The sequence below is a fragment of the Peromyscus leucopus genome, chromosome 11 (genome assembly GCF_004664715.2).
Source record: "Peromyscus leucopus breed LL Stock chromosome 11, UCI_PerLeu_2.1, whole genome shotgun sequence".
Lineage (NCBI taxonomy): Eukaryota > Metazoa > Chordata > Mammalia > Rodentia > Cricetidae > Peromyscus > Peromyscus leucopus.
The window spans coordinates 31,617,416-31,689,504 of record NC_051072.1 but is presented as its reverse complement, the minus strand read 5'-3'; the positions used below and the strand labels follow the sequence as shown (position 1 = coordinate 31,689,504).

The window sequence follows — 72,089 nt, the reverse complement described above, 5'->3', positions numbered from 1 at the left end:
GCAGGCATTTTTTTTTAAATTTTTACAGATTTATTTAATTTATTTTCAGAGTATGAATCTTTTGTCAGTATGCAGGTATGTGCACCACATGAGTGTTTGTTAGATTCCATGGAACTTGGGTTATGGATGGTTGTGAGCCACCATGTGGTTGCTGAGAATTGAACCCAAGTCCTCTGGAAAAGCAGTCAGTGCTCTTAACGACTGAGCCATCTCTCCAGCCCCTGGAAGCAGGCATTCTTATTGTTGATAAGAATGCAAAATGAAGCAAGTTTGAGGGAAGATAGTGTAGTAATATCTTCCTGAATTCAAAATACAACTATCTTTTGGGAAAGAATTATTCCTATGATTATATTCTATATGCATATTCATATAGCCCACTAAGTAAATGTACAATGGTTTAATTTTGAATTGTTTCTAAATTGAAGAGCATAAAAATCAATATAAACGCAGTCATTTGGGAACTGGTAAATAGACATTGAACAACCACAGAAAGGAGTGATATTTAGCTGTTTAAAAAGGCAAAGCTCTCCACGGGAATCAGTAGCCATATTGTCAAAGTGAAAACACAAATGTGGGGCAGGAAGCATGGCGTGCCATCACCCGTGGGAAAGCGATAAGCACACCGGCGTGTTTGTATTGACTTAGAATGATTCTGGAGGAAAGCAGGTGAGAAGCAGATCCTTCTAATCTCAGGGAGGGGGCGCTGTGCGGGGGACATGTTCTTAGGGGATGGTAGCTTCTGAAAAATATGGGTCTATAGCTTTTAGCTTTCTTTCATTCATCTATGTAACAACTCTGTCATGGAACGTGGCATATCAAGGCTAGCCAGGTCCAATCTCAGCATTCAGGGAGCTGAAGGACAGATAGAGTGGTTAATTACAACATGTTGGGTTAAGAACTAGTCATCGGGATAGGAAAGATGACTCAGTGGCTAAGAGCACTGGCTGCTCTTCCAGAGGACCTGAGTTCAATATTCCCAGCAACTACATGGTGGCTCACAACCACCCATAGTGAGATCTGGTGCCATCTTCATCTAGCTTGCAGGCAGACATGCAGGCAGAACAATAATACATATATATATATATATATTATATATATATATATATATATATATATTTTTTATTATATATATAATTTAAAAAGAACTAGTTATCTTAACTTTCTCTTGCAGTAACAAATATTGGAGGTAAATCAACTTAAAGGGAGTGGAGGCTTGTTTGGTTGTGTGGTTTCAGAAGTCTTAATCCACAGCCATGTGACTCTGGGGCTTTGGTCCTGAGTGGTTACAGAACATCCTGGCAGAAGCATCCGGTGGAGGAACGTGGTTATCTCACGGTGGCTGCGAAGCAGAGAGGTGCCTAGGTGAGGGGCTGAAGCACCGACACTTTTTAAAAGGACCCATCCCAAAGCAAGTTCCTTCCATCAGCACCCACCTCCGGGATGTTCTACCACTTTCTAGTGACACCCACGGGCTGGTTACCAAGTCGCCAGCACATGGCCTTTCAGGGACGTTCTGGATACAAACTGTGGCATAAGCAACAACATGAGGGTATGTACACGATGCTGCGAAAGTCAGGGAAGCTGGTGGAAGAGGAAGAGTGGGTGATATTCTTTGATGAAAAGGGTATACAGAAGGAGACCTCAGGGGAGAGATGGAGCAGCAGCAGAAGTGAGAGGAGGGGGAGGGGTAAGAGGAGGGGGGGCAAGAAGAGGAGGAGGAACAACAGGAAGAGGAGCAAGAGGAGGAGGAGGAGATGATAATGGATGCTATCCATAGAGCAAAAGTTTGAGGGCAGGAAGTAGAAGATTTCTGGGAATTCTAAGGCACAAGAGGTCAAGGCTTTATATTTAGACTAAGAGATGCGTGGGAATGCATTCAGCTGCCACTAACAGACCACAAACAATTCTGTCTCCACACTTAACTACTGCTATATCAGGTCTGGACGGAGGCATCTCGGGTTGATGTAGGGGTGCGATGATAAGGCTGAAGATGCGGATTACTTTCCCCTTGCTCCTCTACTACTCATGAAAGCATCGCCTCAACACCAGATGAGTGCGGATTTGTCCCTGCCAGTCCTGACATCATGGCTTGGAGACCTCATCCCAGTGCACTGCTTGGCAGAATTCAGTTCCTCGTGGTGGCAGGACTGAGGCATCCAGAATGTAGAGGCAGCCCCTTCCCAGGCCATGCTCACAGTGTGACTGTTTTTCTGTTCCAGGCAAACGCAGTGACAGCTCTTGTAGAATATTAGGTTTGTTACATTTATAGACGCTGTGGAATATTTGTTTAATGATGCAAAGATGTGTTGCATTCTTTTATGTTGCATTTGTTTAACTCTGTGAAGCTGGGTTACTTTGCCTGTCAGAAACACCTGATGGTCTAATAAAGAGCTGAACAGCCAATAGCAAGCCAGGAGAAAGGATAGGCGGGGCTGGCAGGCAGTGAGAATAAATGGGGAGGAGACTAGGAGTGAAGAAACAAGAGAAATCAAGGAGGCATCAGGGGCCAGCCTTCCAGCTACACAACCAGGCACTCAGCTACACAGCTGTACAGCCAGCCACGGAGGAAGAGTGAAAAAAAAGGTAGACAGAAATAGAGAAAGATAAAAGCCCAGAGGCAAAAGACAAATGGGATAATTTAAGAAAAGCTCGTTAGAAACAAGCCAAGTTAAGGCCGGGCATTTATAATTAAGAACAAGCCTCCATGTGTGGTTTATTTGGGAGCTGGGTGGTGGGGCCCAAAGAGTAAAAACAACCAGCACACAGTTGTCTCTCCCCAGCCTATTAAAAGAAGGCGTCAGATGTTACCTTATTGCTCAGCTGTCAATTTCACCACGTTCCTCGACCTGCCAACACTTATGGGGAGGAATCTGACAGGTCACATATCCAGCCGCAGAGCTTGGGTCCTAGCATGGAAACTTGCTTGATTTTTGTTTATATTGTTTGCTTTGGGCTTGTTTGTTGTTTTACTAACTAATGGTCATTGGTTAATTTTTTCATACTTTATAGATGCATAGTTACTATCTGATGTTTTCTCCAATAATTAAAAATTCTAGGGGCAGAGCGATCTCTCAGCCATTAAGAGCACTGGTTGCTCTTCCAGAGGTCTTGAGTTCAATTCCCAGCACCCACATGGTGGCTCACAACCATCTGTAGTGAAATCTGGTGCCCTCTTCTTCCTTTTTTTTTTTTCTTTTTTTTTTTTTTTTTTTTTTTTTTTTTTTTTTCGAACAGGGTCTCTCTGTGTAGCTTTGCACCTTTCCTGAACTCACTTGGTGCCAGCTGCTCGAACTCACAGAGATCCACCTGCCTCTGCCTCCCAAGTGCTGGGATTAAAGGCGTGTGCCACCACCGCCCGGCTCATGGTGCCCTCTTCTTGTGTGCAGGAATACATAATAAAGAAATCTTTTATTTTCAATGATGGGTAATTCCCATTCCCACTATCATTTTCATGTCTTCTTGAGACCCTGTCATACACATTCTATTCACTAACAGCTTATATGATAAAGAGAAATACAAAAATGAATTTCATGACATTATTTTCCAAGCACAACAAAAATTATGTAAAAGAGAAAACATGCAGCTGGCAGTGGTTTTGCAAACCTTTAATCTGGGCACTCAGAAGGCAGAGATCTCTGAGTTCAAAGCCAGCCTGGTCTGCAGAATGAGTTCCAGGATAGCCAAGACTACACAGAAAAACTCTGTCTCCAAACAAACACACAAACACAACAAACAAAAAATCCAAACCCATAAACAGAGCATGGTGGCACATGCCTTTAATCTGGGCTCTGGGGCAGCAGAGGCAGGCAGATCTCTGAGTTTAAGGCCAGGCTGGTCTACAGAGTGAGTTCTAGGCCAGCCAGGGTTACCTGGTGTCTTAGTTTATTTCTGTTGCTACAATGAAACACCATGACCAAAAAACAAGTTGGGGATGAAAGGGATTGTTTGGCTTACACTTCCACATCACAGTTCATCATCAAAGGAAGTCAGGACAGGAACTCAAGCAGGGCAGAAATCTGGAGGCAGGAGCTGATGCAGAGGCCATGGAGGAGTGCTGCTTACTGGCTTGTTCCCCATGGCTTGCTCAGCCTGCTTTTTTATAGAACCCAGGACCACCAGCCCAAAGATGGCACCACCCACACAGGCTGGGCCTTCCCACATCAATCACTAATTAAGAAAATGCCTTATGGCTGGATCTTATGGAGGCATTTTCTCAATTGCGTCTTCTTTCTCTAGTTTGTGTCAAGCTAACATAAAACCAGCCAGCACACATGGTAAGGTGTAAAATAAAATAAAATGTTTTCCCTACATGAATTTTCTAGCGAGTTAGAAAAAAAAAAAAAGACAACACAATAAGCCAAGAATGTTATTTATAAAACATTTGCTGGTACTATAGAGAGTTCCATATTACTTACAAAACAAGATAAAATCACAACAAACTGGGTAATAAGAAATATTTAAATTGAAATTCAAGGCAACAATAAAGCTCCAGTCCAAGGCTGTAAATTTTTTTTTTTTTTTTTTTTTTACATTTTCTGTTAGCTTTTTTTGAATATTTAATTCGAATCAAGATGTTTGCTAATCTATAAAGCGTCCAGCCCAAGGCTGTAAATTATTAATCATCAAATTAATCTCACAGACAGCATGGGTTTGGAGGAGAGGGCTTGCGTTATTTATTGTGATGATATAAGTACTTCAAAATGCAGCGGCTCACTGTGCTCTGGGCTGGGAGCGTGGTCAGGGTTCAGCTGGCAATTCTTCCAGTAGAAGGAACATTAACTTCTTGGTGCTCAGCTGAGGGCAGGCTTTCCTCGAGGGTCCCTCAGGAAGCTGCCACCTCGCTGCTCTTTCCTTCTGCCTATCCATATGGAACACTTATCATTTAGGGCTATTTCAAAGCCAAAACAGAGGCCAACATCCATCATTTGATCATTATTAGTACTTAGCCTATCATGACTCAGAACTGCAAGTTCTCACCAGAAACAGAAGTCCCATTCCTCTTTTGGTCGCTGTGATAAGATTGAAACAATAGGTTACAGGCAAATGGTTTTCTACAGCTCCTCTTGTCCAGAAAGGAATGTGGTTTTTACAGTCAGTCATGGTGCCGATCAACGGACTTCCTCATTGTTCCGTGACTCCTGTGAGTTATGCTTCCTACCACTGTTAATGTCTCCTAGCTCACAGATTGTTCCTTTGTGTGCAAAACTAGCCTTCTAGCCCCCTCTACTTCATCTGATCTGATTCTTCACAGTGTCTAGTGTCAGAGGTGAGAGGTACTGAGCCCCAAGGCTAGAGAGGGTGACTGGATGGATGCCAGGAGCCAGAGACCTTTCTCCTCTCTGCTTTCTTGCTGACAGTAAACTTCAAGGGCAAATGTCTCAGATGTGGCTTTGTACTCCACAGCTCCAGCTTTCAACTTCATTGTGTATACTGTGCATGTTCTTCATCAAAAGCTCTTGGTAAGCTGCCTCTTTGTCTAGAAAATAATACTTATCATTCCCTGGGATGGCAGGGGAGAGCGGCAGAATGACCAGGTTCCCAAGCATGCTTCTAAGAGAGGACTGGAGGGGTCAGAAAAATGGGTCAACAGCCATCAAGAACGTTCCCCCATATGTTCCCCAAGAGCACCGACTGGATCCTAATCTGATCCTGAAAACATAAACAGAATAAATCAGCTGTGGACTGCCTGCAGGAACAATATACCCATCTTACAGACGAGGATGCGCAGCCTGTTTTGCTAATGGATGGTCCACAGGACTAAGTGACTTACAGAGGAATCATGGATCAGAACGGGAGGTGACAAAGCTGTCACAGCTTATAGATATTCCTTATGGAAGTGGTGTCAAGGAGGAGCCATTAGACAAGGAATGTGATGGCCCTATGCTTATACAGCATCAGCAGGGTCCTTGACTAACTTTTAAAACCTATTCCCAGTTGTGCCCTATTGACAGAGATGCCTATGGTTATTGTAATCGGAATAGGTGGGCATTTGGGGGAGGGGGTCTTTGCTAAATAAGAGGCAGCTGGAATAATCTTCACTTTTAAAAATCTGTGTTAAGTGGGGTGGTGGTGGCACACACCTTTAATCCCAGCACTAGAGAGGTAGAGGCAGACAGATCTCTGTGAGTTCAAGGCCAGCCTTGTCTACAGAGAGAGATCCAGGAAAGGTGCAAGCCAAAAAAAAAAAAAAAAAAAAAAAAACTGTTTTAAGAGGCTATAAGAAGCTACCCGGGGAGCTGCTTCCAACCATTTCAAGACACAAAAAAGGAGGAAATAAATGCAAATAGGGAGAAATTATACTGATTTGATAGATAACACAGCATTTTTATTTTTCCTTTGGAACACTGCCGTAGCACACTGAGAAGCTTTCAGAGCAGTAAAAATGCCTCAGCGATGGGAATTTCAAATCAAGTTCGAGATTTCTACTGGAACAGGTGAGTGTCCCGGTTTTGAGCATTACATCTCCCTACTACGTGATCCTGTCCCTGTCAATCTCCAGAGGAGACTTCTGCTGTCCTAATAGAGGCTAAATAACATGCTCCTCTGGAGAACTGGGCTTAGAAATTCAAGATTCATCTGATACTGAGAGACTGCATTTGTCTACAGGAAACTGTTAAGTTGTACAGAAGCATGGACATCCCCCATTCTGACATTCTTGGCACTCCTCACAAGAAGGTTTCTTGTTGTACAGACGTGGGGAACATCAGAAACAACCAAACCACTGCAGTTCTGATTTAACCTTTAAACTGCTTCCCAAATTACTTCCTGTAGCTTTTGATCCCTGAAACAATGTAAGCCCCCCACTCTGCTAAATGACCAAGGACTCCATACACTAATCCTTGACCTTCTTTATAGATCTGTCAATAAAGCAAGGAGGGGTGTGTGTGTGTGGAGTTTTGCACAGGTCCTGAGAGCCGTAAACAAAATTATAATCCCAAGATTCTCAGTGGTAGCAAATCAAATGCTTTGCTAGCAACCGCATCAGCTGAGTCCAGATAGTTCACAGTAGTAGGAGTATGTTTTCCTTCTTCAAGTATTCCTGTAAATAAAATCATTTACTGAATGCAACTCAAAATATAAATCATACATGCTGGCTATAGATGCCAGCCAGGGTTATATAGTGAGTCTCTCTCCAATATATATACTGTCCAAATAATATAGATTTATAATATATGTAATTATATATTATTTAATATATAGCTATATATCCATATACATTATTTGGACAGTAATGCCTCAGAAATTAACCAATGCTCCCTCAGACCTTTACATGTTTTACTCTTGATTTGGACTCTGTAATTTCAGAAAGTCTACTTTAATTCCGTATGGAGATGATTTTACTGCTTAATTCTTCATCTATGAAGGACTCAGCATTTGACTCAGGGTTTCTGTTACAATGGGCTTATCAGGGTCTAAGACTCACTTCAATAAGCTTTACTTCTGAGAAGAAATGGTGCCTTATCCAGGCTGTGACATCAGCAAAGGAAGTCTTCAGAAAAAATTAATGTCATCCAACTTTATCTTCAGACATCGATGGAAGACACACATAAGATTCCTTGGACTTGCATGCAGTGTATTGAGGGCCGTCTGTCCCCAAGTTTGGACTAACTGGTCCACAAACTAAAAAGAACACACTGTCAACTTCTCTTCAGGAAACAAAACACAAGACCCTTGATAAACATGAAAGCACATCGTAAAGTCCTCCGGTGTTAGGACTCCCTAACTCTAAATCCTTTGTATTGCCCGAGAATGAAACAAACAGGCCTGAGAAGTCCCCACATCCAAACACAGGCAGAAAAAACACCCAGCCTCACATCGGACAGATCTAAAAGAGCTGATTCAAATCTCCCACAGAGTCAGGAAGGCACAACCATTTATCTCTTTGGTTGGTTAAATATTGGCTTTAGGATCTTGGTTTGGGATCCTGTCAGACTCTGGGTCCTATCTTCCTGCTGATTCTGGCGATAACATTTGTTGAGTCCCATGGTCTCTTAAGAGCCTTAAAGCTTGTCAGTAGCCATTGGCTCAGCAAAAGATCCACCCCATCGCCAGCCAGTACTGACAAACAAAAGCTGCGGGGAGTGGCACTTTGTAAAAAAAAAAAAAAAAAAACCTATTAAAATTCCCCTTTGTTATCTGCAAGGGCCTGAACAGGTACGGGGCAGAGAACTAGTTATAACCCTGTCACATTCTCAGATCACTCCAGAGTGTGAGACTTTATAACATAGTAACAATTGGGGCCACAGTTTGGTACACCCCTAGGCCATGCCAACTCCTAAACATAGCCGTAGAACAGAAACTAAGCCATTTTTAATTTCCTTGAAATGCAAGCTCTAAACAAATACAATCCAGCTTTTTCTTTCTTGACAGTATGATGAAGTCGAAACAGCTAGTTTTGGACAAATGAGCTTGTAAAGCTCCATTTACTTCAAAAGGATACAGGTTTTTAGGGCCCATCACAAGAGACATCACTAAATATCTTCCTTTAAGCTCTGTAAAGTGTGCAGCCACATTGGCTTCTCACAGTCACAAACCGTTCTGTGTGTACAACACACTCTTGTTTTTTTGTTTTTTTTTTTTTTTTAAAACTTGATGTGATTTTATCTGTACAGATCCTCTGGTGCCTTTCTCACCGCATGGTGGGTCGTGGAGTAACTCCTTTTCACCTGGCAGCTCTCCTCCAAGAGAAAGGAGGTGCTTGTGACCTAGATCTGAGGGCTCCTCTGTGGTTTCTTTGAAGACACCCAGTGCTCAGCTTGAGAAAGTAGACAGGACCTCCGTCCTCTCACTCACCACACTAAGAGAGCACCAAAGCATGTGTGGCCACGTCTCATTTATTAGGCAGGGAAAGGACAATTCTCAATAGAAAGGCCAGAAAAGCTGTACAGAGGGGAAATGAGTCCATTATCTGGCTGTAAAAGATACCAAGCCTTTGGAAATCTGTAATGGAGACAAGGCCAAACCATGCAAGATATACTTAAAATATAAAACTGTAACAAAGGTGAAGAGTCTTCCAAATGCTACGTGAAACAAGACTTAATATTTCTTTCTCAACTTCTTTGGCTCAAAAGACAAAAAGGACTACAGCAATTAACCTTGGGTTTCTCAAGTCACCGCTGCCTGTTGATAAACAGACAGATTCGACTGCCAGGAAAATGTCTCCCTAGCTAGGGTCGGCTCACTTGAAGGAGGGTGAATTTGAGATGGATTTTGTAAGGCTAATTGAGAGAGGTCAGTCGAGGTCAGGGCTGAGAAGGGCTTGCAATTAAACGCTCCCCAGGTGCTGGGAAGCGACTGCAGTTAGCCCTGCTGGGCAGCTGACGGGTGTGAATTGGCAGCCATTGATCAGGAAATTTGGCTTTAGCTAGCCCACCCCAGACCCTGGGAAGGTTACAGTGTGTCAACGGCCTGCCTCTGGGTCTCGAGAGACTTTGATGAGCTTGGCTTAGTTGTGATAAACATAGGTTTTTTTTTTTTTTTTTTTTTTTCTGACTGCAAATATAGTCATCCATTCAGGAAAGAATGAATACTCCTGGGTTCCTTCCTTGGGCTAACAGACTATGGAAATAATGGTCATCAAGCAATTGGAATTTTCCTCTTATGCTAGAAGAAACTTGTCTCCTAGAAAGAGATTTTACTCAGTTTTGACAATGTGCTAGACCACCTTGCAGGAGACACTGGATCTGAGACAGGAGGTTTGGGGGGAGCACCCCTTCAAAGGGACTGCTTAATTATGCAGGCCTCCTGCCTTGTATTTCACCCTAAACCTTGAGTCAGAACCTGAAGATGGACATGGGTGGGTCACTGAACCTCTCTGTTCCTCTTCCCAGTGTGATCCTAGTGACTACCCTTTCTCTGTTTAAGAGACCTACTGAGGGCAGGAGGCTTTGCCTACCTCTATGGGGCTACCGGGGCCCAGGTTCTGATTGTAACTCTGATAACAGGAAGAGTCCATGGGTTTGCAGTCCATAGGCAAATGACGGTGTAAGTCACTGTGTGTGTTACTTGTTTTATGGACAGTCCCTTTCAAACACAGCCCCCGGTACTCAGCAGATATCTCTTAGTATTGACTAATGAGTTGTTTCATTCATGTTCTTTAATACTTTAACTTATAGAAACTGGGGCTGGAGAGATGGCTCAGCGGTTAAGAGCACTGGCTGCTCTTCCAGAGGACCCAGGTTCAATTCCCAGCACCCACATGGCAGCTAACAACTGTCTGTAACTCCAGTTCCCTGGGATCTGATGTCTTCACACCAATGCACATTAAATAAAGTTAATACATTATTTTAAAAAAAAGAAGCTATATCTACCTATCCATATATGTCTATATATATGTTGGGTTTTTTCAAAACAGGGTTTCTTTGTGTAGCCCTGGCTGTCCTAGAACTCACTCTGTAGACCAGGTCAGCCTTGAACTCACAGAGAACCATCTGCCTCTGCCATCCAAGTGCTGGGATTAAAGGCATGCTTCACCACAGCCCAGCCAGAAGCCATATTCTTTCCTGAAGTTTTTTTTTTTTGTTGTTAGTAATATTAACCCAGGAACATGAATATTTTATATGCATATACCAATAAAAAATTAATGGTGGCTCCATGGTCTCTTGTTCAGTAGTTCAGTCTGAGAGCAGTTTCTTTCTGCAAAAAGTGTCTATCCTTTTTGAGGAATCCTTTTTTTAAAATCTGCTTTGAATTTATGATTATCAAACCCAGCTTTTAAAAAAAAAATTAAGGGGGCATGCCACTGCAGAATGGCTGAGCCGTTAAGATCACTAGCTGCTCTACGGTTTGATTCTCAGCATCCATATGACTTACAATCATCTGTAACTCCAGTTCCAGAGGCTCCATTGCACCCCTTCTGGCCTGCATGGGCACTGGGAACACACATGATGCAAACATACACGTAGGCAAAACATCCACACACAAAATAAAAATTAAATATAAAAAAGAAGAGCAAAGAGGGAAGAACACAGTTCCTGAGAAATATTTTAAATACACGCACGCACGCACGCATTTGCTTGCTGTGGTTGCCATGCTGTGGTGGGAGGCTGAGGTAGAGGGATTGCTTGACCAGGGACTGGAGGACAACCTCAGCAATACAGCTGGGCGATGTCTAAAAAACAAACAAACAAACAAAAGAAACACACAAACAAAAAACCCTCCAAAAATAGACAGCCCCCCCCCCTTTTAATCTTTATGGTGTCGTAATATCCTAGAAAGTCGTAGGGGGCCAAGGCAGGAAGACAGAGAAAATTCGGGAAACATGGGAAGGAAAGGAGCCACTCATTTGGAGTCTGATGAAGCTGCTCCCCAGCCAGTAGTCAAGAACTCATCACATTTAACATTTGCTGGGAAGACTGCCCACACAGAGAAAATATTGTTCTCATATATACAGAAGAAAACCCCCTGCACAGAGAGGGCTCCCCAAACTGGATTAGGCATAACCACACCCAAACACTGTTTTCAGAGAGATCCTTTATTAACGGGGGAAGAAAAGTTAAAGTGGCTGCTTTCTGACTCAGGCAGAACACATTAGCAAACGACCTTGCAGGTGTGATTTTTAAGAAGAGAAAAAGGGTCGGGCGGCGGTGGTGCACGCCTTTAATCCCAGCACTCAGGAGGCAGAGGCAGGGGGGGAATCTCTGTGAGTTCAAAGCCAGCCTGGTCTACAGAGTAAGATCCAGGACAGGCATCAAAACTACACTACACAGAGAAACCCTGTCTTGAAATATCAAAGAGAGAGAGGGTGGTGGTGGTGGTCTGTGTTAGAATGGACTATGATGCAGTGGCATATTTTGATTGGGCATCTTAATTAGGTGAACCAAAGGGGGCATTTGATTGCTGGATGTCAATACTTTGATAGCTGGATCTTGGTAGGCAGCCTCAGGAGGAGGAATTGGCCAAATAAGGGAATAGACTTTGGGGGCTGGCTTTAGGGTTGTAATCTATGGTTTACATGGGAGAGGGAAGGGGATGGGCAAGGCCTGCCAGAGCCATCTTTGCCAAGCTTGGGCCTGTTAGGGCCCTTCACACACCTCAAATAAAAATGTAAAAATAAAGGCATTGCACCACCACTGCCTTTAATCCCAACACTCGGGAGGCAGAGCCAGGCGGATCTTTGTGAGTTCGAGGCCAGCCTGGTCTAGAGAGCGAGATCCAGGAAAGGTGCAAAGCTACAACAGAGAAACCCTGTCTCAAAAAACCAAAAAAAAAAAAAAAAAAAAAAAAAAAGCAACGCATATTCCTTAACGCCTTAGTGTATACGGTCTTTCTCATTTTCCATATACAAACCTTAAGTTTTTCAGGAATTTCACATGAAACCCCATTTATAGTCAGAAGTGACTTAACTATCCAGTGTACTGCTTGCAGCCCACGCTTTGATCTGATCAGATTGTAATTCTGCCCAAGGCGCCATTGGAGTCAACCTATAATTTCACCTAACAAAAAAGCGGGATAAAAGAAAAGAAGTTTCTTATCAGTCCTTTGAGCTGTAACTTGATAGCCAACAAGATGGTATGTATGGTTACCCTTAAGAGGCAGCTCTGAAATCGGCACACGTGGTCTTGGGTGTGTCTTATTCTTTGTATTAATCCTCATATTTAAATCGACCTTGAGAAAAATCCCTTTTTAATGAACTCCACCAGGGTTTTTTTTTTTTTTCACACTGTCTCATTCTGAAATTCCTTCCTGCAGTGTTACCTGAGTGGAGGTTCCCTAAAGGACAAAGGGCTGCTAAGCAAGGCTGCTGCGTTAGAATACAGGATCCCTCTCCCTGGACCAGCAAAACAATCGTTTTTAATTATCTCAGTTTATTTGGTGGGAGAGTAAAAAATTCCAACCTCAGGTCCCTCAAGGATAAGAGATAACATTGTATTCCACAATGTTTGACAAAGGTGAATGGCCTTCTGCAGTTTACATAGTATCCCCTTAACTTAGTTTTTGTTTCTTGAGCTCTTTGGCGCCAGGAAAACTTGCGGCCAGCAAACAAAAGGAGACACACTATGGGGCCTTGGGACTTGGAAACCTTAATCAGGAGGGAACTAGCTAATCCTTCAGAGATTGGGCTGGGGGAGGGTGTGTGTGACAGATAGGGTGCTCTGAGGAACATTAAGTATCGGGGTCAGGGCCACTGGATAGCGCCTCTGGTCTGGCAAAAATAAACCTTTGTATTATCCAAAGATGTACAGGAGCAGAAGTATCCCGTCTTCTTCACCTGTCTCATCAAAGTAAATAAAGCGAACCCATCCAATAGATGCAAAGAACAGTCTGTAGGGAGTTGCTACACGTCCCGGAGGTGATGGGCTATAGACATCATCACCTGGCGAGCTCGATTAGCTAGCTGCCTCCCCAACCTGGGTAAGCCGAGAGGGTGGGGGCGGGAGAGGATGCGGCGCCGGGGTTGCACAGCACATCCGGGCGCGCCGGCAGCGGGCTGAAAACTGCATAATTGATGAAGGGCCGGCGCAACGCGGGGTGCGCTGGGAGCGTCTCGGGGGGTGGAGGCCAGGGCGGTCGGGCCCCTCCCACTCCGCTTTTTCTCGCGTGTCCTGTCCCCGGCACTGGCAGTGGGCGCCCGGTAACCAGCAAGTGTGCGCGCAGGGACCAACGGAGACGGATCGCAGCAAGCCGAGGGCGCAACAGCGACCTCCAGGACCAACCCGCCCGCGCCATGCGCTCGCCCACTGGCCTGAGGGCGCTTGTGGCGCCGGGCTGTCCGCTCCTGCTTCTGTGCCTTCTGGCGGCGACGCGCCTGGATCGGGCAGAAGGCGATCCCGCAGGTGCCTGGGGTCCAGGGGCCGGACCAGGGAGGGCTCTGGGCGCACGGGTAGGGGCGCAGTGGCGGCGATCCTCCAGCCGGAGGACATCCCTTGCCGCCCGCGCAGGGGCCGCGGGGATGCGGGCGCAGGCGGCTGCGGAGAGGAGCGGAGCGGAGGTGGCCTCTCATTGGCTGGGCGCGGGTTACCCTAGGAGGAAACGTGGGAGCAGGGGCGGCTCCAGGTCTGCCGGGTCTAGGGGTGATTCCGGCTGGTCCCAGTACAGCCCTGTTTGACCCCGGGAGCTGCTACTGGGACGGGGTCGGGGTTTTCCTACGAAGTGGGCTGATAAGAGTGCGTGGGTTCGTGCGGGGGATGCTGGGGACTTGGCTTCTGCTACTGTGGCATTCTGAGTCCACATTCCCCGAGGCCAACTCCCTTCACTAGAGGCCACAGCGAGGCCCTGGTATCACCTTTCCTTCTGGCAGGTGTCGGCTTTGAGGATGTTTTTTACAGCAGATGGTAAAAAAAAAAAAAAAAATCACCGCACCCAGCCAACTCGATCGAGCCCAGATAAAAAAATACCTGTGTCTTGTCTTTACACCATGGTCTTTATCAAAACAAAACATTTTTCGAGGGTGTTGGGTTGTGTGCTTAAGGCATGTCAACAGAAGGATTTATGTGAAAAACATGACCTAAAGTCAAGATCGAGTTTGCCGTCTTAGCTCACCTGTTTATACTTTGTGTTGCAAGCGATTCATGTAACCGGTTTCTCCGTGCAATTCCTGTGTCTGTGAAGGGCTGGCTCCCATTTAAGTCACCACTGATCGCTCAAGCAGTTGTAAGACTGGCCCACAGGGAACGAAGTCCAGACATTCTTCTACAGAAGGTTTTCATCCATTATTATAGATTATTTTCATGAGCTTATAGCATGTAGATTGGTTGAATATACTATAAAGAAGGAAATTGATCAAAGGGACACACACACACAACTTGGATAAATCTTTTGGATTCCTCTAGTCTCGGGATTGTCTTGCTCCACATCTGTTTTCCATCGGAAGACTTCCAAGTAATTGTCCAGGACATGACCCGCTCCCCCGCGCCCTTCCTAGGTACATCTGATTCCTCTGTCTTCATCCACCCGCTCTTTGCTTCTGAATACTCTTTTTCTAGTCCAGCTCTTTTTCCTTCCCCCTTTCCCTCCTCCCTTCCCTTCCCCTTTTCCTCAGTTCTGAGTGTAACTCTGGGCCTCTTGTGTGGAAGGAAGCGGCCCCACCGTGGAGCTACAAATCCAGCCTCAACTATGTTCTGAGAATCAGCGCATTTTGGGTTAGTCCTGGAAGTTTGGTTCTCTACTTCGAAGTAGGTGGAAATTATAGGAGAGCTTTAAAAAGACTGATACTCAGATCTTGCCCTGGGGAGGGGAAAAAAACCACCCTGATTTATGTAGTCTGGGGCGTAGTCGTTTTGAAAATTCTCGGTGTAAGTCAAAGCAGGCTAAAATCACATGAGAGGACCCTGAGGGTGTATTGTTAGATACTCTGTTGGCATCCGGTTGTAGTTAATGTACACACCTGGCTTCTAAAGGGAGGAAACTAGGAAGCAGATGAAGCTGTAAATAAATGTGCCGAATGACGGAGGGGAACATGGGACTTCCTCACAGCCTCCACTCAGGTGAAAGTTATGAAACAATAGGGCATTTGAAGAGCATGGCATCTGCATCTACTGTGAAGCTAACCTTCAAAGTGATCATACTTTTCAGCGATGAAGAGCACTGTCTGCTCTCCCAGAGGACCCAGTTCAATTTCCAACACCTACATGGTAGCTCACAACCATCTCTAACTACAGTCCCAGGGGATCCTGTTTGGTGCCCTCTTCTGGCCTCTCTGGGCACAGACATAGATGTAGGCAAAACACTCACAGACACACACACAGAGCTTTCTAGATTCGGTATTCATTTGAATGAGATTCATCTTATTCTTTGCTGAAGAAATACTGCAAGGTTTACTGGATGCTTTTTGTGTTTATACTTTGAACTACTTAGGGATAAATGTTCTGCTGAAAGAAGACTTTGGCGGCAAAAAAAATTGGGTATAAGTTCCTATACTTGTATTCTGTAAGAGAAGTGTGCCAGCCACAGTACTATGCAGCATGTAGCCTGGTGAATTAGATTTTATTTTCCCTGATTTTTCGAAAGAGGAAGTTGGGGCTTCAGTTAAGCAATTGCCCGAGTACACGTAGTTTGGTGGTGGAGCAGAAAGCTTAGTCAGGCTGACTCCACAGCCTGTTTTCTTAGACACAGCTCTCTCTGAGATAACTGGGTGTGCCCCCAAGAATTTAGAGCTACCGACCAAGAGCATAGGGTGGTAGCAGCCGAAGGACACATGTACTTTTGAATCCCAGAATAAAGTCAGGGGTAAGGCATGAAGAGTGAGTTATTAGCTACTTCCAAGTTTTTTTTTTTTCCTAATTTTTTATTGTTTTATTTATTTTGTATACACATACATACATGTGTGCTCCTGCCTGGGTACTACAGTATGCTCCTGACCATCAGAGGACAACTTGAGAGCTGTTTTTCTTCTATCATGTAGGTTCTAGGGATTGAACTCAGGTTGTCAGGCTTGACATTGGGTGCCGTTGCCTGCTAAGTCATCTCAGCAGCCCCTCACCCCCCTTTTTAATTAAATAAGAGATGTAAAAATATCTTCGTAAAAGGAATATGATCACGTGGAACAAACTGAGGGAATGGGTTATTTTTGAAACATTTTCAGTGATGTCATTTGGAACTAGCACCTTAACTTCCAAAGACATAGCTTATATGCTGGGTTTTTTTGTTTGTTTGTTTTGTTTTTTTCTGTGTGTGTGTTTTTGAGAAACCTTTGCACCTTTCCTGGACCTCACTTTGGAGACCAGGCTGGCCTCGAACTCACAGAGAGATCCGCCTGGCTCTGCCTCCCTGAGTGCTGGGATTAAAGGCGTGCGCCACCACCGCCCGGTTTATATGCTGTTTTGATTGGCTCCCTTCCCATCTAGCCCCAATGTTGCCTAGTAATGAGTATTTGTGGGAATGACTCTTACTTAAGTACCCATATTTGCCCGATAATGTGTTTGTAGAAAACACTAGCAGTTTTTGTCTTTACTGCTATTTAAACTTGGGCTGGAGAGATGGCTCAGCAGTTAATTAAGCACAGACAGCTCTTCCTGAGGACACAGGTTCAATTCCCAGCAACCCACATGACAGTCTGTAACCACGGTTCCAGGGGACCTGACACCCTTACACAGGCAAAAACACTAGTGCACATAAAAATAAATAAATAAATAAATAAATAAATAAATAATAATAACAACAACAACAATAATAATAATAAAGAATGCTCTTTTAAAAAGGTATTTATACTGTTTAAATGAACAAGTTTATTAGAAGCCCATATTTAATTGGGCTATTTCTAATATTTCAAAATTTTGGTCATGTAAATGTTTGTTAAGAATAAGCTCACCGGGCTGTGGTGGAGCATCCCTTTAATCCCAGCACTTGGGAGGCAGAGGCAGGCGGATCTCTGTGAGTTTGAGGCCAGCCTGGGCTACGGAGTGAGTTCTAGGAAAGGCGCAAAGCTACATGGAGAAACCCTGTCTTGAAAAACCAAAAACAAACCAACCAAACAAACAAAAAAGTTCAATTTCTAAAATATCTAGTCTCTTTTAGCTGGGCAGTGGTGGCCCACGCCTTTAATCCCAGCACTAGGGTGACAGAGGTAGGCGGATCTTTGTGAGTTCGAGGCCAGCCTGGGCTACAGAGCGAGATCCAGGAAAGGCACAAAGCTACACAGAGAAACCCTGTCTCGGAAAAACCAAAAAAAAAAAAAAAAAAGAATAAGCTCAACCGACTTTCGTCCTAGTACTCCATCACCCTGCCTCAGCTCTTTTCTCTTTTTTTCTGAGTGGTTGAAAGAGCCGGAAGCAGGCCTGGACTGGTAGGTGGAGCTAGAGGCACAGAGATCCTGGTGAGGATGGCTTCTAAGTAAGAGGACAGATCAGGGTGGGAGGTTAGGCTCAACACGGTGAAGAAGATGCTCCTGCAAAGATTAGCTCACCCCTGGTCTCAGAGCTGAGCAAGGTGACGAGGGCGACTGAACAGGGACACGTAGTATCTGACCCATGCTTCAGGACAGACCAGCACAGAAGGGCAGCTCTGGGGGTTGGGACAGATGTGGCAGCTGCAGGGGTTGTTGGTTATGTACACAGGAACTGATCAGGTAAGGAAATCTATCAAGGAAAGCAGGGTGCAGGGTTTTCCGTTAGGGAAGGAAGAAAATAAAGATGAGCGGGAGAGAGGAAAACTTTTGTGATGTTATCAGTGTGAATTCATGATTATAAATGTTTCCTTTGTGCCGCATGATGTTTGTGTGTGTGTGTGTGTGTGTGTGTGTGTATGTACATATATATATGTAATATGTAGGTATATATAATGTGCATATTGTATATGTGTGTACTTCTTGTCACAAGAATGTTGTATATGTGTGTTTGAGTTTGCATACACATATTAGTATATTAGTAGCTCTGTCCACTCACTTCTTTGTTTCTTGTTTCTTTTTGGTTTTTCAAGACAGGGTTTCTATGTAGCCCTGGCTATCCTGGAACTCACTCTGTAGACCAAGCTGGCCTCAAACTCAGAGATCTGCCTGCCTCTGCCTGCCTCCCAAGTGCTGGGACTAAAGATGCTTGCCACACTGCCTGGCACATGTCCACTGATTTCCAAGCAGTATGTATATTTAACACCTAGGTGTTGGCTTCAGGCTCTATTCATTTTATAAAAATTGGAGAAATGGCTGGTTTCTCCAATGAGAGGAGAAGTGTGTAAACCTGGGACATCCTCCACCAGAGAACAGTAAAGTATTCAAAGAATGGTGAGCTACGTCAGAAAGAGTCAGGAGCCAGTTTAAGGGGTTCACACAGAACAGAGCTGGGAAAAACTGAGCATCCAAATAAAAAATAGTAATAGAATAGATGATGATGACGACGATTAGATGAGAAGGTCTTGCTGTGGAGCCCAGGCTGCCCTGGTGCTTCTGATCTCTTGCATTAATCTCCAGAGTACTGTATTAATGGATTATAGCGAAATGATAGAGAAATTCATGAGTACAGACTGATAAAAATTATTAAATTAGTGGACTGTTTCCTGAAGGACAAAGGATTTCATAGTTTTAAATTAATTTCCTATAAAAAAAATCTTACAGGTGGGGCTGGAGAGATGGCTCAGCGGTTAAGAGCCAGACGTCCTGAGTTCAATTCCCAGCAAGCCACAATCGTGGCTCACAACCATCTGTAATAGGATCTGATGCCCTCTTTTGGTATGCAGATGTACATGCAGATAGAGCATTCATACATAAAATAAATAGATCTAAAAAAAAAATAACAAAAGAGTAACTACAGAAGGCAACTATGGCAAAACTACTTAAAAAGTCAGTGAAAAATCATTACAATATTTTATTAAATTTTTTTTCCTTTTTGGTTTTTTATTTTGTTTCCTTGTACTGTCTGGCCTGATAGATAGTATGGAGAAAAGCACAGAGCACTATCTCTGACATTGCTGCCAGCCAGGAGCGCCTGTCCCAACAGGTCTAATCCTGTTACAATAGACCTGGATGTTGCCAAGGGTCAAGGTCGAAGATGTCACGTAAGACCAGAGCTGTTGCAGTGAAGGAGAATGGAGGGACCGGCAGCGGATGGCAGCATGTGCTTCTGAGCTGGCCTTTCTGCAGAGATGTACATCAGAGAGCAGACTTAGCACGAGCTTCCCTATTTTAGGGCAGCCTGGGATGATGGGGGGTGTCTCCATTCCAGGAAACACTCAGGAATGTCTGAGTTTTTCACATCAGCAGTGGAACTTTCACATAGATTGGGGGGAGAAATGCCAGTTTTTGACATTTCACCTAAACCTGAGATTGTTTGGGAAAAAAAACGAAATCAGCTCAGCTTTTTCGGAGAAAACTTAACTGGCCACAGGCGTTCCATTCAAACCGTAGTTGAGAACTGGTCACCCGTGTGTTTGGTTCCATTTTTAAATTGATGTGTATGTGCTTACCTGGGTGTGATTAGACGCACCACTAGGTGCTGGTGGAGGCCAGAAGGGTGCATTGTATTCCTTGGAACTTGAGTGACAGGTGCTTGTGACCCACTTGGTGTGTGTGCTGGGAACTGAGCCCGGGTCCTCTGTAGGACTAGTAAGTGATCTTAACTACTGAGCTGCCCCTCCAACTCCTGGTACTATTTTTTAAAGAACATGTATACAGAAAGAGTTAGATGTGTGCTGAGGCTTCCTTCCTTCCTTCCTTCCTTCCTTCCTTCCTTCCTTCCTTCCTTCCTTCCTTCCTTCCTTTCTTTCTTCTTGTAATTCCTTGAACTACTCTTATGCTGCTGGCTTCTCATATTTTGCGATAATAACCAACCCTGCAATAATGGACAACCTTGTGACTGAACAACTTAGCACACATACACTAACATAGACGGGAAAGAATCCTTTACAACATTTTGTTAAAAAGAAACTCCTTAAGGTACCATCATCATTCAGGCGTAACAGAATAATATCCTGTAATGTTGTTATAGGAATGAGAGACATTATCTTTAAAGATGGTGCTGTTCGTTTTATTGAACACATTTTTTTTTTCTGTTTTTAAAGTTACTGAGGTTAGCATAACGAATGTATCCCTCCTAATCCCCAAACACAGTCTTCTCTGGTTTTGTTTTTTTGAGGGAGGGTTTTAGATGTCTGTGGTGGTTGGCCTTAGACTCACTGTGCAGCCAAGGATGAATTTGAATTCCTCATCCCCTGCCACCACCTCCCAAGCGCCGAGATTACAGGCGTGTACCATCACATCCAGGCCAAGATAAAATCTTTTTTGGGCCTTTCAGTTACACAAGCTAGGAACCCTGAAAGGGAATTTTGATTGGTCTTAATGCTCACAGTGCCTTTGTCTTATCTAGGGGCAAGGAGCAAGCCATAGCTCTGGTTTCTTGTTTCACACTTGAATGATCGCTCAGCAATGAGTTTTCTTCCTAAAAAGATCCTCAAAGGAGACCCAGGGCAGGAGGCTGTTAGTCACCTGTGAATGCTGACGTGATTATCTGTGCTTTGAAGTATTTGTGTGTAAACTGTGCAGAACAGGACCACAGGGTTACAGGAATGTTTGTAGATTATAAAAAGCAGCCCTACTGGATGGAGAATGGGATTTGAGGATGTATCTACTCAGCCAAGGTTTCTGGGTCTTTGCGCCATTTCCTTTTTGGTCTGAATAATGCTTGGTTGTAAGGAGTGTTATTATGGAATGCTTTAGGAGGTCATGTAAAAGTACACCTTGTGCTTGTCATTTAAAGTTTTAAAAAACAAAGATAAAAGGCCTTTCAGTAATTCTCATATTATCTGAAATATACTAGTTACCTGCCTGGAATGTTCTTTGTCTGTGACTTTAAAGGTTTACTTATAAATGATTACATCAGGACAACACATTTCATGTTCTTGGCAGCTCTTTATTTTCTTAACAAGCTCTGGAATATGTCCATAACTCCAAGTATCCCCACACACCGCCCCCACTTCTTTCCCTTCTACTGTAGTGATAAAAGGGGATAGGAATCCTAGATACCTAGAACCTGGAAATGTAACTTCAAATGCATTACTCATGAGCAGGATTTTACCTGGTAATAAGGTGTTTTAAAGCTGTAGGTAAGCCATAATATTGCAGTCCTGTAGTTAAATATTTTATTACCTCCATGAAGAAATACACTGATTTTTCACACTTAAGATTTATCACTAGTAAGCCGGGCGGTGGCGGCGGTGCACGCCTTTATCCCAGCACTGGGGAGACAGAGGCAGGGGGGATCTCTGTGAGTTCGAGGCCAGCCTGGTCTACAGAGCCAGATCCAGGACAGGCATCAAAACTACACAGAGAAACCCTGTCTCGAAAAACCATTTAAAAAAAAGATTTATCACCAGTATATCTTACATGTTCGTAAGTTGTAGTGTTTTATAATTGTGTCAGAATGCTAAAATGAAGATTTATTAAAATAATCTTAAGCATGCATATTGATAGTAATTGAGACAAAGAATAATATTTACTTTAATAAGGACTTAGAACTTCTTTTTTGCAGTCTTGTGGATTGAGCAGTGCAGGGTCATGTTCATGTTAGACAAATGCCCTGCCCTAGTGATGCCATTTTAAACATAAAGTGCTAAGTCCAAAATATTCAAACGTAATGAGAAGGGCCTACGGAGACGGCTCTGCAGTCAAGAGAAATGTAATGATCCAGAGGAACAGAGGAACCCACCTAGCAGCTCATGACCACCTATATGCTCAATGGGACCTGACGCCCCCTTCTGGCCTCCACAGGCTCCTGCATGCATGTGGTACACAGAGTCGCACAAGCACACGTACATGCAAATAAACTTGGAAAAAAATCTAGAGAAGAGCCTAGTGGTGGCACACGCCTTTAATCCCAGCACTTGGGAGGCAGAGCCAGGCGGATCTCTGTGAGTTTGAGGCCAGCCTGGGGTACAGAGTGAGCTCCAGGAAAGGCACAAAGCTACACAGGGAAACCCTGTCTCGAACCCCCCCCCCAAAAAAAAAATCTAGAGAAGATGCAATAGAGAAATATTGGAGAGTCATTTTTAAAAATTTTTTTAGTACTGGGGGTCAAACCCAGGGTTTTGCACATGCATAGGAAGTAATATACAATTGACATGTTTCTCAGCCCTCTTTTTATTTGTTATTTTGAGGCAGTATCTCATGGAGTTGCCCAGGCAGGCCTTTGATTTGCAATCCTCCTGCCTCAGCCTCCTGAGTAACTGCAAAGATTGCAGGCCCACCTTAGATGAAGTAGGTATTCATATACAGGAGATGTACTCGGGTGTTTCCTTACTTAAATAAAAACAGTTCTTAAGACTCCACCCCATTTTCTAGCATTTCTTCTTTCTTACACTCCTTCCAGTCTGCTTCTTTTAAACAATGCACAAAGTGAAGTATGCGAAACAGTAGTTATTAGAAGACACTATTAACATTTATTTCATTTGGTAGTGGTACCACCATGAATTATAAGGCCCTCTGGGAAGAGCTATTTTAAAATGTAATGGAAACCGTCTTTCCCGTTGAGTAACAATAGGTTGAAAGTGAGGTTGCCACTCAGTGCTGGGATAAGTATCTTCATGCACCATCTCCCGTCGGAGGGAGGAAGCAAAATCCTCTAATCTCGGCAGCAACCCCTGCTTGTTATTCTTTTGTGTTGTTATTTTGCCACTACCTGTAAGAGACAGCCAGGTGGCAACTGTCCAGAGATGATTAAGAAAGGGGTGATTATAATGCCTTGAAGAAGGCAAGTTTTGAACTTGGCACCATCACTTGGTATTTATGAGACTTTCCCTAGTCCCCTCCCCTACTTTCTCTAAGACCCGAGGTGAACAGTGGAGACCTTGTCATCAAAGCCCTGAGCTATCATCAATCAATCACACTTTGATACGTCCAGTCACAAGCCCCACTGGCCCATCTTGTCTTGGGACAGGCAGTTCCTGACTCTTCCTTTTCTATTTCTTGTTGTGACTCAGCCTAATCCTTTCAGGGACGAACCTGAACCACATCTGTCCAAGGCCTCCCCTGTCCATTGCTTTTGCATACACATGCTTGCTAAATCAGCCCTTTACTGCCAGCTGTCCATATGTAGAAGCAGGAAGGATTACAGTCTCACTTTTTTGTTTACAGAATATCTTGTCCAAAGAACTCACTTTTACTAGTCAAGCATCTCCTCGCCTGCTTTTATACTCACAAAATAGCATAGCATTTGTTCACGCTGCTTCTTGAAGGAATTCTTTTGCATGTTCAGTGGGAAGTAGAGCTCGATAAAGATTGGTGCTTTAGCTGGGCGGTGGTAGAGCACACCTTTAATCCCAACACTCCAGAGGCAGAGGCAGGTGGGATCTCTGAGAGTTCAAGACCAGCCTGGTCTACACAGTGAGTTCCAGGTCAGCCAGGGCTGTTACACAGAGAAACCCTGTCTTCAAAAACCAGAATAAAATAATAAAGAGATTGCTTTAACGAAGATGTGGTGTTAGCCTCAGCTAGTGTCAGGGTCACAGATCTGAGTATGTTTAAGAAATGACCCAAACAGCTAGCATATTCTGGAACTCTCTCCAGGTTATCTTGCATCAGGTGGCTTGTTTTTTCCTTCTCTTATTCTTTCAGCTGCTGTGAACTGAGATTTTGATCAACTTCAGCCTTTGAATCCTCTTCCTCTCTTGGTTCTATTGTTGACCCAGATAGGTTCTTCCATAGTTGGTCCCTTGAGATGAGGAAAGGAAACGTCTCCATCCCTGATCTACAGTGACCTTTACCTTCATGCCCTTTCCAAAGTCAGGCTTACCTTCTGTAGATCTGTGCGAACTCGTGTGAAAGACCCAAGCTCCTGACAGTTAATACCAGGAATAAAGTGTTTCTCTGAAATTTTAATGACTCCATCAAGTGTGGCCCAAACAGCTACTTTATCATCCATTAGCTTTTAGGGATCCCGTTGACCCCACTTCCTATTCTTTGTCAGCACACACTGTATACCAGATACTTCTGTCCTTACTTAAGTGGAGTTGGAATAAAAATGACCCAAGGCACTTTTTCTTCGGCTGTTGTCACTCTCCTATGATTGATAGTATGAATGATAATAACCACCACCAGAATGAGTGGTGTCTGGCCGTCTGAAAAAGGTCCCGTTCTTGTTTCAGGAATAGGGCGTTCGATGTGAAATCTCACAGTAGTCAGCTAGGCCGGGAAAGGAGGGCTTCCAAATCCGGGGGTGTAGACTTTGCAGCATTCAAGATCAGATGGCAGTCACGATAGCTCTTTTCTACCCACTTTTCCCTCCCTAACCAGCACTGAGTGAGTGGCATCTGCCTTGGACTTAAAATATTATTTCTTTAATATAATTTCTATATGAGTTATTCCCAAGAGTGGGAATAATTTTTATTAGGAAAAGAATGTTGACCAGATGCTTTTAGCATATATATAGTATATATACACACACACACAAACATACATACATATACACATATATATATTCATACACACACATATATATATATATTCGTACACATACACACACACACACACACACACACACACACACACACACATTCAAACTCAGGTCACCAGGCTGGGCAGCAAGCACCTTTACCCACTCAGCTATCGGGCCAGCTCCAAGCTGGTTTTTAAAGAGTCGTCTAGTCAAGCTGGTTTTTAAAGAGTCGTCTAGTCTTGGTGAGGAGATCTGAAATGTAACTGCATGTACTTTGTCTTGCAGATTCATCTTTTACAAGTCTACCTCTTCGAGAAGAAATGATGGCGAAATACTCAAACCTTTCCTTGGAGAGCCATAATATATCATGGACAGGTAAGTGGGTCACGTCCCAAATAGTAAAACGCCAAAATAAGTTTTTAAAAGGCTTTAAACTGGGCGGGTGGCACGCTTAATCCAGCACTAGAGAGCAGCATCTCTGTGATCACACAGAAAGTGAAAAAGCAAAGAACAAAAAACGTCTCGAAAAAAAAAAAAAAAAGCTTTAAACTAAGTCACTGCTTTGGTCCTTCCCAGGTTTGGTTTTCTTTTTTGGTTTTTCGAGGTAGGGTTTCTCTGTGTAGCCCTGGCTGTCCTGGAACTCCCTCTATAGACCAGACTGGCCTCAAACTCACAGAGATCCGCCTGCCTCTGGGATTAAAGGCGTGCTCTACGGGCCCAGCTTTGGTTTTCAGTATGTGAAATAATTACAGAACTTTTAAATTAGTAAGAGTGGTCTGCTCCGGTAGCAACATCAAAACAACACATTTAGAATCTAAACTCTTTCATTCAGCCTGTTTATTACATTAGTAACGAGCATTCTACTATTTCCACCCCCCCAACACACACCCATAGGTAGTTTACTGTTTCCCTAGTCTTGAACTGTTTCTTACTTTGTTTCATGTGACCAGAAAGTGTGTGGGGTAGATTTTCCAAGCCAATGTCTGTGAAATGTGTGTGCTGAGTATTTTAATGGAACATTTTTAAAAAACTTCATGCAGCTCTTGTTTATTCCCAGATGCTTCCATTCCAGCATTTGGAATTTATTCTTGTAAAAGTCAGTTCCATATTCCTGTGTCGTTACTCTTTGTTTTGTGCGTATTCTACTTGTTGGTTGCCTCTATGAGATGAATCGATTATTTAAGGGGGGCACAGGGGAGAATCTCAGTTTGCAAATTCTTTGGCTAGACTGGCCAAGTGGATTACAGGACACAGGTCTGACTCAGCACAGCCTGGAGCCTGGAAATCAAGGATTAATGCTCAGCGCCACAAGAAATACCTCATTCACTAATACTGTGTTCAGTATTTACCTAACCTGCAGAAGATTTAACTCTTAGCTACTCTTTATTCTAATCGTTCAACTGAAACCAGATTCCTGCTCCCTATGAAAGGACCAATTGTTCACAGTTGCCCATTGTTTATTTGTTACCTTGATTTGTGCACACGGCATTCTGACTTTGGCCTTCCTAGTAGCCCCTGCACTTTATGTTGTCCAAGTCTGAACCAGCACCAAAGTGTGTCTTAAGAACCGGCGCCCCGGTTATGACTTCTGTGGACTCAGTTGCTTGTCCATTCTCCCCCTTAGAGCTCCGGCTAGTCAGCCTGGCTTCCCCATAAAAGAAAGCCTTGTTTGACATCGAGACACTTGAAGATTTGGAGTCTGAAGCTTTTCTTCTGTTGCAACAGTTGTTAGGACATAAAGCCTTTCTAAAGGTCTGAATTGGTGTTTATTTAAGGAGAGCAAAGACCTGACTCTGAGCTGTGGTGGCGTTTTCATGGAGCCTTTTGGGAAACTTTGGTTGCCATCCTGTCAAAAATTCTCCTGTTGGGAGCTGTAGTTACTGGTCCATGGAATTTAAATTTGAACCATAGGCATTTTCTTACTGCCAGGCCTTTTTTTTTTTTTTTTTTTTTTAAAGACTGTTTCTCACGAAAATTGATCGTAAACTTCCCTGGTCTCACCTCCCAAGTGCTGGCATGACAGGTGTGGGCCACCATCCCTAACTACTGGTCAGACTTCGTGTTTTCCATGAATGGTCCGTTTTGCCAATAATGATTTCAGCATCACCCTTGTTTATAAATAGTACTCATGGCATCTCCCTATTGCTGGTTTCCTGTTTTCACTGTCCTGCTGGACATTTTGGAAGTTGACATTTCTATTAGGTTAATTTTTTTTTTTTTTGGAGAGAGAGAATCAACCTTAGTTACAAATCCTGGATCAGAAGGATGACTTTGGCTGCACTCAAAAATTTTATTTAGTGAGAAAGGGAGACGTGGGCCCTATGCCTGGAAGAAGGAAAAGCATGGCCTTTGGTTTAAAACAGATCAACAGCAAAAAAAACTAGTTGTTTACTTTTTTTTAACACAAAAAAATTATTATTTACTTGAGAAACTCTTCCATGGTGTTGACTGTGTGCCATGTGTAATTTTTTTTCTTTATAGGTTTTATACTTCATAACAATTCTTGGAGGTGAGCGCTGTTGTTATTCCAGTTTGTAGTTGAATACAGAGACATACAAAGAGATTGAGTGGACAGACCAAAATCCCAAATGGGAATTGGGTTTTGCACCCAGGCAGTCTGGCGCCAGAGTCTGCTGGGCCAAATAACTTCTTAATACCAGATTATTCATTTCTTTTAGCAGTATTGCTATAACAACTATGCCTGTTTGAAGGTGAATGATAGAGTAGCTTTGGGGTGATATATTCAAAATCTATGAAAATAGGGTCATATTAAATGCTTTAACCCCAACGAGGTTAATTGTAGAGAGTGTGTTTCTGAGTAGCAGGTTTGTGGAAGTATAATAGATGTTACTAAGGAGGGAAAAGTCTCTTCCCCTCTCTGTCTCATCATTGGGCTTTTAAAAGCTATCTTTTGATAATGGACTATTTGGCGGTCATTGTTTCCATGACTGCAATTAGAATGTTTCTATATTGTTACTTTCAGTGTTTTCTCTTTTGCGCTGCAAATTGTACTGTTTAGGGTATGGGTGTTGTGGCTTAAACAATGAGAAGAAAATCAAAACATCAGCTGGCCACTTTCTTGATCAGCCTGGTGGCGGCTGAGGTGAGCTTTTTACATTGTTGACCCAACCCACGTCGTGTTTACCAGCTGAGGTGTGAGCAGCTGACCTGGCATGGTCCCCAGGGGGGAAGGAGGAAGCATAAGCAGAAGTCCAGGAGGTGCACATAGGCTAATCTAGCTGCCGTCAGGTTTGGTAATGTCACCGGAGATGAGGAAATAACAACCCTGTTGCCTAGCCACAGGCAGGCAGGACTTCTCGGGTTGGAGGGTCAGGAGCAGAGGACGCATCTGGTCTCTCCAGGATCGCTTGCTGCAGGGAAGATCCTAGTCTACTTTAATGGCCTGAAGCTGTTCATGATATTTTTTGAATCTGGTCTTTTATGGATGGCATAAAGACTGGTGATGTACAAAGAAGAAAATGTGAGTGAGCATTAACATTCACAGTGAGGGGAAGAGGAAACAGGACATAGCTCTTCCTTCGTAGCAAAAGCCCAGGGCAGCAGCAGCCTTGGCCTTTAACTGGGGTCTCGGTAGCAGAAATACTGACGTTTTTGGACTGGATGGTTCTTTGTTGCATGGGGAGGGCTGTTTGCGGCATTGTAGGATGGATAGTGGCACCCTAGGCCTTTATGTTCAAGATGTGAGGCTGTATGTTCATGGGGAATAAATTTGTCCTTTTGCCTGTAAAAGAGGGTAGTTCTGTGTCTTCGCCTAGCTTCTTGTCACTACAGTGGAATTCCTGAAGCAGGCTACTCCTGAAGAGGTTGGTTTAGTCAAAGGTGCCCACAGGAGATGTTGAAGCCCTGTGGGAGGAAGCATTGTTGTGTCTTGAAACCCAAGGCAGGGAGAGAGAGCTCTGTGGGACCAGGCTGGCTGCTTGGTTAAGAGCTACCTGATTTCACGGTAGGGGCCCTAGTGACCTGAGGACCACAGATTAAGTCCCACCTCTTTTGTTCTTTGAGACAGGGTTTCTCTGTGCAGCCTGGCTGTCCTGGAACTTGCTCTGTAGATCAGACTAGCCTCAAACTCAGAGATCCACCTGCTTCTGCCTCCCGAGTGCTGGACCATGTCTCCAGCACGTGGACCTTTGGGCTGACATCTCACATCGAAGCTATAGCACCCTGAAACTCTTTTATAACTGCATTATGGGACGACACATGATTTAAACATCACAGCATTGTGAACAGTTAATAAAGCTTCTCATCAGGAAATTAGATGGCAGAGCTAACAGGCATAGGGCAAAGCATAAGAGGGCCAGTGAGCAGGGCCAGTCACAATCCCACCTCCTCCCTCCTCCTTCTGGTGTTCAAATCCTGTCTTTCTTTGAGAATTTAGTCAAAAGCCACATCTTCGGGAAAACAGAGAAGTGCAGATTCTGTGGGCCTAATAGGCATTTACTGTTTTCATTTTGCAACAGTGAGTTCATTTTTAAAAACATTTTATCCAGCAGTATAGTAAATTCAAGGTTGTGAGCTCCCTTCTGACACTGGTAGGCATGTCTGAAATGTAGTAGCTGTCCTAAGTGCACGGGAAAGAAAACACAAGCTCCCCTGCAAAAAGAAAGAAAAAAAAAAAGTCAATGACCAGGGCATTACACTTGCAAATTCATGTTCTCTTGTTTCCTTGTGTTCTGGACATGATGCTTCAGTTTTTAGAGTCATACAGAGAGAGACACAGCTGTGACCACACTAAAGGTAGGAGTAGACGTCTCAGAAAGCTGATCCTCCCTGGTGACACACAGTGGAAGATTTGACCTAAGGGAAAGAGCATCAGCTGATGGCACAGAGGGAGGATGAGTTGGCTTCTTCATTTTAGCTCCATTCAGCGTTACAATCACAAGACTCCGATCACTGCCAAAGAGAGGAAAATACAAAAGAAGTTCCCCAAAGCCCCCTGACTATTTGGTAGACGTGAACCCACCTCAGAGAGGTTTGAGGTGCAAATTTCTAATAGTTGTACCATCTGGGTGCCTCCACGCTGAGAACGAACACGGAAGCAGCCCTTGCAGGTGTCTTCCCAGGAAAGCAATGAAGAACACGGTAGGAAGGCTGCATCCTGCGCCCAGGCTGTGCATCGAATGCTGAGAATGTGGCACTGGGCATGCAAAGAGCTTCAGAGCACCCCTAGCTTACTCCACCAAGGAGCAGTAGGCTTAGCCACCGCAGACCCACACTGCACCAATACTCTGTGGAGACACAAGAGAGGAACTGTTGGAAATGGAAGAGGCACGGGCCAGGCGGTGGTGGTGCACGCCTTTAATCCCAGCACTCAGGGATCTCTGTGAGTTCTAGGCCAGCCTGGTCTACAGAGCGAGATCCAGGAAAGGCACCAAAACTACACAGAGAAACCCTGTCTGGGGGGTGGGGAGGGATGGATGGAAGAAACATGTGTTTTGTCTTTCAACAGGAGTTCTTTTTTTTTTTTTTTTAAAGATTTATTTATTTATTATGTATACAGTGTGCTGTCTGCGTGCAGATTCATATAGATGGTGAGCACCATGTGTTGCTGGAATTGAACTCAGGGCCTCTGGAAGAACAGCCAGTGCTCTTAACCGCTGACATCTCTCCAGCCCCTCAACAGGAGTTCTTGGTGATCTAGCCATAGGACACATCTGCTGTTAGACTTTTTCTTTACTTGTACAAACAGTATTAGTGGATTAGTTGGTTAGGATATTTCCTCTTGGGGAGCTTGCTCGCATACATTTTTCTGTTATAAATCATGTCACAGTGAACACCCTACATACAGATAACTCCTGGGGTATAGCTTTGCATGCTTTTCATAACGAATACTGTGAAGCAGAATTACTGCGTTAGAAATGATGTGCCCTTCTGATAGAGACTGAGAAATTCTCCTCCGGAGTCGCCGAACGGCTTGTTCTTTTCCGCACCCACGTGTGGGCCTAGCTGTCCCTGTGTCCTCACTAACACGAGATACTATCAGACTCTTTGAACTTGGTTCTTTGTGAGCGGTAAAGTTGAAGCACTGTTTTAATTGGTGTTTTGGAGTTAGGCATAACATTTTGGATTGAGCCAGACCTCTCTGAGGTGGGCTTGTGTTTATGAATCATCAGGGGACTTTGGGGGGCTTTTGCAGTTTACTCTCTTTAACTGGCAGTGATCCGGAGCCTTGTGCTTTTAACACTGAATGGAGCTAAAATGAAGAAGCCAACGCGTCCTCCTGTTGTGCTGTCAGTTTTTGTTCATGCCTATGTATATTTGTCTATTAATGTCTTTTTTTTAATTTTGCTATTTGTTCTTAGAATTTAATAGAAAGGAGGGAGGAATACAGAACATTATTTCTGTGTGTGCTTTTTGTGAAAGTTAAAATATTTTTACATAGTTTTTTTTTCTTTTCTCTCTGTGTATGTGTGCGCGCGCACATAGAAATCAGAGGTCGATGTTGACTGGCTTCCTTGAACTTACTTTCTCCACCTTATTTTTATTTTATTATATTTTTAATATATTTTTTATTTATAATAATTTATTTATTTATTTATAATTTATTTATTTTTATTTTATGTGCATTGGTGTTTTTGCCTGCATGTATGTCTATGTGAGAGTGTCAGGTCCCCTGGAACTGGAGTTACAGACAGATGTGAACTGCCATGTAGGTACTGGGAATTGAACCCAGGTCCTTTGGAAAAGCAGTCAGTGCTCCTAACTGCGGAGCCATCTCTCCAGCCCTTCATTTTTAATATTTATGGGTGTTTACCTGCGTGTATGTCTCTTCAGCATGTATGTCTCTCCTGATGCTGGTGGAGACCAGAAGAGGGCATTGGATCCCCTGGAACAAGAGCTGCAGACAGTTGAGCCACTGTGTGGGTGCTGGGAACTGAACCCGGGCCTACTGGAAAAGCAAGAAGTGCTCTTAAGCGCTGAGCCCTCTCTCCAGCCCCTTTCTACCCTCTTTTTGAGACAGGATTTCTCACCGAGCCTGGATCTTACTAATTGGCTTGACTGGCTAGACATGAAGCCCCAGGACCCTCCTGTCTCTCTCTCCCCAGCCTGAGGACTAGCAGCATGTCCCACTGCACGCTGTTTTTTTTTTTTTTTTTTATTTGGGTGGTGGGAACTCAAGCTCAGGTCTTATTCCTTGCACAGCAAGCACCATACAGACTCAGAGGCCTTTTTCCCCACGTAGTAATTTTTGTAGTCAAGTTCCTGTAGACATTTCACCTGTTGCCTTCATAGATTTTACCCTTCACTTCAAACTTTTTAAAAAAACTTCTACATTTATTAATGTGCATGTGTTCATACATACATGTGCACATGTGAGTGCCACAGAGTACATGCAGAAGTCAAGGACAACTTGGAGTGTTTCGGGTGCTGTAACGAAGCAGACTGAGCAAGCTGAGCCTGTCATGGGGAGCAAGCCAGTAAGCAGCACTCCTCTGGTCTCTGCTTCAGTTCCTGCCTTGAGTTCCTGCCCTGACTTACTGTGATCAGGACACGAAAGCCAGATAAACTCTTTCCTCTCCAGGTTGCATTTGGTCATGGTGTCTACTACAGCAGTAGACAGCAACCTGAGAGAAATAACTGAAGTAATCTAAAAACAAAAGAAAAGAGAGAGACAGAGAGAGAAAGAAAGCAATCTAAGACAGTGTGCAAACTTGAAATGTCCCATCAAGGTAGAGAAGGTTGGAGTAGATAAGAAACTGGAGACACGTTAGTGGCATGGAGATTCCTGTTTTGTAAATGAAAAGAGAGGGGAATGTGTGTAAGAATGACTTCCAGTTCCAGGACAAAGAGTGGGATGGCCCAGGCTTGCCTGGTACAGAGACAGGCTGTGCTGTTCTCAGCCCTGGATGGAAGCCTATTAGGTTACAGACCGTCTGCCTTCCACACTCTCTTCCCCAGAAACCTTGCCGTGGCTCCCCTCCCCTCTGGACACTTTCTGCCTGGACAGAGTGAGTTGACAAAGCTTGCCTGGCCCTGCAGTCTCCCTCCTCTGCAGAAGGTGGAACCCTTGGAACTCTCTGCCCAACTTGCAGGAAAGCTCAGCAGAAGTCATACCTAGCAGCTGTTTAACCACGCTCATAACGTGTGTGTGTGTGTGTGTGTGTGTGTGTGTGTGTGTGTGTGTGTGTGTGTATGAATCTCACTTTCTGAGTTTCTAGGACTTTCTCAGTTTTGGTGGCTTCTGAAGTCCTTTTTTTTTTTTAAAGAAAATAATTAATTAATTTTGGGGTTTTTTTTTTTTTGAGACAGGGTTTCTCTGTGTATCCCTGGCTGTCATGGAACTTGCTCTGTAGATTAGGCTGGCCTTGAACTCATAGAGATCCATCTGCCTCTGCCTCCCAAGTTAAAGGGTTAAAGGCATTTGCCACCACCGTTCGGCTGACTTCTGAAGTCTTATAAGCTGCCTTGCTCCCTCCAGGAGGTAATGCCTCAGTTTATTGAACTTTTAAAGCATATTTGAAAACACTAATTTATGTAGCAATTTCCAGTAATATTTTTGAAGATACTGTGTACTAAATGTCAGAGTAGATGTACCCATCATTCCTCTTAAGATGGCAAGTTGCTGAAAGTTTCTACCAGGACCATATGAATACAAGAGAATATTTAGGCAGCTATAAATTATTACCTTGGATTAATATTAATAATATTATGAATTGTGTTTTTATTTTATTTCTTGTCAGAGATAAATTCTTGGTATGTAGCCTAGGCTGGCCTTAAAATTGTGAATTGCCTTCCTCAGCCTCCAAAGTTCTGCAATCACAGAATTTTTAATGTATTTCAGAAACTGAACACATTTCTACACTCTTAGAGCTGTAGATGTCATGGATGTTTTTGCAAAACTTCAAGTCGGCAGACATGTGTTACCCTTGTGCAATATTAGGGAAGTTGAAACGTTGTTTCTTAAGCTCACATTCAATTTCCTGGTTAACCCCAAAAGATTTTTTCGGGGGAGGGGTAGAATTTTCTTTGTAGATTTGATGCTGTGATTCCTTGGCAGGAAGGAAGGCAAGCTGCAAAAAACATCACAGGAAACTGTGAAGTAACAGGTGCAGAGAGTGGCCTGTGAAAGGCCATGCTATAGTTCACACCACGGAAGAACTTTTAGTTGAGAATGTGAATGCCTTAAATGTGTTCATTCCAACGTCAACTATCATTTTGCTCACTTTGGTATATTGCTATACTTTAAGCTTCATTTAGCTTCTGTTATTTCATTTGGCTTCTTGGATTGGAACAGTTTGGTGGAGAAGAAGTTGATATTTTCCTAAGAATTCTGGATCTTTGAGCATTTGTAGGCACTGTTGGTTAGGGGGTGATTTAGACTTAGCCACACTTACATTTGAAGTTGTGTTGTCTCTGTCCTGATGTGTCACCTTGGGTGAGAAAGTCTCCTGTCTACCTCATCTGTGAAAGAGAGTGGTGGCTTGCCTCATAGACACTGTCATGATGCGGTCCACGTGCAGTTTTCAGCCCCTCCCACGGACTTTTACCACTTTCCCAACCAAGCCAGTGAGAGTGAAAGTGCTTACCAAGCACGCTCCACCGCAGCATTACTACCTTTTGTCGACTTCCGGTGTATCAGCCCGTTTTGACGACAAAAGAAGGGCATGAGGCAAGGAAACTGGGGGGGGGGCGCGGGCGGCTCAGGATATAGTTGGTGGTAGAAACTTTGCCTAGCAGCCTTGGGTGTACAAGGACCAAGGTGGCTCTTCAGTAAAACACACACACACACACACACACACACACACACACACACACACACACACACACACCACACACACTACACACACACACACACACACACACCACACACACCCACACACTACACACACACACACACACACACCACACACACACACACACGTGCACTCACACACACCACCCTGAATAACCCCAAACAAACAAATAAAAACTAAACTAAAACAACAATTGCTATCCATTACAGAGATCCATGCTTTGAAAATGAAAGGTATCTAATCAATGGATAGTGTTTTTTTTTTTTTTTTTTTTTTTTTTTTTTTTGCTATGCCAAAATCCCTGACAAAAGTGACTAGAAATGTTTACTTTGGCTCACAGCTTGAGGGTCCAGATCTGCATGGTGGAGAAGGCATGCAGGCTGTTCACGTTGTATCTGTAGTCAGAAAGCAGCTCTTGGACCACTCTAGGAAAGACTGGGTTTGAAGTTCCTTTGGATATCCAGCTTTAGATGCTTAGAGAGCATGTGGAACCCTGGGTCAATGATCAAGAATGACCTTTTGAGTGGAACTCTGTTTTTCAAATAAAATGTCTTAAGGCTATTAGAGGTTAATCATTGAATTCAGCACAAGACTGCCAGCCAAACTGAGAAGTGAAGGGGCCAGAAAGCAAAATCCCCCAGAGCTTGAATACTTAAGGAGCCATTGAAAGGACTTGGTTCGCCAGGCATGTGTTAAAGTTCACTGAGAGTGAAATGGAAGCAAAAGGGAGTTTCGGAGAATGGCAGACCTTGGCGATATCTGATGTTTTGCAGACAACAGATATGATCAATTGAACTTTGGGGGACTGAGAGATGGCTCAGCAGTTAAGAGCACATGCTGGTCTTCTAGAGGGCCCTGCCTGGTTCAATTCCCAGCACCCAGATGGCAGCTTACAACTGTTTCTAACTCCAGTTCCAGGGGACCCATCACCCTCTTCTGACCTCAGAGGGTACCACACACACTTACCGTATGCATACATACATGTAGGTAAAGCACTCATACATAAAAACTAAAAATGTGAGCTTTGGGGGAAAATCATTAAGTTAAATAATTTAGCTATTAAATTAAAAATTCATGTATTCAGTGTGTATGTTTGTGTGCATACCATGTTGTGTGGGTCAGAGGACAATTTGTGGGAGTTTTCATCCCTTCTACCATGTGGTACTGAAGCTATATGGGCCATCTTGCTGATGCTAGGCTATTTTTAAGGTCAGAAAGAACATTTTGTGCAGTATAAGATGACAGAATACACAGCACTGAGAGAAATATAGGGAAAAAAAACCCAGACAGAATAGCTCATTTTTGAAGAAATTGACAGACGGTAAAGTTTTACTAAGACAACTCAATTTTGAGAGTACCCAGAGCTACATGTGAGACAAATGTATAGACAACAGAATCTCAAAACTAAATCTAGTTGACCTCTAAATACCTTCTCACTACCAGTTCCTACTAAAATTCGGGTATGTAGGTGGCTCTCAGCAGATATGCAGGAATGTGAAAATTCCTTCAATTTTATGTACTCCATTTCCCCCTATATAATTTGACCGTTCTTAAGGCCTTTTAGTACCTGGGAGAGGTGTGAGTTCAGTTCAGCAATTTCGCAGTTAAATAGCGGTTATTTCTCCAGTGTTCTCACAAAGCCCTTCCCTCCGGCTACGCTCGGGCTACACCCAGGCTACCCATCTCCATTTGCAAGCTCCATCCCTGGTACTACTTAAGAAAGCACTTTGCGGAGTTTTAAGTGTAGTTAAATGTCCTCAGGTACCTCACCTAAAATTCTGTCTGTGTTTCTTATCTTTGGCTCTGCAATCCTTAAGAATGAACTAGAAGGTTTGGGAAATGAGTTCACATAATGGGTCCTCTCCTTCAGACTGTCACTGTTCTGTGTAGACGCTTCCTTCTTTTTCTATAACGTTTCATTTCCCAAGTACAGTAAATAGGACACCCCCAAGTACAATATTTAGCTTTTGTGGAGTGTGAGTTCCAGACAGGGTTTCTCTGTGTAGCACTGGCTGTCCTGGAACTCACATACTATTTAGCTTTAAAAAAAAAAAATTTATTTTTTTTTTTATATAAGGTATGCATCACCCCAGCTTTCTGAAACCTATTGCTTCTCCCATTTTTAACTTACCTGCAGGAAAGAACCCAATCCTGCATCCTGCAGGATGTCTTCACAATCTAGATTTCGTTGACGGCTCTCCTGGGGTACAGTTTAATAAGCTTTTTGTCTCTACTTCCAGTAACCGGAAATCAGAGAGTCCATTTCAGAACCTTTCCCGTCCCCCTCCAGCTTCCTCCCAGGTGTGGAGGAGTTGGTGGGTGCTCTTACACCGTGGGTCTGGGTCTGAGCTGGCCGGGCTGGCTGATATAGAACGCCTTGACTGGAGTTCAGTGGGTGTGTCATTTTCTTCCTACTGATTTGCTGAGACTCCACAAGGGGAAAGTTTTCTCTCCCTTCCGTTTGATTAGTTAGTCGCATAGTTAGAAACAAGATCCAGGTTTGTTTTGGTATTTTCACTGGAGTGCTCCTACAGGCAAATGGATATCTAAGTGCAACATTACCAACTGGCCACCGCGGAGCTCTCCCACACCACTAAATAAACCTTGCCGTTTAAATAAATGCTTGCTGATAGAAAAATTCTGATGAAAAAAGAGTTAAAATGTATACTGCCCTCCATTTTATCCACTAATTCTGAATACATTCTACCAGGAAAACACCCTAGTCACTGGTCTGAGGTCTTGACTTACTAGCTACAGACTCTGGTCAAGAGTCCTATTTATCTCATCTATGTAGCCAGATTTATGGGTAGGAAGGAAGATCTTTACCTTCTTAAGTTCCTGGAAATCAACCAACCAAAGACAGATTGCTAAAGAAAGAGATAGGTTTAATTATAATTATCGTAGTCACTGGAAAAGAGTGACTTAAGGGAGCAGTTAGGATTTGTATCATGTATAGAGACATTATTTGTATCATGCATACAGCTTACCAGATACAGCGAGATATTTCGGTATGCATATACTGTCAATTTAAAATAACAACTCTGCTTTAAAGGAAATACTTCATTTTTTTTTTTTTTTTTTTTTTTGAGACAGCTATGAGAGACCATGGTGGCCTAGAATACAGATTCAAGTTACCAGAAATGAAGTATTCCCTAGTGGAAGAAAATATATAAACTTCTGAGGTCACAGAACAAAAGAAAGCCATGAACCAATATATTTCCTGTAACACTGATGGAGCCATCAGCTAGAGACTTATTATCAGAGTGGGGTGGGCGTCTTTGCTAGGTTCTCATGTTACTCTATTCTTAATTTTCAGGTTGGTGGAGACTAGCAGTGGGTCAAGATTCACTGTCCATCTAAGATTTTTATCTAGACGTCACAGGGCTGCTAGGTCAAATGCAGCAGTGGCTAGTGAGTAGTTACTGAAGGAAATAAAGCTGGCCCTACATAACTTTGCCTTTGGATTTGCAAACTCCATCTGTGTAGATGAACAGATGGTGTTCTAATCAGCCAGAATCAACTGGTCTAGATGTTCTTCAGTGTGAATATGGCTTCTTAAGAGACCTTTTCACAGTACAGGATAATTGAGTTAGGGTAACTGGCAAATCCGTCCCCACCTCAAACATACGTCATGTTTTGGGAGAATTAAAAATCTGGTAGCCGTTATGAAGTGCACAGTTTCTTGTATCTTGCGATTATCATCTTCACGTATAGAGCATTAGAGTATCTATCCGTACATACCACCATACCTGTTAACTGTCCTATGTCCCCTCGCACCCACGTTTCTCACGTTCCTCTGATAATGCTATTCGTGTTGTTGGATTTTTGCCAACTCGATACAAACTAGAGTGAGGAGAGAGGAGGAACCTCAGTGATGGAGTTGCCAGCTTTGGATTGGCCGGTGGGTGGATCTGGGAGGCATTTTCTTTCTTGGTCATTGATATGGGTGATGTTAGCTCTGGGTTGATGGTACTAGGTTTTATAGGAAAACAAGCTGATCAAGCCCGAAGGAGCAAGCCAGTAAGCAGCATTCCTCTGTGGTCTTTGCTTCAGTTCATGCCTGGTTCCTATCTTGGCTTCCGTGGAGGGTGGATATAATCTATAAGCCAAAGGAACCCATTCTTTCCTTAAGTTGCTTTTAGTCAGAAAGTTTTATCCCAGCCACAGAAAGCCAACTGGGATCCTGGTCCACTCTGTTCTTGTATAAAGTCAGCCTTTCTCTGGTCTGCACAAATCAACGGTTCCAATTTAAATTCTTGTGCTGGACATTTTGTGTAACATCATTTTCTCCACGTTTGTGTGTTTAACATCTTAGTAGCAGAAAAAGAGGGAGAGAGAAAAGTCATTTGCTGGAAAGGAAGAAGGACTTTTGTAAGCATAAATCATCTGTAGGGGAAACGATAGGACACGTGGTAGTTGTGCGGCCAGGTAGATTCAGGCATGATGAATTCCCCGTCACTGAGTATTCCTTTGCCCCGAGGAGGGGACTTTCTCGACAAGCAAGTCATTCTGAGTGTTTTGGGAAGGCTCACTGCCTACTTAAAAGATTTCAGGCACTCAAATGCTTTTTTTTTTTTTTTTTTTTTTTTGATTTTTTTTTTGAGACAGGGTTTCTCTGTGTAGCTTTGGGCCTTTCCTGGATCTCACTCTGTAGCCCAGGCTGGCCTCGAACTCACGGAGATCCGCCTGCCTCTGCCTCCCAAGTGCTGGGATTCAAGGCGGGCGCCACCACTGCCCTGCTCAATTACTCTTTGTTTATAATAAGTTTTTTTGTTGTTATATTCTGGACCACTTCAAAAGCACATGTATGTATATTTGTGTATTCATATTTTTATTAATATATTAGATAATATCTTTCTGTGATAAATACATAAGAGCAACACCTTGCAGGAGGAGTTACTTTGCCTCTGCTCTGAGAGGTTTGGCTGGCTCCGTTGTTTCTGGGTCACGGTCAGGCAGAACATCATAGCAGAAGAATGAATTGGAATGAAGTTGCTCACTTCCTTGTGGTCAGGAAAGTGGAAGGTTAATAGAAAGGGGCCAGGGATAAAGTCTTGTGTTCCCAGGGCCCAGTGACATACTCTCAAAGCCCACTGTTAGTGACATGTTGACCCCAGCAAGGTCTCTACTGGCTGGAGACCAGATGAGGGGGAGATATTTATCTTTCAGAGCAGCACAAGGGTAATGAGACTCCATAGGGAACAAGTTTAGCACTGTGCCCCATTGGCAGAGTGAGAGTAGTAGGTTCTCGCCTAGAGCCTCTACCTTGTGTAGCCACAGATTCTTGGACCTGATGATGGTGCCAGGTATAGGTTTCATTTTGAGGAGCAGGCCTTAAATCTTGTCTCTCACTCAGCCACTGGTTACTGCCATCATACTCATGCCGCTGTTGTCCCGGTTGGTACATCCTGCCGGGCTGGCTGTAATTGTAGCCTGCAGCTTCCACAGCTGGACCAGATTGATTTCTCTCCTCCTCCAGTCAGCTGCATGCATAGCACCTTTCAGCACTATGAAAGCCAGCCAGTAGGGGTGAAGCTTCCAGGTCAATGCCAGCTGTTTTTTTTTTTTTAATTTCATGACTCAAATATAGGATATCCTCAGCGATAAGATTTTTTTGTCAAGCTCTGGAGCATAACCAAGAGCAATGACGACAGTCTTTGTCACTGGCCAACACTCCAATAGAGGTCACCCATACCTGACATGGGCCAACATGATCCTAAACAGAGAAAAAGCATTTCTACCCAAATCGGGAATAAGACAAGGACATAGAAACGTTCCCCAGTCCTCCTGTTCAACATAGTACTTGATGTTAAGTGAAAGAGATGAAGGAGATACGTACATCAGGAATGGAAGAAGTCCAAGTACTTTATTTGCAGATGACATGATTCTCAAAAGACCATAAACACTGCCAGAAAACTACACTGGATAAACACATTCAGCAAAGTAGCAGGATACAGAGTTAAAACAAACAAAAAAATCAGTAGTTTTTCTATATAGTGGTGATAAACACACTGAGAAAAAAAGTTGGGGAAACAATGTCACTAATATTAACCTTGGAAATTAAAATATCTTGGAATCAATCTAACCAAGGAAGTGAACAACTTGTGCAATGAAAATCTGAAGGCCCTGAGGGAAGAAATTGACAGAAGATAGAAGGACTTCCCATGTTCATGGTTTAGTAGGATGAATGTTGTGAAAACGGCCGACCTAGCAAAGGCAGTCAGCAGATTCTGTGCACTCACCGTCAGAATTTCAATGCAGTTAGTCACAGACACTGGGAAAAAAAAAGAAGACCTTTTTTTCTTTTGGTTTTCCAAGATAGGGTTTCTCTATGTAACCCTGGCTGTCCTAGAACTTGCTCTGTAGACCAGAATGGCCTTGAACTCAGAGATTTCTTTTGCCTCTGTCTCCCAAGTGCTAGGATTAAAGGCGTGAACCTGGCTAGAAAAAAAAAAAATTATCTTGAAGTTTATATGGAAATTCAATAGACCCAGGATAGCCAAGACAATTCTCAATGTTTTTATGATTATGGAGAGTGACAGAGATAGCACATTGATTCCAGTTTCTCAGTAACTGCCAAGGGTATTCACTTACCAAGCAGGGGTAAATCAATGTTTACGTATGCTCCTACCAGTGTGTGTCTGGCATTTGGAGTACGTTGCTCAGTAGCTCTTTCCTCTGTCTCATTCAGCTATTGAATTAAAGGAGACAGCTATGAGAGCCTTAGGCTTTTGTGATTCTATTAATATGACAAGAGAACTTTTCTTCAGCTTTGCTGATAAAGGACAGTGAGGAAGGGAACCAGATCTGAATTGCAGAAGAACTATTCTTCAGACGAATGAAGGACATTAAGTATCTATCAGTACACCACTGTTGAAAATTTAAGTGGTTTGTACACGTGTTATTTATAAAAGGTATTCATATATACAGAGCTACATATTGAATTTGCCTACAAATACAACTTTTCATAACACATTTTCTTGTTCTTTTGTGATGAACAGAACAGTCCAGCGCCCCAGTAGAAAAAAACATTACTTTGGAAAGGCCTTCTGACCTGGAACTCATATGCCAGTTCACGACATCTGGGGATTTGAATTCAGTGAATGTGACTTGGAAAAAAGATGATGTATTTCTTGAGAATTTTGATGTTTTCAACACAACTAAAGTGGGAAACACCTTGTACAGTCAGTACAGGTATGTACATAAGGGTATACACTGCCAGCCGTAGCCAGTTTCTATGCAACTTTCTACTGATTAAGGATTTTTCCTTTGCAGTCATTTGAATGTTATGCTAATATTCTAATTTTCCTGTTTACAGAGTTATTTCTGTTTTAAAATTTGGATTAATGACTTCATTTTTGTTAAATATTTGTAAGAAGTAAGGTTGTATTAATAACTCTAATTATCTCCAGGTTCATCATTTTTAATAGCAAACAAATGGGAAATTATTCTTGTTTCTTGAATGGAGAAGAGGAGCTCAGAGGAACATTTAATATCAGAGGTCAGTATTTATAACTTCAGCATTATGTCCTTAGATTTCTATGCCCCTCGTGTTTTATGTAATTACTATAGTAATAAATGTAGTTCAGCTGAAAGAAAGTCATTTACATTGCACTGAGTCCCAAGAGGTAACCTTGACCATGCTCTTGCCTTTCCCAACCCACCCCTTCCTTCTTTTTCTTCTATCTCTGTTTAAAATACAAATTTTAGCTCAAAAGGCCAGCTGCCAAGGTTTTCATAACTTCTATAAACGTCTTAAATTTATTTGTTAATTGAGCCCTCTGTTTCGGAATATTACTTTACGTGTAGGTATGTTACATTTGTTTCTGCTGCACTTGTTTAATGATATAAAGAAGTGCAGCTGTTTTCCCTTGCCTGCCTAAGGCACCTGATTGGTCTAATAAAAAGCTGAACATCCAATAGCTAGACAGGAGAGGGATAGGCGGGGCTGGCGGGCAGAGAGAATAAGTAGGAGGAGAAATCTAGGCTTGGGTGGGAGGGAAGAATAGAAGAGAATGAGGGAGAAAAAAAGAGACAACTGGGGTCAGAAACGAGGCAGCTGCCAGACAGACAGACATGAGAAGCAAGAAAGTAGGACATACAGAAAGAAAGTTAAAGAGCCTCACAACCAAAAGTAGATGAAGAGAAACAGATTAAAGTAACAGTTAAGATAAGGCCGAGCATTCATAAATAGTAATAGGTCTCCCGTGTCATGATTTAGAAGCTGGTTGGTGGCCTAAAACGTGTTACGGAATCTCTAAGTCATCTAGATTGTGAGTTACTACGCTCCCAGACTGAGATACTATAGTTTGATATTACGTATCAGTGACTTTAAGACTTCAGGTTCAGAGGACTATCAAAGTCTCATATACCTCTGTGATGCACAGTGGTGCCTGAGTTTTGGGTCATCAAGTATGGGCATTTCGGAACACAGTCATGTGTCTTCCAGAGATAAGATGCTACTTGTGAACTGCATCATTGGGTAATTTCAGCCTTGATGTTCAGTGTGAGCCTCGGGAGAGTGTAGCCTACCACAGACCTTGGCTGTGTGGCAGAGTCTGCTGTTCCTAGACTAGAACTATATCTATGCTCCTGCCAGTGTGTGTCTGGCATTTGAAGTACATTGCTCAGTACCTCTTTCCTCTGTCTCATTCAGCTAAAAATTAAAGGAGACAGCTATGACACCCTTAGGCTTTTGTGATTCTATTAATACCGCAAGAGAACTTTTCCTCAGCTTTGCTGGTAAAGGACAGTGAGGAAGGGAACCAGATCTGTATTGCAGAAGGACTATTCTTCAGATGAGAATGAAGGGCAATAAGTATCTGTCAGTAGACTTAGGTATATCTAGGAGGTCCCTGTGCTGAGTGCAAGTGTAACACAAAGAAAGGCATGTGTTTATCTAAATATATAAAAACACAGCATAAAAGATGGAAATGGTCCATGTGAGAAGAGCATTTTCTATGGATAAATTTTCTGGACTGGAATTGATCTGGCAAAGGAGAGGTGAGTGATTTGAAGCCTGACTACTGTGTGCTACTGTAGAGTTTTTGTTTTTTTTTAAAACACAGTACACTTATGCACTGCTAAATTTAATTTTAAAATGTTTCTAATTTTATAATTTATTATATTTAACTTGTAAGTTTTTATTTTGTAATTTTTTTTTTAAAATATTTGACCTTTATAATAGTAGCCTAAACCGCACTCATTTTGTTTTGTTTTGTTTTTTGAGACAGAGTTTCTCTTTGTGTACCCCTGGCTGTCCAGGAATTTGTTCTGTAGACCAGGCTGGCCTTGAATTCATAGAGATCCACCTGCCTGTGCCTCCTGAATACTAGGATTAAAGGCATGCACCACCACCCTGTTTAATAAACTTTTTTTTACCTTCATAAATTACTTTGTTAATAAAGAAGACACTCCCATTAAGTACATCACTATCAGTACCTTCTGTTTATTGAACTTGACCTACTGGGTGGTCTACAGAGCCACAACATAGGGTGTTGTTGACTCCTGAGAACAATGCTGGACGCTGGAATACTTCTGGAAGAGCCTAGACATGTTGAGGTCTTTCCTTGGAAGCATGCCCATGGTTATTTGCTCACTTTGGTTTTGGTTTTGTTACCATAGATTTGCTGTTAAGCAGGTAATTTAGGATAAACATTCCCTTCTCTGAGTAGAATCCTTTCAGTATCAGGGTCCATGATTTCCAGTGTTTTTGGGAATGAATTGAAGTCTGCTAAGTTTCTATTAAACCATCTACTGTGATTTTTCATGGAGGTTTTTGATTTCTGTCAACTCTTCTCCAGTTACCCTTCTACTGGGAATGGGGATGTTTCAGCTCCTTCATGTTAATGTTGTTTTATTGGTGACTGAAATAGCATCCAGTAGCATTTTTTTAAAACAATTTTTATACAAATGCAATTATAACATCCATCTCTTCCTCATGGGAATAAATAATTAGAATATTTTTCTCATCATTAAAGAAAACATTAGAAGGCCTCAGTGTTGTAACAAAGACTAATTGTTTGAGTGAGACAACTGCCTTCATGAAAATCCCAACATTCTGTGGTAGATTAGTGAACCACATGGTATCTGGTAAGTGGAGTCTGTTGCCATAGCAACTGCTTTCGTTTTTGCTTCGTGTTCAGTTTTCCCTAACACTTCTGAAGCCCGAGTAGCCTCTGACTCACATGGACGCTGTGCTCAGGGCTCATCCATAGCAGAATGACCTGCTTCTTTGCTGTTTGATTTCTGATTGGTCCACTCCCATGTCCCTCATAAGTTCCCTGTATACTCACACTCAAGACTTATTTTTTTAATCATTCCAACTTGGAAATGATAATGCATTCTTGTAATTATACCGTTTGGTCTTTGCAATTGCAGAAATTGCCATCATACTTGGATTATATTATGTATACTCTTGGTTTAGCTTCTGTCCCTTTGCCTGATTTGACTTGTGCAGGAATAGTCACTGTGTATTCTCCAGCTTCTCTTACTTCTTCATTAATTTCTTTCCTCTTTTACTACTTTGCCTTCCCCTTATCTCCCTTCTCTTCTGTTCCCTCTTTTCTTCTCCTTCACTCCCCCTTACTTCCAACCCCTTCCTCTTTTCTTTCTCATGAACAAAGAGTAGAAAATGTAGACGCTTCCACTGTGAATGTTAGGGTTGTCTTTGTTAGTTTTGTGAAGAATTCCATTGGCAATATGATAAGGATTTTGTGGGATCTGTAGACTATTTTGGTCACGAAGCCACTTTCACATCTTTAATTCTACTGGTCCATGAGCACCTGGATCCTCTCCCATCACCCAGGATGTTCCTCAGTTTCCTCCTTCAGTGTCTTCAAGCTTTCAGTGTAAAGGTCTTTCACCTCCTTAGGTTATTTCTATTTTTTTTTTTTAAGCTATTGTGAGTGATATTGACTTGTTGATTCCTTTCTTGGCGTATTTGTTTTTGGCATATGAGAAGCTAATTTTATATATTGATTTTTGTGTCTGCTATTTTGTTCAAGATATTGATCAGATCTAAGAGTTTTCTAGTGGCGTCTACAGGGTCTTTTAAGTCTCCCCTCCCCCAAATTTGTATCCCCTTTATTTTTTTCTCTTGTGTTGTTTTTCTAGCTAAGTCTTTTAGTTCTTCTAAACTGAATGAGAGAGTGAAGACCCTTCTATCTCATTACTTTTGGTTTTTTCCCCCTTTAGAACAGTGAAGACTCTAGGTCCCCATACATAATGCTTTCAGTGTGCTGAGGTGTGTGCCCCGTGTTCATCGTTTCTTCATGGTTCTTATCACAAAGGGTGTTGAACTTTGTCTACAGTTGAGATCTAACTGGAGGGGTAGGACAAAAGGAGAGAAGTTGCAATATGTGCAATATAAAACCAGAAGAAACTATTTGAGGTCGATAGAAAGTAGGGAGGAGGTGGACACGGTGGTTAGGGACAAAAATAGAGTATAGTAATATATATGTACAATGGTACGTATCCCATTCGTGATGGAACACTGGGCCCATCTTGTGTATGGCTGGTGCAGGTCCCCATAACTTCTGTGATTTTATGAGTACAGATAATCATGTCTAGAAGGCAGCATTTTACAGCATTCCTTCCTATTCTCTGGCTTTTACATTTTTTTTCCACCTTCCTTTTTCAGGGGGTACTCCAAGGTACTTGGAGGGGTCGATATAGAAATATATAGAGATGAGTATTAACCTCTATGCGCTGTAAAAAGAACCTCTACCAAGGCTGAGAGCAGCACTGATATGTGGGTATAAATGTAGATATTTAGATGGCAGCGTGAAAACACATATTCAACACTACAGTTATAGGTTCCCTCCAGGGCCTCTGACCTCCCAGCCACAGGCTTTTTATTTTGATTTATTTTCGAGACAGGGTCTCACGTAGCCCAGACTATTTTCAAACTTGCTCTGTAGCCAAGGATGATATTTGACTTCTGATTTTCCTTCTTCAGCTTCCCAAGTGATGACAGGCATGCACCACCACGCTTACGTCCATCACAAGTTTTTTTTTTTTTTTTTTTTTTTTTTTTTCGAGACAGGGTTTCTCTGTGTAGCTTTGCGCCTTTCCTGGGACTCGCTTTGTAGCCCAGGCTGGCCTTGAACTCACAGAGATCCACCTGGCTCTGCCTCCCGAGTGCTGGGACTAAAGGCGTGCGCCACCACCGCCCGGCCCATCACAAGTTTTAATCATATCTTGCAGGGCTGCAAAAAGCTGTTGCATATCTCCTTTGAAAATTTGCATGGAGCAGTTTAACTCAACTCATTTGTTTTTAATGCCCACTTAACATTAATGTAACTTTTAAGAATGCACTATATCCTAAAGACATTCATAAAATTACTAATTTGGGTCCTTTCAGATATTCCTTGCTAAAAATTAATAACTCTGTAATTCATTTAAAATTGATTATTGTTTGGAGAAATAATTTTATTTGAGTAGAATTTAAAGGCATCTGTACAACAGCTTATATCATAGTTATTATTTTATTAGATTTGTTAGGCTTATATATTAGTGCATATTTTTGTAAATATTATCTACATGGTTTGCTTTTGGTTTTTCCTGGGAAGAATGATCTTTGCTTATTAGTATTGCAAATAAATATGGATAAAAAGCCAGTTTTATCTTGTGCTGTAAATTGATGAGCGAGAATTAATGAGCCAGATCATTCTTTTTTTTATTTTTTTTTTGAGACAGGGTTTCTCTGTGTAGCCCTGGCTGTCCTGGAACTCACTCTGCAGGTCAGGCTGGCCTCAAACTCAGAGATTCCTCTGCCTCTGCCTCCCAAGTTCTGGGATTAAAGGCATGCGCTACCACCGCCCGCCTATAATTGAAGCTGTTTATTGCACCAATCACGGCACTACACTGTTACACAGTGTACAAATATTCCTCAACAATGTCACTGATGAGTATGATGGAAAAATATATCCTGCTGACTCTGTGTGCTTGACTGTCTGTCAATGCTAGACAGAGCAAGAGAGCGGAGGTGCAGCTGCTAATCCGCTGGGGATCATGTCCCACCCACCCACCCACCCACAAATTCATGATGGCATGAATTATCTTAGTGGTGGGTCAAATCTTATGAGAGAGAGAAAAAACTTCGGTAACATTTATTAATATTAAAAATCTCAGCCGGGCGGTGGTGGTGCCCGCCTTTAATCCCAGCACTTGGGAGGCAGAGGCAGGCGGATTTCTGTGAGTTCGAGGCCAGCCTGGGCTACCAAGTGAGTTCCAGGAAAGGCACAAAGCTACATAGAGAAACCCTGTCTCGGAAAAAAAAAAAAAAAAAAAAATTAAAAATCTCATAATGAGCCGGGCAGTGGTGGCGTATACCTTTAATCCCAGCATTCGGGAGGCAGAGGCAGCTGGATCTCTAAATTTGATGCCAGCTTGGTCTACAGAATGAGTTTCAGGACAGCCAGAGTTACACAGAGAAACCCTGTCTTGAAAAAAAACAAACAAAACAAAACAAATCTCAGAAAATGCAAAAATGTAATGGTGAAATTTTGATAATACAGCATGTGTTGAGCCTGGTTCTGGGTCAGTCATCTGTCTTTCCTGAGAATTTTCCAGATGTGAAGTGTGGAAAAGTAGCCTAATAAAGTCACCTAACTGAGTCTTAGCTGTCTTTGTTTCACATGATAATTTCTCATTGCCCTTGAGATGAGCATGACATTTGGGCCAGGGTTCCAGCCTATGAATGCACATGTACAAAGCTTTATTTTCGTCACTTTGGAGAGCTGTTACTTTCACTGGGTAGATTCAAGCCCCCCTTTCTAGTTTGAATTAGACTTTGCACCCTCCAGTCCTGAGACTCCAATGTGTCCTACTTTATTCAAAGCTTTGAAACACTAAAAAGAATACCTTCATCCTGTCTTTATCAATACATGTTTCTAAATGTGAGCAGTGGCCCTGAACAAACTGTGACCTCCAGTACAGTTTAGAAAAAAAAAATACTTCTAGGTCAGGAGTGCTGGCACACACCTTTAATCTCATCACTCTGTAGGCAGAAGTGGGTGGATCTCTTCAAGGCCAGCCTGGTTTATATATCAAATTCTAGGCCAGCAAGGGCTACCCAGTGAGACCCTATCACAAATACACACCCACAATCTATCTATCTATCATCTATCTATCTATCTATCTATCTATCTATCTATCTATCTATCTATCTATCTATCATCTATTTATCTATAATTATATGTCTAGTATTATATATATATATATATTCATATTCAATTCCATACTGCTATTGATAATCATCCTGAGCAGAGCCGATGGAAGCTGGGCAGCTTTAGAAAAGGCTTCAGGCTGAGTCAGACTTGCTTGATCTACAGACCTTTAGCCTAGGAGACAGTCAAGACACAGAAGAGAGCAAGAGAAAGGACTTTGGTTTCCATGTTTCAGCTTCTCTGCCTCTGCATTGTCACCTAATGTTTGGGCTGCAGCCTTATCCCAGCATTCAGACTGGCTGGTTTGATAGCACATCCGTGGCTCCTTAGCCAGCTCCTACAGGGTACCTGATTCTTAAAAAGCCCCTTCTTACTGCCTGTTACGTGTCGAGCATCTCCATCATAGACCCTTTACTGAGCAATGGAGTTCCACCTATTCCCCTACCCTCAGTCCAAAAATTGACTTCCCCACTTTTTTTTTTTAAATTTATTTTTATTTTACATGCATTGGTGTTTTGCTTGTATGTATGTCTGTGTGAGGGTGTCAGGTCCCTTGGAACTGAAGTTACAGATAGTTGTGAGCTGCCATGTGGTTGCTGGGAATTGAACCCAGGTCCTCTGGAAGAATAGTCACTGCTCTTAACTGTTGAGCTATCTCTCCAGCCCTGGCTTTCCCACTTTTGATTCTTAATTTGTGGATATGTGACCATCTTTTGGTTGTGTTTCAACACATAATTTCCTGCTAAAGGAAATTTCTTGAGAAAGAAGCATGCTGTGCTAGCTAATTTTATGTGTGACCTGAGCATTGTAAGCTGAAATTAACCCTTTCTTTCCCGAGTTGCTTTTGGTCATGGTCTTTTATCACAGCAATAGAAACCTTAACTAAGACATATACCAAGTTTGAGAAATAGAGTGTCTAGAAGATAGAGAGCCTGGGATAGCAGAAACTGTGACCCTGACTAGTGCTGGGCTTCAGAATCTTCTTCGGAGCAGTCTTTACCTAATAGTGAGCTCAGCCTGGTACAAGAAGTCAGTGAACCAGGGCTTTAAAACTTCCCTTACTGCTTTTCCATATGGGCCTTGAGAAGTGTGACTCAACTCCATTTTAGGTTTGGTAGGGAGGGACCTTGTGGCTTCAGAAAAGGACAAGCAAGTTCTGATCCATGCTTGATCTGTAGTTCTTTAATTGACACCTTCCAAAATATTGCTGAGTCCTCTGCTCCCTGAAGTGAACCACCAGCCCTCAAACACTGGCTGTTCCCATATTTCCCATCAGTTCTAGAGCCTCACCAAGTGCTGCGTATTTGGTAAAGAAGCCTGGTGAGAAGGTGGTGTGAAGCTGGGAGGTTGGAAGTGCTTTTTCACGACATCCAGGACGTTTTCCAGTCTTGATGACAAAAACCACGGATAGGGAACCATGCATAAGCGAGCCAAATCATGTGATTGTTGGCTAGCCAGGAATATAAGCGTTGCTTGTGTCAAATCTTAGGAAGACTTGACAGTGTGGGTAGCTTCTTTCTTTCTTTCTTTCTTTCTTTCTTTCTTTCTTTCTTTCTTTCTTTCTTTCTTTCTTTCTTTCCTTTTCTTCTCTTCTCTTCTCTTCTCTTCTTCTCTTCTCTCTCTCTCTCTCTCTCTCTCTCTCTCTCTCTCTCTCTCTCTCTCTCCCCCTTCCTTCCTTCCTTCCTTCCTTTTTCCTGGTGAGTGCTTACAAACTTCAATCAAAGTAGTAGAATAGTCTGTCCCTCAACAACCCGAACTTAGTTTAGTGTTTATGACTGTGTAGAAGGAAGAGCGCTTATCTGAACTGGGGGCAAAAACAGAGTCAACAGGGATGGAATTATTTACGTCTCTCAATCCCCAGTTCTAGAAAACCGACAAGTCCGTGTGCTACAGTATGAGCCAGTACTGCCATTTCCTCTTTCTAAGGCTAGAGATCAGAGTGTTGAATGCAGGAAAGGAAGTTATATAGAGTCTAACAGAGACCTCCTCAGTCCACAGACCTTTGCCCAGCCTTAGGCAGCTCCCACCACCAGTTTTTAGTGAAGAAATTGACCCCGCTGTAAGAAACAAATCAGAATAAAATGTTCTGGGATTCCACCCAATTGAGCCTTTAACATTTTGACATTGAATCATTTTCTTTTCCTCAATAACTTAAAATATACTTGTTACATCAGTATCAAAACAGATGGTCTGCTCTGTTTCCCTTGGATCTGAGAATCGCTTCCAATTTTTTTCATAGTGGTTATTTTCCTCAACTTCTGAGCCATCTGGATTTATAAATGAGTTTGGAGGTAGTAGCTGTAGACTGAAAGTGTTGACATATAGTAGCCTGACTTGGGGCAGAACACCTTTGGAAGAGACTCCTCTCCCCTCACCCCCTTTCCATTTAAATACACTTAGATTGAAATTATTCTCTTAAGATTTTGGTTCTTGGTTTTTATCAAATTACTTTCTACTTTTTTCCCTGTCTCTTCTCATTATAAACAGTATGTTGTAAGTGAGGCATTTCTGTGTTACTCTTAGGTTTTGTAGTAATGTGTAGGGTGATTTTTTTTTTTCATCTATTCTTTCTGCTCCACATACCACATATGTCTAGAAGGAAGCTTGTTTTGATCCTTTAAGCCAGTTTTCTTTCTTGTTATTGGGAGAACCTAGCCGGGCATCCTAGTTTAAGTTGTTGTAATGTATGCTGAACTACAACATGCCTACAGAATCTTACCTACCACTTGGCTGGATGGCCAGAGCAGTGTGAGAGCTTGTCCCATGGCTTCACTGAGGAATTGTCTCCTTTGTGGTATTTGAATGGACCAGGGCTCTCACTGGTCTGGAGCTACTATTTCTTCACTCAGCTCCTTTGCTCTTTTCTCCTAGTCATTCATCTCTTCTTCTTGTCTTTGTCATCTCTGTTTCCAGACGGTCTGGGTGACTCACAAAGAAACTCAGTTTAAAGTTCTCTCTGTTCTTGGGGTGATTTCAGACATCGACATGGTTCTAAGACACAGATGAATGATAGTTCTCCGCCTTTCCCCTATAGAACTTATCTCTCCTCTGCTCCAAAGGGCTAGTTGACCTAAAAATATCACACAGGATAGTAATTGTTCTTATTAAGGTGGCTAATGACATTATATATCAAGGGCACGGCCACTAATTTTAGGAAAACTTGGATTTAAGAGTGCTGTGCCATGGCAAAATCCCAATAAAAGTTGGAACTTTGTGACAGTCATCATGTATCAAGCACTTTCCATAAATAAACTCAAGTAAGAGTTTACAACAACACAGCAAGAGTGGAATGCACTATCCATCAGATATCTTTATATCAAAGCTGTCATTAGATGTCAAGTATTTATTCCTGGCCCTTCAGTCTTATCTTCATGTCATTATTAGAACATTGTGCCGAGTTCCTTCCAACACTTATACCTGACATTTGAAGATAATCCTAAGGAGATACTGCTTAGCAGGTGTCCGTAAGTAAGGTATGCTTGTGAGTTAGTTAGTATAAGGAATGCTAGGCTCTTCCAGTGGGTCAGCTCACCAGTTATCTCAGCTGGGTGGGATAACTGGAATCCAAGCACTTTAGTCCGGTCACATACACTCACCTCTGATCGTGTCCCATGGCAGTGTCATAAAGTGCTTGCCTCTATTGCGATGCCTGATTGGTGGTTTGCGTCTTTGTAGACCATTTAGTTTCATCAAAGCATGTTTCTGAGGTTACAAAGAGTGTGACCACCAGTGTCTTAGTTACTTCCTGTCAGTGTGAGCAAACGCCATGACCAAGACAACTTACACCCGAAAGAGTTCATTTGTGCTGACGGTTTCCGAGGTTTAAGAGTCTGTCATGGCAAGGAAGTGTGGCATCGAGCGGCAGGCATGGCGGCTGGAGCAGGAGATGGAGGAGGCCCTCATCTTAAACCTCAGGCAGGAAGCAGAAAAAAGCAAACTCGCCGGGCGTTGGTGGCGCACGCCTTTAATCCCAGCACTCGGGAGGCAGAGTCAGGCGGATCTCTGTGAGTTCGAGGCAGCCTGGACTACAAGTGAGTCCAGGAAAGGCGCAAAGCTACACAGAAACCCTGTCTCGAAAAAAAAAAAAAAAAAAAAAAAAAAAAGCAAACTCAAGTGGCGAAAGGCTTTAAGCTCTCAAAACCCGCCTCTAGTGACATACTGCCTCCAGCAAGGCCACACCCTAAGCCTTCCCAAACAGCCACCAACTGGGGACCAAGTGTTCTAATACTAGAGACTACGGAAGACACTTACTAGTCAGACCTCCAAACCCACTGACTTCGAGATTGCCCTGTCTGTCATTATTGGATTATGGAAGCACTTATGTCTTCGTGGGTGGCGTCCTTCATCACCCATGCCTGTCTTTACTATTGACTTTGCCTCATTACACACCGCTGACCAATAACTCTGAAGAGGACAACGGTGATATATATATAATTGTATCAGAACCAATGATTTGGGTTCTCTTTAAACAGTAAAATATAGTAGGCATGTCTTATCACTGATGCATTGCTCCCCAAAGGACAGAACCCACAAAAGAAACTGTTTTTGATCCTTGTCTGGTTAATTAACGCCATAATTCCTTTTTCAATTATTACCTTTTTTTTTTTTTCCTTTCCCATCTTTACAGTTCAGGCATCCTGCAATTGCTCAGTTACATCAGTAGTAGAAAATTTAGGAACCCTTGGACAGCACATTTAACCTAGAGTCTTAGCTGTCGCGGTTGGAAATCTTTCTAATCTCTGCACTGAAAGTTAAAATTACCTATAAATTTTGACACCATAATATTTAGCTATCCTTGTTGACTAACTTAATAAGGAGTTGGAAAACACAAAATTAAAAAAAAAAACTTAAAATTAGGAAAATTAGGAAAAAAGAAAATGGACAAAGTACCTTGTTGATCCATCTCCATAGTCAGTGTGGGAACAATGAGGGACGGATCTCACCTGTGGTTTTCAGTTGAATGCTTGTGTTCCTATGTCGGAATTTGCTTAAGCGAATTGTTCATGTCTTTAAAATGTATTTTTTCTGACTTTATCTTTAGTATTGTTACTTAATTGTATATGCTTCAAACTTTCTTGACTAAGAAATGTACCATAATTAATATTAGTATGCGTCCTTTTCACGTAATGATATAAACATGTTTCTAAATCTCATTTCTTTTTTTTTTTTTTTTCTTTAATTTTCCTCTTGACAGTGCTGCTGTATCAATGTATTAGGCAGATGCTCTACCATGGAGCCACATCCTCTTTCCCCCTTGATTTTTCCTTTGTTCCTCTGTGTTACCACTTTCTCTAAGTCTGCTGGCTGTTTGCAAATTTGCGTCCATTAAAAGATTTTCTAGCCTGAAAAGTTGACTTTTTACTCATGCGCTCTAAGGGTGAAGCTGTGAAGACAGTGTCCCACTATCGCAGTGAGTGGGGAGAAAAGGAAACAGCTTTGAAAACTGGGGGCTCCTCTATCCCAAGCATTTCATAGTTTGTTGCAAACGTGCAATGGTTGTAATTTTAATCACTGGAGGCTTTTCTTTCAGCGGTACTTTGCAGACAGTCCTATTGGGGTTTTCCACCCACTTCTGTTATCACTGCTGCTGCTACCACCTCCTAATGACTACAAGTTGGTTTCATTTTATTTAACAATCAAAACTGCATGATGAGAACAATGCATTAGTAAGAAAACAAAGTGGGGAAATGTCCTGAAGTTTGGTACATTTCTTTTGCTTAAACAGTCTCAGTAATGAACATTTTTTCTAAATTTTTCTTAGTACCCAGCGTTCATGGAAAAAACAAGCCATTGATCACTTATGTGGGGGATTCTACTGTCCTGAAGTGTGAATGTCAAGATGGTCTTCCTTTAAATTGGACTTGGTACATGAGTAATGGAAGTGTACAGGTAAGATCATATTTGCTGGGGCTAGGAAGACAGTTCAGTTGGTCAGAGTGCTTGCCCTTTAAGTAGGAGGGACCAGAGTGTGGATCCCTTGTGCCAATGTAAGAAGCAGGGCATGCCATTCGAGAGATGGAGACAGGACCATCCCATAGGCTTCCCGAGCCAGACAGGCTAGTCTTGACAGGTGAACTCCAGATTTAGATTCTGTCTCAAAAACAAAGCAGAGAATAATTGAGGAAGGGCACTTGATGTATCTCCAGCCTCCACATACATCACACATAAATGTGCTCAAACACCCACACAGACATGTATACACATGTATATACACAAAAGATATTTTCTCTCTGATTTGAAGAAAACAAAATAAAAAAACCTTTCATTCTTAAATAAGATTATAGCTGACTCAAAATTAATTCTCAGGGAAACTAACACTTCTGTTATAACTTATAATTACCGAGAAACCACAGTGATAAATGGTGTTGTTATTGGATGTTCTCAGCATATTACATTATATATATGTGTGAAGAAGCTCTCAGTATTTTATTGGATCGTACTTTTTTCTTTTTAGGTTTTGCAATTTATTTAAATTTGCAAATTAAATTAAATTATTGCAATTTAATTAAAATCTTTGAAAGAAAACCAAAATTCGTTTTCAGGATGGGCTCGGTGGTGTGTGCCTGTAATCCCAGTACCAAGAAAACTGAGACAGGAGGATTGACATGTGTTTGAAGCAAACCTGGACCAAAGAGATGGTTCCAGGTAAAGCCAGGCTAACCAAGGCTGCATGGCGAGACTCTGCTACCAAACAAAATTAAAAACAAAAACAGAGAGAATTTTTGCCTGGTTTAATGGCATGTGCTTGTAATCCCAGACCTGTGGGAAGCTGAAGCAGGGGGATCATTGTGTTTTCTAGGCCATGTATAGAGGTTTTGGTGTTATCCCAGACTACATAATGAGGCAAAACCAAAGCATTTTTAATTGACCAGGTTAAAAATAATTTCATCAGAAAATCCTCACTCACTTCTGCTTCTTACCAGTAACTAGGAAAACAAAGAACAAAATCCCACATTCCTTTTCTAGTTTGTCTCCTGAAGTATCTGACGTGGGATACAATGTACTGGCACTATTTGAAAAAGATGAATGGAAATTCGGTCACTTAAACTTAGCTCTTAGTTTTTGTGGGGTGTCATTAGCGCTTTGGGGTTTTTCACACATTGGAAAGAAGTGGATGTCAAGGCTTATATATATATCTAAGACAATTGGCTTTGTACAGCTGATATGAAGAAAACAAGAGTATTCAATGAATAAATTATCACTGGCTTCCTGTCCTTTCCCGGGTAGCTCCAAAGAGCTTGAAACTTGGGGCATGGTGCTGTGGGGTACCCTTTTCTTGCCTCGATGCTAATGAGTTTTCATATTAAAGTCCTATTGAAGAAAAGCTGTCATTTTAGAGGGGACACATGAAACAGAACAAATCTTTCAATGACGTTTTAAAGAAACAAAGTTGGTGCTGCAGTGAGCTGTTGAGGAGGACGGAAGAAGGCCTGGGAAGGAGCATGTCTACTTCTGTGATAACATTGCTTTACTGTTTCAAGAAAATAGCTCTAGATCATGCAGGGGTCAGCTTGAACAATGGGGCCTCTGCCTTTTGTCTTACTGATGATTAGGACAGATGTCTACACATGTTGTTGAAATATAAATTGTAAAAACAAATAACAGTTGTGATGTGTGGAATATATAGCTTAATTTAAAGTTGTTTTCTGGGTTTGCTGTATGAATCATTATTCTCTTCATTTGGCTTTGATCCTGGTTATAATCGGCTGTGAGATAGGGACAGAGAAGGGATCACAGGTCAACATTTTAGGTCAAGTACCATTTCAAAATGTTAAGTCATCATCTGTATCACAATTAGCTCTGTGCTTTCTTAAAATTCAGTCCTTTGATTTATTGTCTCTGATTCATATGCTGGTTTGTGTCATGAATATTCTAGGCCATTCTATGCCTGTGTACATAGAGATAGGTCAAGGTCATTCTTTTTTTCCCCCTTTTGGCAAATACGTTTACAGAGAATTCTTCCTGGAATAACCTGAGAACATTTGTATGCAGATTTGCATTTATTGAGCATCTCAGTTGAGTGATAGGGCAGTGAAGGTATCCAATGTCCTGAGGATAAAATTTAATTTAGATTAAGTATAACAGCTTCTAAATATGACTTTGCGAGCCTCAGGAAAACCCAGCAGCTCCCAGAAGCCAGTCTACCTGGGAGAGAAAGAAACTGGGACATGAAAGGAAGAAACAGGGGTCTAGGGCGAGAGAGCTGGTCATTGGAGGTCATCCGCTAAGAAGTCTTGATGATTTCAACGACAGTTGCAGTGTAGGGAACTCAGTTGTCAGATTAGCGATCTATCGTCAGGAGTGACCAGAATGATCTCTTTAGATGTGTATTGTTTCCTTTTGTACCTGTTTGTCTCCACTTGTAGAGAGCAAATCATATATGAGAAAGGAAAACCAGAGCACTGGCTGTTCTTCCAGAGGACCTGGGTTTAATTCCCAGCACCCACATGGCAGCTCAGAACTGTCTATAATTCCAGTTCCAGGGGATACGACACCCATAGCAAAACACCAATGTACTTATGTACATTAAAATAAATTAAGGAGAAAGGAAAACTAGGTGACTGGAAATCTTCTGCCTTGGATTCTCACCTACTATTTACTAATGATGACCTAGACGTATATTTGTGGGTTCAGACATTCAGGACTAAGTCCTCATAACTAAGTAGACTTTTTCCCTTGCTTGCTGCTGGAATACCAACCTCCTGCAATGACTCATACATTTTAATATGCCCCTTTCCAGTAAGTGGTTTCCTTGGCTCCGTCTTCTAGCTTTGCCCAGAATTAGCTCTCCTGGGACATGTATCTCTTTTTGCATTATGTAAGGATTTTAATGTCTCTGTGCATTAGGTTCCTATTGATGTTTACAAGAATGATAAGTATGTTATAAATGGATCCTATGCTAATGAAACACGACTCAAGGTAAAGCATCTCTTGGAGGAAGATGGAGGCTCCTACTGGTGCCGGGCAGTCTTCCAGTTGGGTGAGAGTGAAGAACACATTGAGCTGGTGGTGCTCAGCTTCATGGTGCCCCTCAAGCCGTTTCTCGCCATCATTGCGGAAGTTATTCTCTTAGTGGCTATCATTCTGCTTTGTGAAGTGTACACACAGAAAAAAAAGAATGACCCAGGTAAGGTTTCTTACTTTTTCTATTACCTTATCGCTTAGTTATGATGTGTATTATGTATGGCTTAACACATAGTCACTTACAAGTTGTGGAGAAGGGCTGAGGAGATGGCTCACTGTGTAAAAAGTGTTTGTTACACACATGTCAGAACCTGAATTTACATCGCCAGAGCCCATGTAAAAAGCCAGATGCATAACATTGGTATCTATAATCTTAGTGCTTCTGTGTTGAGGAGGGAGGTAAAGGCGGCAGACCCCTGGAAGCTTGTAAGCCAGCTAGCCTGGCTTACTCAGTGGAAAGCAGCAGGAAGATCCTATCAAGGAAGTCATCAAAGACTGACAAACATCTGAGGTCATGCTGTGACCTTCACACCCAGGTTATGGTGTGCGCACATGCATTCACACATATCAGTGTGCACATTCACAAATATACACACGTATGCACACACACAAAATAAGTAAAAATGGTTTGTAAAGAACAATTCAATTTTTCATATTTGGGCCAATATTTATGATCGTAACCATGGTCTGTGAGCCTGGACTCTTGGTCTTTATTTCATCTGCCTGAAAGATGTTCATGTTAAAATTAAAATCTTTGGTTTCTTGGTGCCACTATGCACGAGCTGGGGAATGTGTGTTGACATTGGGATTTTAGTAAAAAGTTGGATTCCTTGAGATTTTTTTCACTTAGATAATTCATTTTAATCATTTGTGTGGGGCGATTGCATGAGTGTGTGGGTGCTCGTGTGTGTGTGTGTATTTGGAAGTCGGAGGATAAACTTGACTCAGGAATGCTGTCCACTCCTTTTGGACACATGGTCTTTCGTTGGCCAGGTGCTCACCATTTAGGCTAAAGTGGCAGCCGCTGAGCTCCGTGGATCCTCTTATTTCCCTCTCCCTGCCTGGCATTACAAGTGTACACCACCATGCCTGCCTTTTTATGTGGGTTCTGGGAACTGAGCTTCGGGCCTCATTTTTCTACAGCAAGCACTTCATGACTAAACTGTCTCCCGCTTCTCCATTGAAAAAGTATTTTATCAAGCATCCTAGATTCTCATAAAGTCAAGGTTGCATTAGCGTTGTTTTAAACCCATGTCTGTTGGGCTGTTGGATGAGAATCCCTTGATAGAAATGGTCACGTTGTATATACATACATACATACATATATATATATATATATATATATATATATATATATATAATGACATCATAGTTTTGAAAAAAATCCCAGGATGCCAAACAGTTCTGATGAGAAATTCAGGTAGAGTCTGGCATCCTGCTATGAGGAAGCAGAGGGAGGCAGAGCTATCAAAGGTGACACTTCTCTCCTTTCCGTGGGAAAAGTTGTTAGGGTGCAGGTTGAATGGAACATGTAAGCATAGCATCACACACTCAATTGTTATATCCTTTTTGTTTGTCTTTATACAGATGATGGGAAAGAATTTGAACAAATTGAACAGCTGTAAGTATTTTTTATTGATTTTTTTTCACTTGGGTAAAATGCACATAAATATGAAATTAAGTGAAATGTTGGCAGTTAGAAACAAGAAAAACCACAAGAACATGGTGATGTGCATGCTGTTTCTGTATTCTTCTGTGTGATGATGAGGTTTGGTACCCAGTGTCTACCCCTCCATCAATAACTGTTCTGTGCTTCTGGTTTTATTGCTGAAAAATGGGTTCATCATGGTGTTCCTACACACATTTTTTTTGAATTAGTAATAATTTATTTGTGTGAATGCTTGGGATAGACTTTGTTGCACAGTAAACAGATGTATTAATTTATTTAAATGATTCTTTACCTTGGTTGTATTTTTGATCACTATTGAAGCTTCTTAAGAATACAGTGTTCTTGAGGCTAGAGAGATGGCTTAGTGGTTAAGAGCATTTGATGCTCTTCTAGAAGACATGGGTTCAATTCCTGGCAGCCACATGACAGCTCTCGACAGTCTATAACAGCAATTCCAGGGGATCTGATGTGCTGTCTGCCTTCCAGAGGCATATGCACACACATCACACACACACACACACACACACACACACACACACACACACACACACACGCAAGTAAAACATCCAGATAAAGAAAAATGGAAAAAGAAAAAAAAAGAGTACAATGTGCAGGCCTCACAAGATCAGAACAATCAGAACCACTTAGGTGGGGACTGGGCGTGTGGATTTTTTAAATACATCTTCCAGTGGTACTGTTCTTTCACAGTGAAGATCACTGGCCTAGGATTCTATGTGAATTACTTTTGAGAGAACTCATGTTTTGTTCTCTTGAGAGTAGAACATGAGGACAGCTGGGAATAAAATGGCCAGGGATCTACTTTTGTTTGGGGATGGTGGAATACTTCTTCCAACCCAGAGAATAAAGGCTCCCAAAACAGGGACTAAATCTGAGAAACAACCAGTGTCTGTGAACCAAAAGAGACCAGACTAAGACCGCTGAGAGGTGCTCATGAAAGGGGAGCCCCTACCCCCCAACCATTACCAATATAAGATGGTGCTGGAAGTTTTCTCTCAGCCCAAGGGGCCGTGAGCTGTGAGTCCATAAGAGCAAGAGGGAGGCAGAGTTCTTCACATGCTTGTAGTGGTGGTCAAAGACCCAGTTCATATATAGTAGGTAAAATGAACCAAGATAATGTGCTTCCAAGTTAAGGACACCAAATTATAAGTGAAACTTGAAACCTCCCTGATTCCCATTTCCTGGACCTCTTTCTTATTTTTTTTAAAGTCATAAAAAGTGCGACAGGAGTTCATGTATGTAAAGAGTTAAACTGCCCCTCTTATGTATCTTCTTTCCACTCACCCCCATCATGTCCACTGTCTCCGACCACTCCTGGGCAGTCACTAGGGGCTGGGGCCGCATCCTAATTTGCTATGTAGAACAGACTATCAAGTCCATGTAGTTTAATGTTATTACCACAGCTTACCCCACTCAATGCCCCCCTCAGTTATCTTAAAAACAATGTCAATATGATTCAATCTATAATATAACAAATTATTTTATTCATTTTATTTAATATTAGAATAACACACATGTTTTCCATCCTTTATTCCAATGCAGCCATCACAATGAATGTCTTACTTTTACGTATAAATTAACAAGGGTGTTTTAAGCTCATTTAGATCAACCCTTGCTATAGTTCATTGTAGATATTCTCGTTAATTTAGTTAGGAACTAATTTTTTTTTTCACAGATAACAGTTTCATATGTTACATGTCTGATATACTTTACATATAATTATGTGTGTTGGTATCCCTGGTCTTTTGTAGTTTCTTGGTTAAAATGATTTTAAAAAATTAAAATAAATATATAACATCAAAAGCAATGACTTCTCTCAAGGAACTCAATGAGAAGTCAACTCATTTATTTGATTATTGTCCCCACCATCCAAGACTAGGGCAGTCCAGTTTTGACATGCATGGTTGGGTGGCTGATTTTTACTTGTTGATAATAACAGCCTCATGAGTACAGGCCTGCCCACAACATCTCCACTGCTCTTCACTGTGCTCAATGGTTTTCTTATGTAGTCATGCTTAAGCATCTAAAGGCCATACTTGATAGTCTTGCCCTGATACAAAGGGCCATATGTAGCTTATAATTTAGTGTAATAAGCATTGGATTATGACTTCTCATACACTTTGGCTAAGCTTCTGGTTGACTGTTATCTTGTTTCAGAACAATGTGAGAGTTAATGGTTACATGCATGCTCTACTCTTGCCAGGGAAGAATCAGTTCTCCCTCTGCTTAGATCTAGCAAGTCTTGTGTTACCATACCCGTGGCAGGAGGTTCTTCCTTCGCAATCACATAAGAAAAGTCAACATTACAATTAGAACACTGTTACGAAGAGTGAATTCAGTGGGCACTGACATTGTAGCGTTTACATCCAGCTATGATGTCAATACTACAATGACTTGATTTTATGCATCGTGAATGTCTGGTGACTTTCCTTCTTATTTTTGACACAGGAAATCGGATGATAGCAATGGTATAGAAAACAATGCCCCCAGGCTCAGAAAAAATGTAAGTTACTTCTCAATCATATGAAAAGGTAGAATTCAATATACTGGGCTATTAAACCTTACTCTGGCTTCCAGATTCCTAAAAGACCCAGTTCACTGTGTGCTTGAATACACTTGTTTACACAGTAACAGGAGAAAATATGGACTTATACAAAAATTAATGGTATCCTTTTTTTACCAGAGAATAGGTGGTAATTCTCCTGTCTCAGCCTCCTGAGTGCTGGAGTGTGCTAGGATTATGGGATTACAGGATTGTACCACCATACCCAGCTTTATTTCATGGTCTTTATATATATGTAAATATATAAATAATTACCTTGGGTTGGTTTCTTTTAAAGCTTTCATGTAATTTTTAAATTCTCAACTCAAATTTTCTGTATTCTTTGATTTTATTCTCATATACCCCCATATGGTCAATGTGATGATTTCGTCTGTCACGGCTAATTTCCACAATTGATTCATAATTGTCTTAGTTCATCAGTGTTAGGACTTGCTGCTTTGCCAGTAGATGGCAAGCTCATTTTCCAGCACTCTTTTGCTGTGTTGAAATGATAGTTAAGTTATCATAGACAGCATGGCAGTAACTGCTCATTCTGTTTTGTTTAATTCAGGAGTCTGTGGAACAGTGAATAAAACAGAACGTTTCACCTTGAGAAGATGTACAGAGAGTTTGTATTTCTGCTTCCTTTCAAGACCGTGTGAATTCTAGATTTTTAAAAGACAAAAATTTCCTGTACATGCACAACACAGTGGTAGCTTTTTAACCCATATAGGCCCTCTCCTACCTAAAGATGTATTTTCATTTTGTAATTGCTTTTCATTAAAGCGAGGTAAATTGTTTCAGATGTGTTCTGTGAGCTGCAACCTAGATAATAAATTTTATCCTGGTCCGGGAGATAAGGGACACAGAACAGACATCAGCAAAATCAGTTAATAATACACAAATAAATATCACTAAAGACCTGTTTATTACCAAAGAATTTATGGAAGAGAAAGCTTTTTACCAGTTGTCTTAAAAGTGTTTCCCCCAGTCATTCATAACTACCTATAGAAGTATTGATAACAGTTTTCATGTGAAGTGTATCCTTCTGTGGTATTGAAAGTGTTTTCTCTAGGAAATAGAAACTATACTTTCCATAATGGTGGCTACTCTGCAGTCTCCACGCTAAGATATACTTTTGCTCCATAAGTAACGGTGTAAAATGAGGGAGTATACATCATATGCTTCCCCACAGTCAGTATCAACACCGGAGCTTCACATCTTATCACACTCATTACCGCCTTTTTATACTTAACGCCTAAATGCTTCTTGGTTTTAAGTAGGACATTTTCCTTGTTCTTTGCCATGGGGTTTGGACTTCACTCCCCCCACCCCATTGTTGATGTTTCAGAGTGCAGATCCATGTGGTCACCATATGACACTGCTACCCATGCCTTTGTGGCTCATGGCTTCTGGGTACCTTTATTTGCTATCTGGTTTCTAGTATCATAGCTGGCTAAAGATAAAAGTAGTGCCTTGGGTAGTAGATTAGGTGTCCCTGGTTGCTTTGGGGTTTTTGTGACACACTGCTTCCAGAAAACAGGATTAAGAACAATGAGAAACAAAGAGCGGCCGACTTGGGATGGCAGTAAAAAAATCTATGGTTCTTAAGGATTGAGGGATTAGAGGTTGGGTAGAAAGAATCCACTGATTTAACAATGGAAACTAGAAGTGTATGCCTTGTGCACTAGCTAAGGAAAGGACAAGATTCTGATAGGGAAAATTCTGTAACATTTTGACTCATGTTTACCACTGTTACTGGCTAGAATAATACATATAAAATCACCATGGCAGCTGCTTTCTGTTCTGTTGATGCAACAAAATTCAGTATTGTCTAATAATACATGTTAACTCCACGTGTAGATCACATTGAACTAGAGCGCACCTCTTGGTAGTAGATGTCCTATTTTTTTCCTTAGCCTCATTTAGCAACACATTTGTTTTGCTTCTAATTCGTGCTTAATTTGACAGGATCATCTTGATGAGCTCATGGCAGCTAGTATAATTAATCTAAACATTTTGAATTCAGAGAGCAAGTCCCACTCAAAACAGTGTGACTGTGATTGGCTACACACAAAAGCCCAACAAGTAACTTTGCTTGCAGGATTCATCCATTTGCTTTGCTGCCACTGGCTATTTATTTTTTTTTTTTTATTTTTTTTTTTTTTTTTTTTTTTTTCTGTGTACTTTGCGCTTTCTGAACTCGCTTTGGACCAGCTGCCTCGACTCCGAGATCCCCTCCTCTGCCTCCGAGTGCTATTGCGTCGCCCCCCCCTGCCACTGGCTATTTATGTTGAAATAGTTTTCAAGAAAAAAAAATGCTACCCAAAGGTAAAATAATCTGAAATACTTATATAATGCATTGAAATGTTGATGGGCAATGTGCGCTCTTTATTTTTCTAACAAAGATAAGTTATCTCAGTAATTTTTAAGTAGAAAAGATTCTCAAATATTTAAGTTGATTTTTGGCCTTTCAGGGTCTCTCTGGAGTACTTTTGGAAAATTATTCTATGCCTTGTAGATTAAAGTGGAACACTTCTATTAACTAGCCTCATGGAGATGATGAATGGATTGTAAGTTAGCTGAAAAAAAAAAAACAAAAACAAAAACAAAAAAACCAAAGGCTGAAGCAGTAAAACTACACTGACTTTATACAGTAGACACCTGGGAAATTCTATTAATCTTTCCAGTTGATGAGTATTCAACATAATAATTAGATTTAATGATGCCATAAAATTTTAAATTCAGTTTACATTAAAATGTAAGTTTCCTTTAGTCTTGTTTTTGTTTTTTTTTTTAACCCTCTAGCTAGCTAGTCCTTCAGACTCAAACCTTAAATTGTTTATGATCTTTTCTTCTTTACTTTATTGGCTAGGAATCCAATCCCTCCCCATTCCTTCAACTTTCTCCATCTGTCATCAATCCTCTTGGTACCTCTCCCGTCTCACCTTCACCAGCTGCGAGATCATGGTGCAGGTTTCTCTACCTTGGTCTCCTTGTCCATCTCCCCACTTTTCACGGTGCTTCTCAGTCTTTCCTCTTAAACACAAAGATCTCAAAACCTCATGCAGCCCATCCTCGCCATTTCTTAGTACTGCATGTCGCCTAGTCAGCGATCTCCCTCCAGTGTCTTGGATTAGCCCAGAATGTGTCTTTGATGCTGCCCCTGTCCCACTAACCCAAGATTAGCCTTCAGTATGTTAAGGTGCAGGGGAAACTCTCATATCAATGGGGTAGGGACCATCTCTTGTGCTGACAGCTCCATGTTTCTTTGTGGTTGGTCTTCTTCCCGGATCCTGACTTTTAGTTCTGTACCCTGTATTTAGGGAGAACATTATAGGTGGTGTAAAATGTGTGTACCTATTTTTAGAAAAAAAAAAACTAATATTAATTATGACAGTTAGAATTGCAAAAGAAAATTTTATAGGAAAACAGGTTGTATAAATCCTTCAACTGTTGTACAGGGTACATTTACCCCTGTCCTGATGGGTTTTAATTCCTATCACCTTTAAAATCCCATGGTTAGTGTGCACAAAAAACTAATTATTACCTTTTATGTAATAAGGTACACATTGGCTCTAAACATGCAGGATTTTGGTGGTTATAGTCCCTCGTTTGGCACCGTTGAGAGAGCTGGCTGGCACTTAGACTCATTCCACTAACATATCCATTCTACTTCCCCACGTTGTACATCTTTGAACATCTCAGGATTCACTCCAAATTTAATATCACAGCAGCATGTTACAAGAAGATTTATTATTACCTTTTGAACATCGAAAGCGTACTTTTCATTGAATCAACCTGCATATAGTATGCGGTGAGAAAAATATTTACAGAACGGGTGAAAGCGGAAGACAGACTGGATTACTTTGGAATTTTAAGTTACAAATGCTTATGTACTTTCTACTCTAACAACAGTTTATCACCCTTGAGTTTATCCTAGTCTGTCATAGAGAGAAAGACAGCTTAACTGTGTGTCCCATCTTTATTTGCTCTGAATCTAGACAGTGACATGTTCTGTTTACCAGTCAAATTCTCCATTAAAGATGCATCTTGTTTAATACTAGCAACTGACATTTGACACATGCTAGGCACTCACTTTCACACATGCTTTGAAGTGTTCTGTCTAATCCTCAATCCATCTCATGTCATAAAAAGAGTCCTTTGTTTTTGGTTTTGTTTCTAATCAATGCAGAAACTCAAGCTCAGAGACCTTAAGAAAACCACACAAACCCCCTGATGTACATGATCAGAACTGAAATCCAGATTTAGGCTAGGCTGACTTGACCTACTTTGTTCAACATCTCTGAATGGCTAGTTGTATACATCCTAGAAAAAGAGGCTGTTATTGTTAATTTCACTCTTTTAGGTGGTCACTCATAGCACAAGAGCCATAATCTTTCTGTCGTTGGGGCCCATGCTTTGTGGTTCCTGTGTCCCCACGCTGGTGCTGGGGGTCAACACATATTTAAGACTTTTCTTTTTTCTGGTTGTATATGTCAGTAGTGAACATGACCCTAAAATTTATCATCCAGGCACTGAAAATGAAAAAGAGGCTACGTATAACTTCACTGAGACACGTGGAAAGCAGGCCCTCTGGTCTCACATGTAGCCTGTGGGGAGGAAGTGGTTTCTCTGTGGGTGTTCTGTCACAGATGTTAGCCGCAAGCTGGAATGATTGACAGAAATTAACTTTCAAGAAAATAGCCAATTTTAGCTAATGCAGGGAAATCACCATTTTCAGTAAATGTCAGGTGAGTGCCACTGCAGAGAAGTGCCTATAATAGCATCATTTACTCAGCTTAAAGTTTTATTACTTTGAGTAGCTTAGTATGACTGGCCTGTTGGCATTCAGAAGTTGGACTCACGGGTTGTAGAGAAGTTGGCGAAGAACATCTTGCTTTTGCTGCTGTGTGGATGAACTGGCCAGCTTCTTGGATTTGGACACCTCCTGGTTCATGTGCTGTAGTAGTTCATGTTTATGTGAATCCAGTGAGTCAAGAATGGAAGAGTCTCCCCTTATTACCAAATTCGCCTGTGAAATGATTGAAAATCACACATGATTGGAATGGACAGAAGTACTTTTAGTCCCATGAATGGTTTATAGGCTGCATATCTTATTCCTTTGCACATCAATGGGAACATGTTAGGGAAATCTGTTTAGGGTATTGGTTAAAAATATTGTTTTTGTCTATTGTGTTTTATGTTTTACAGCATTTTTTTAAATTATGTGGTTCTCATTTCAGAAAACTATTACAAATTATTTTTCTAAAGTTTATTGGATAATCATGAAAATAATAGATTTATTACATATATAATTTGCTGTAATGCTACTTAATGTTGCAAAAAGAATAGCTACTTATATTTTATACCTTTTAAAATAGATATTTGACCATGAATGTGTAGTTTTGCTTAAATCAAGGACCGTTGATTATATTTTTTTAATAGTTGTGTTTCTTTTACATGTGTGTTTAGATTCTCATTACCAACTTTCTGTATTATGTAACACCAAAAATGTCAATACAGGAACATTGTAAAAATTTCTGTGTTGCATATACATTTAATATACAATTAAGCTCAATAAAATGTACTCTGTGGATTAAAACTAAGTATCGTGGCATGTATTTTCAAATTTTTCAATTAAAAAAAGATTAATTCATTTTATGTGTTTTGTGTCGGTGGGTGGGTGTGCCTGTAGAGGCCAGAAGAGGACCAGGGAACTCTGGGACCTGTAGTAATTGCAGGCAGTTGTGAGCTATAACACGAATTGCTAAATGGTCTTAATATAATACCCAGAGCCAGATATTGGGGTGAAAGCTGAAAGATCAGAGGAATAGAACAATCCAGCCACAAGTTCTTACCACTAGGAAATCCTCAGCCCAAGAGAGAGCTACTTCCCGTATGCTCATGCCTTAAATACCTTTCTGTGCCCTGCCATCTTACTTCTGCTTTCCATGCAGCTACATCACTTCCTGTCTGTCTGTACAGACCTCCAGACCTCTATGGTTAACTAGAGCTGAGAGTAAAGGCATATGCCACTATGCCTGGCTCTGTTCCCAGTGTGGCCTTGAACTCACAGAGATCTGGATGAATCTCTGCCTCCCAAAGGCTAGGATTAAAGGTGTGTGCCACCACTGCCTGACCTCTATGTTTAATACAGTAGCTGGCTTTTTCCTTTGATCCCCAGGCAAGCTTTGTTAGAGCACAAATAAAATACCACCACAGTGTGCTGAAAACCTAATGCTAGTTCTCTGCAAGAGCAGTGAACCATCCTAGCCACTAAGGTACCACGCCAGCCCAATTGTTTTCATTGTTCATGATTTAAAGGTGGTTCTATAGGCACTAGCCAATGGAAAACACTGATTATTTTCCTGTGTGTACCAAAGATTTGTTTTATTGAACAACTCGTCGTTCTCAAGCCCAACACACACACACACACACACACACACACACACACACACAAAGGCTTAATTGAGTCTGTGTTTTAACACATTAAATTGAAAGTCAACCAGAAAGCAATTTTCAAAACACTAAAATATGTTTTGAAAGTTTCAATGACAACTATGAAACAAACATTTAAAATGAAATCGGTGATTAGATTAAATTTGCTTGTCTTCTGGGTAACTTCCTTTCAGCTTTTCATTATCATTTTAGGTTGATTCAGCAAAAATTGTTTCAAAATGCTCCAGGTTTTTATTTTAAACTAAAATTTGGAAAACCCTTATTCTATGGAAATATCTGATGTTATAAAAGAGTCAGTATCTCAAATAGAGCAAATTAATGAATCTAATAATCACAGAAAAGATTAACTGTTAAGCAACACACTGGATTAGTTTATTAACTAACTACAGAGCAGCATGATTAATAACTAACAAATAAGTGTTTATCATCCCTAACATGTGAGGCCAATTTACAGGAAGTGAGCAATTTTATGATTAATTTATAATGGCTGGTGGTCAACTTGTAGACATCCAGAACAGACATTTTTGTTTTGTTTTTTGAGACATAGTATCTCTTTGTAATCCTGGCTGTCCCGGAACTTGCTTTGTAGACCAAGCTGGCCTTGAACTCACTGAGAGTCTCCAGCCTCTTACTCCCAAGTGCTGGGATTAAAGGCGTGCGCCACCACTGCCCGGCCAGAAAAGACATTTTTGCTTATTTTATTTATTACTTTTTTATTTTACTTATATTTTATTATTATTATCTTACTATTATATTTTACTTATTATTATATATTTACTTATATCTTACTTATCTCCTGGTAATTGTAGCTGATAATGTTAGGCATTATAAAACATAAATAATTCTCACTTTAATCAAATACTACTACTAAAATAACTTCTCAAACTGGTTGTTGTAGCATGTGACTGTAATCCAGCTGTCAGGAGGTTCAAGTAGATGACGGTTCGTTTGAAGCCAGTCTTGACTACCGGTGAGACCCTGCTCCCCAAAACACAATTAAGGCAAACTTAAGCAAATTGAACAGATTTGGCCAATGGTATTTACTTACATGTTCACAAAAATGAGACTTCAAACAGTAAGTACAATGAAATAGACAGCAGGATCCATGGTAATCAAAATCATGGAAACAACATAATTTCTCAAAAGGGTTTATTTTTAATTTACGTCTGTGCTGTATGTACACATGCATTCATGTTCCCACAGATGCCAGAAGAGGACATTGAATCCCCTGAAGCCAGAGTTGTGAGTGTGAACTGTCCCAGGCACATGAACTCTGGTTTTGGGGAAAAGCAGCAGGCACTTTATCTAGTATCTATTGGGAAAGGGCAAACTGGTTAACAGTGGATTTGTGTTAAGAGGCCATGGCACTGGGAACGGAACTGTCACAATGTTGCAATCTGTTTCATTCTGTCGATCCAGACTTCTGCATGTCCGGAAAGGATCTTCAGCAGTGCTGGGGGCAAGTCCGACATTCTAAGTGGAGGACCACAGGGAATGAAGCTCAGGGGTAGAGCACTTGGTAGCCTTGTGAAATCCCTGGACTCGGTCCCCAGCGCCACAGGAAAAACAACAGATATTCAACAAGGGACAACTAAGCTCTTTCAACGCTAGTTGGCCAACCCGGAAAGGATGTTGAAAGAAAGTTCTCTTTGGAGAAAGGGAATGATGAGGAATTCTGGAGCACCAGGAGAGAAGGGGAACAGTAGATAGGAACGGCGGCCACAGACAAACCGGGAAAGCACAGGTTGCAGACCTTCGTTGCTCGTCAATGTAATGCAAATGTAAAGGAGACACTCGGTGTTCTTCCCAGTTGACTAGAAAGGACATCTGAGAAGGCAGAGTTCCCATATTCACTTCAGCTGGTAAAATGTCAGTAGTAGATTTGAACCAGGTAATGAATTTGATATTTTCATTTGTACTTCTGTGAATACTTTAATACATTTTTTTTCAATTTCTAAAAGAGAGAGAGACAGAGAGACAGAGAGACAGAGACAGAGACATGCTGCCAGCCGCCATCATGAGAAGATGTTAAGATACCGGTAAGCCACGAGCCACGTGGCAACTTAGAAATTAATAGAAATGGGTTGATTTAAGATATAAGAACAATTAGCAAGAAGCCTGCCATGGCCATACAGTTTATAAGTAATATAAGTCTTTGTGTGTTTACTTGGTTGGGTTTGAGCAGGTACGGGACTGGTGGGTGAGAGATTTGTCCTGACCCTGGGCCAGGCAGGACTGGGGAAAAACTCTAGCTACAAACATGTAATGACTTACATAACCGTAGAGCACCTACTAAAGAAGCTGTTTAAGACCCATGGCAAATTCTTTTTTTGGTGTTATTTTTCGAGACAGGGTTTCTCTGTGTAGCTTTATGCCTTTCCTGGAGCTCACTCTGTAGCCCAGGCTGGCCTGGAACTCACAAAGATCTGCCTGCCTCTGCCTCCCGAGTGCTGGGGTTAAAGGTGTGCGCCCCCAATTCTTACAGATACAATGAAACTATTAGTGCCTGGAATGGGATGGGGGGAGATAAGGGAGGGTGTGTGGGAGATAGTAAGCAAGATGCATAATGTCTATGTATGAAATTGCCAAGCAACAAAATCATTCTAGATGTTCCAGCTACCACCCTGCACACACACACACCCCACCTCCCTCTGTAATGCAGGAAAAAAAAATAAACAACAGCAAGAAGACCCAGCAGATAAGAAAACCTTGCAGGCTCAGACCTTAATAATATCAATAATACTGTAAATCTCAGTAGACTTTCATATCAGCAACACAGACATTTGCAGAACGTAGATACTGAAGAAGCCAACCATCTGCTTATGAAAAGCTGAAAGCCAAGGCTTGGAAATGCATACTGTGTAAAAACCCTAACTGATAGGAAGCAGGAGAAGCTGTATTGATATTAGGTCTACTGGATGTCAGGTGAAGAAAACTGCCAGAGACAGAAAGGGACATTAGGCAATAATAAAAAGAATTGACACACTGAGAAAATACAGGCAAAGCACACCAGATGACCAGCAGTCACTGGTAGGACTGAAAGGCAAGTCTACAATTTCAGTCAAAAACCTCAACACCCATCTTAACAATGGTCAGAATGAGTGAATAGAACAGCAGCAGTTAGCTGGCTGGAGTGACTCACTTTGAAATCCTAGCCGCCCAGGATGCTGAGACAGGAGGATTCCTGTAAATCTGAAGTTATCCTAAACTTCTGAGCAAGACTATCTCAAAACAACAGTAACAACAAAAGAAACAAGTGGGAAATAATATGAACCCCTCACATATCAATGTACACATACACACACACACACACACAAAGCTGTTAGCTAAAGAGAAACTTTAAAGGGAAATTTTTTAAAAATGTATTTGGCAGAAAAGGAAAATACATAAAAAAAAAAAAAGTGTAGGATTCATCAAAGGCCACATCAAGATTGACATTTGTGGCCTCAGATTCTCATAATAGAAAAGAGAAAAAGTCTCAGATCCACCTTAGTTTAAGGAAGCTAGAAAAGAGTAATATAATCGAACACAGTTGGTTTTACTCTCCCAGCCAGTGACAGGCAAGGCCACTCTCATCGCTGGGCAGTCTCAGTTAGCAGAAGAAAGCAGATAATGAAGACAAAGGAAGAAATCAATGAAGCTGAAAGCACAGGCCATACAGAAAATCAATGACGTAAAAATCCATTTTAAAAATAAAGATGAATATAATTGGCGAAC

At 41.7% G+C, this 72,089-nt stretch overlaps 1 protein-coding gene across 1 annotated transcript; it reads left to right on the top strand.

Annotated features, from left to right (window-relative positions):
* The first annotated feature begins 13,432 nt into the window (after positions 1-13,432).
* Positions 13,433-62,715, top strand: Emb (embigin). The gene is made up of 9 exons (XM_028885373.2): positions 13,433-13,775; positions 25,080-25,169; positions 41,548-41,740; positions 41,959-42,047; positions 54,479-54,606; positions 57,565-57,844; positions 59,269-59,302; positions 61,817-61,871; positions 62,482-62,715. Exons 1-9 carry the CDS (start codon positions 13,448-13,450, stop codon positions 62,497-62,499), a joined length of 1,215 nt encoding a protein of 404 aa, XP_028741206.1. The 5' UTR covers positions 13,433-13,447; the 3' UTR covers positions 62,500-62,715.
* The last annotated feature ends 9,374 nt before the right edge of the window (positions 62,716-72,089 follow it).

What these genes read in the sequence shown, in the direction of transcription:
- Emb (XM_028885373.2), top strand. Translation starts at nt 13,448, where the DNA reads ATGAAGGGCCGGCGCAACGCGGGGTGCGCTGGGAGCGTCTCGGGGGGT. An exon ending in ACCTTGTACAGTCAGTACAG is followed by an intron (nt 41,741 to 41,958) that starts GTATGTACATAA and finishes AATTATCTCCAG; the next exon opens with GTTCATCATTTTTAATAGCA. An exon ending in TTTGAACAAATTGAACAGCT is followed by an intron (nt 59,303 to 61,816) that starts GTAAGTATTTTT and finishes TTTTTGACACAG; the next exon opens with GAAATCGGATGATAGCAATG.